This window comes from Rhyacophila brunnea, unplaced genomic scaffold (assembly GCF_057557595.1).
Source record: "Rhyacophila brunnea isolate RB1 unplaced genomic scaffold, BYU_Rbru_1.0 scaffold_28, whole genome shotgun sequence".
In the NCBI taxonomy this organism is placed as follows: domain Eukaryota; kingdom Metazoa; phylum Arthropoda; class Insecta; order Trichoptera; family Rhyacophilidae; genus Rhyacophila; species Rhyacophila brunnea.
The window spans coordinates 4,135,114-4,207,202 of NW_028232945.1; positions in this window are offsets into that span (position 1 = coordinate 4,135,114).

The following is a 72,089-nucleotide window of genomic DNA, read 5'->3' on the forward strand; positions in this document are numbered from 1 at the left end:
AATGATAACACATGAAAAATTTAGATTATATCTTTTTTTTTACTTTAAAAACTATCTTTAAAAAATTAGCAAGTAAAACAAGCGAATTAAATATAAAAAAGTTTCTTTTTTATTAAGATTTAACGAATATTTGAAAGCATTATATCCTGAAATCGAATAAAATAATAAGTTTAAAATACATATGCATAGTTATTTATTTAACTTAATATAAAAAAAGGTTAAGAAGATAAATTTTTGGCTTTAAACATACATATTACATAAACCATGTGTCGGTTTTTAGTTTATATATTATCGAAATCCGACATTAACAACATCAAACACAAACATTGCACAATATAATCTATAAAAATTACAAAGACACACGGAAATTTTGAAGTCTCATAGCAAGTCCTGTTCATTTATGTATAAATTCTCGTATCTAACATAATCTATATAGAAAGAATTGCATATCATATTTAATGATAACATCAAAAATCTAGACTAAAAGATCAAGAATCGATTCAAAAAAATAAAAAATATTGCTGAAAATATATTTCTAGATAGATATGTGTTTATGATTTTTCATTTGTATTTCCAAGTTTTAGAGTCAATAAACTACATAATTTTCATATAATTGATCGTGGAATTTATTTTTGACCTTAAAAATTCGAGAAATTATTTAAAAATGTATACTAAAAATTATTAATTAGATGGCTTTTTGCATGTATGCATAACAAGATTAATATTTTAACTGTAGTAAAGCAACGGTAAAATAAAATAGCTTGTTTTATATTTTTTTATTCTATACTATTGTCTGCTTTTAAATAAGTAGGATAAGAAGACAAGTTTTTCTTACTTTAAAATTATATAAATATACTCGAAAAATTGTTTCTGACATATAAAGGGTACCATGGTGTTAAATATTAACTAAATAAAACCATTTTACATAATCTTACTATCAATAAAACCATTCCACATAATGATAATTATAATCGCAATAAAAATTATTTACATAATGAAAATTATAATGCCAATAAAATTATTACAAAAAAAGCTGACCTAATTTTTTGAAATTCCAACTTATTATTTATCGCTATTGTTGGAAAGTTTTGTTTTATTTTTAATATTCGAGGTGCAATATAAAATATGGAAATAGATCAATATGTTTTAATTTTGGCTATAATAAAAAAATGGGAAACTTATATGCTGGGGAAAAATTCACATAATTCGCATATATTACTTATAGAAACATTTATTATTTTGTAGATTCATTTTAAATTTTTATTTCACATGTGAAATTTCATATTTATATATATGATTGACTAAACTAGACTAAAAAGAGATAAATTGCATTAAATAGCTATTATTTGTTATATAAGATATTTTTTGAAAAATCTTACATGTAAAAAAGAAACGGTTTCTAAGTTTTCTTTTATTGAAGGTGTATATGATGTATAGTTTTTAATGTTTAAATATAGTTCTAAGACACGTCAAAATTACAATAAATCAACTTAAACCAAGTAAAAATTTTAAATCTATTTAAATTGAATTCGATACAGATAAAATAAAACAAAAAAGATATAAACATGCAAATTACAAATTTTATAGTCTGAAAATTTATCGATTTGCAACCTTTTTAGTGAAAAAGACAACAATTCTTTTGTATCTTAAAAGAATTCAGGATAAAATATATGTTTAAAGGCATGAGGAATATATATCAACATTTATTTTCATCTTATATTTTATATGCAGAATAAATTAATTAGATCCAAAGTTGTTATTCTAAAAATGAGCCAGTATTTTTTGTGTTTTGGCAAAAAAATATATATTTAGTAGCATCATTTATATAATAGGCAAATGTTTTGATCAAATAGTTATCTAGGTATGTTTTTTTATTAGAATTCGTGATGCTTCATTATTATTATGTATTAAATCTATCAATAAATACGAAAATATTGAAAAAAATTGATTATTCAGTGCATTATATTTATGAAAATAAACGGAATCTATCAAAAGATGTAGGTATATAATAATCTATAACATAAAATCTATTGTTTTATTTCACTGTATTATCATACCAGGAAAACCATAAATTAAGCATTAAACACAAATGTATATATAGATTTAGTCTTCATGTATAATTTTAGAATAAATATTTTAATATTATATTTTACAGATAATTTTATAGGCATAATCATAGTTTCAAGCTTATTATAATACTTAAGGACACAACTTACATGCTAGCATAGATCCACTGCAGAAAAAAATTTCATATGATAATCGTAAAATTTACTAACATGTCATTTTAAGATATTTTAACACTCTTTTTATGGTATAAATCCACATTTCTTTGTATTTTAGAGATATAACATGCCATTTATTCAATCTTGTTCTATCTAATATTTAATAATCTCTAGATTTATAAGCCATGTCTCAAATATATCAGCAAAAAAAAATTCAGGTTTTTTTACGATATTTGCATTGATTTTTACAATGATTTATTTTGCATATGATTGAATAACATAATACATTCTTTTTTCATGTCTTAATATTTATATCAGCGTTAGACTGCATTTAAAGTGTTCGATTGCATCTGGTCGCTCTATAATAGATTTCCATAAATAAAGACACATAATTTATTCTAGTGAAATCAAATAGTATTACAGCCAAATGATTCGCGATCTTAAACAATTTATTTTGATTAAAAAAAAGAAATTTCAAGCTGTTTTTTATTATTATTGTATGTGGGATATTTATATTAGGTTTTTATAAATACTGCGCAAATGACATCTTATAGTCAGCAGTTTGTTTTAAAATAACGTTAAATAGAAAATCCGCAATAAATTGTTTTCTGTTCAGGACTCACATACAGCAAACGTATAATATATGCTTAATATATAGAGATTATATCAACGCGTTTTTATTATGAGTTAATAATGAGGAATCAAAATATTTACAGTATCTTGTTTCTTTTACATATAAATCGAGTTAGAATTTAGACGAATCCATTTTAAAACCTAACTTTTATAAGTCTAAAGAAGAAGAATAAACAACTGAAATAGGATGCACACATATATAATTTTAAGTCTGCCGAAAAGTTCTAATATATTATAAAATAATATAATAAATATATTTCCGCATTATATGATATTTTTGATACTATGACAGCAAATAAAATATACAGAATATTTGGATTAATCTAAAAAATTGAAAATTTTTATATTTTAACGCTGATAAGAAATCTTTATATTTTTTTCTAGAATTAGAATTTTAATTCATAGATATAAGTTACGTTGTCTCAATAGGATACTGAGTTGATAAATGTTTTAAATAGCTTCGTGAAATAGCTAGAATGTGTATAGTATAAAGTATGTATATAAATGTTAAATTTATACAAATACAGCAGTAAAAATTACAAACGGTCTTATACATTTAATAGTACCCAAAAATCGCTTTTATTTATAATCCCTTTTTACAACGATTGCAATCATAAATTATTTTGAAAACAAAACCAAACAGATAAAATGATAGAAACAGAAATGATAGCAGACATCACTGCAATGATCCTAAAGAAAACTTGGAAACTAGAGTATATTTTTCAGAAATTAGACAACAATCAACTATAAATTACTGTTATATCATGAATAAGAGTTCTTAGATCATACTTAGCTCGCAACTTTTGAAGTAGCGAGTATAAAAATTGGCTTAGGTTTAGCTTAATTTGTGTCAAAAAGAACTAAAGCTACACTAAAAATGCTATTTGGGGAGTATTAGTAAGTTTACGTATATACAGACAGATTAGAAGATCAGGAATGAAAGAATACAACATTTTAGAATTGGTCATAAATTAATATCCAGATTTTTTACATCATAACAGAAAGACGAGTCGCACAATAACAATCATAAATAAAGCTTATGAATACCCACTGCATGATATAAACGGCGAAATTAAAAGATCGGGTAATTCTGAGTATAATAAAAGTTGAAATTCATGTAGCTATCTTGAAATAATCACAATTGAAAAATTCTTCTAATATTAAAAAAAAACATATCGATATACGCGCCATATACATGTGTTTTTTTGTTGACCTTAAATTAATAAAATTTGATTTTAAATATGTGATCGAACGGTATGATTTCTGTTAATCCAATCTATTTTAGGATATATTCATTTAACGACTATTTTTAGATAATAATTACGACAGAATAAAAATTGTCAGTGTCCAGTGTCAAAACTATGTAAAAATCAATTTTTATCTCTAATTTCGTTTTAATAGAAATATTTGGATACGTATTAAATTATTAAACCTACGAAGTGAATATTAAAAAAATATAAATAAATTTTAGGTGACAAATTAGAATAGACAAGGGTTTATAATTTTGTCTATGATTGCACTAAAGAATTAAATAGTCTATCCTATTCCAGAAAAAAGTTTAGATCCGAAGATTTAATGCTTCCTTTTCCATATAAATGTACGTCAAAATACGATAAGAAATGTATTTATAAAAATTATACCTATAGCAATAACTTATGATTGAGAATATTGTTATTGAAATCATTTTGTTTATCTATTTAAAATTAACTTTGATCCATATAATAAAAGAATTTTATAAATAAATTATTGGATTAAATATTTTAATGGCATATTACTTGTAAAATTTTTCAACTTTCTATGAAAAAGGCAATAAATATTATTTAGAAAGTAAAAATTGCATATTCAAGATGCCATTATACGAAAACAAACCATTAAATTTCCCATTGAAAAGAAAATAAATTTATAATAGAACATAATAAAAATTAATAAAGTATTTTGTAATAAATATGCCGACTTGATATAGATACTGCCTCTTGTAAGTCATATTTTAAAAGAAATTTAATATTTTTAATATTTATTAATCCGCTTATATATAAGATAGATCTACCTTTTCATATGCGATGAAGTGAATTTGAAACTAAGATTTAAATATATAAGATGTCTATCAATTTATATCAAACTTTCCTCGATTTTCATTCGGCTCATATACGCATATGTGAATTTTTTAATGTAAAATTTATTCGATTGAATTAGTTTAGTTGAAGGCTGAAGAAAGATCAAGGCATGAAAAATATATTATAGGGTGTTAATACACTAATATACCATCTTCTTGATTTTAACTATAGAATCAACGTGATTTTTCACACCTTAGATAGAAAAAAGGTTTAGCTGCAATTTTTTCTACATATTAACTCTTATTAACCAAATCAAGAGATTAATATATAATATTGGTTATATTTTTAATACTCTTGAATCTGGTATTTTAAGGAAAGGATTTCAAAATCCATACATATTATTAATAACGAATTTTGTAAAACTTAAGTTTTAGATGACATTCTCTTATTTTTACTGTTCTTCATTTATAGATTGCAAAATATTTTTTCGACTTAAAATAGATGCTTGATCAAAGAAAATTCTATACTAGCCACTGAAATATGTTTTAAATTACCGGCAAATAAGTAAATGAATATATATGAGAAGTTCACTGTCAAGTTTATAAAACTAATATTAACGGAAAACTACTGTGAATATTAGATATTTTTAGGACAATGTTAGGTTTTTAGATCATATGTCATTTTCTATTGTAAAAATATTTAAAGACCACCTTTAATCTACACATCATATTCAATTTACAATTAATGCCCTATTCGTTAACCACATATATGATGACCAAAAAATATGGAAATGGAAAATTTACATTAATATGATTTAAAGTAACATAACTAAGCCATGAAAAAAGATATAAAGCAGTAGATAGAATAAATTATATATAACCAAAGTTTTATATAAACTGAAAGAAAAAGATATAAACTTAATAATAATATTGTTATTTTGCATTTATAATGTCTAACTAACTCTAGAATCGAGGTTTGATTTGTTTTTAGTGCACAGAAAGTGTGGTTCGTATATTTTTTCAACAAATAGAAACGCAAAAAATATATATAAAATTATTAATGTGAATAGAACTAAAATTGACACATGAGCAAATATTATACTATAAAATACATTTTATATGGCATAAGAAATATATTTATACCGGTATATAAGTATAAGATAGTGGTTTACCAATAGAATTTAAAATAAAGCATACCTGCACATCGATCGAAGAAAATTATTTTATAAAGTGATAGTACAGCAAATTACTTTATGGTGAACAAATTTTGAATATTCATGATCCGCCCTTATTATATTTTTTTATGATTATTTTACGATAACATACTAATAAAATTTAAAATTTATTGTATAATCATAAATATAATTGAATATTGGAATTAGTATGTAAAATATTGCAAGAATACACATGCAGGTTCTAAATAGCAATCTGTCTAATACTATGAACTAATTACTTTTTTTTATAAAAAAGAGAAAGATCAAGCATTTTAAAAAATATATAAAGAAATCTTACTGCAGACATATCCTCAATAACTATAATATCATGGAAATTTTTAAGTCATACGAAATTTTTTTTTAGAATTAGTCATAAGAATAGCACAATAGAGTTCACGTTGTATTCAACATATATATACACTGCGGAAACAAGCTAAATCTTTGAATTCCCGGTTTTTTTTTTATATTTATAAAGCTATATTTACACATATTTATATACTATATTTTTCCATTATTTTCATTTTCGTTTGATATGTGCCAATTATGCATATATAAAACAGCAAAAAAAATCCGAGACCAATTGAAGAAATAATATGATTTTTATAGGCCCATCAAATGGTTTAGATTCATTCATCCTATTTTTATTTACAATTTAAAATTTAAAAAATGGAAATTATTTTTGATATGTCGAATAAATGACTGTTTTTATTGAATAACAATACAAGTTATATAAAATCTTTTACCCCCAATAAAATCGACATAATTAAAAAATTCAGCTTTTTAAATGTATTTAACTGTAATGAATTATTGAGCAGATATTATTTTTCTATTAAGAATCAGAATTATGACAAAATATTATTTTCTCATATGAGAAAAAAGAAAATAAAATGAGATGTAGTGAAATAATGGAACTGAAAATATCTAATATTATGATGTATTTATGTTTCATATTACTGTAAGAAGGGGTTTTCTATGTAATTTATTTTGTGGTATATTGTTTAGATAGTTTTGTGGCTTTCATTTTAATCGTCAGAAAAATGAATCAAAATGTCTCCAACATATATAGTTAACGTGAAATTGAAGTTTTAATACAATCTACTACATTGCAAAAATCTTATAAAAACATCAGCATTTTTATTTACGTGATTATACATTTCTTGTGTAAAAATCTATAAATTAAAGATTATGATACTAATTTATTGTGCATATGTAATTGTAAATATAATATTGAAATAAATTTTTATGGTATATAAATTGTCAAAAATTACATTCCATATTATGTGCCAGGTTTTTAATTATATAGTCTCGATTTGTTGTATATTTCTTGATCTAAAGCATACGTAGTGAACTAAAATAAAAAAATTTTTTGTCAATATGAATATAGAATACTTTTTATACAAAATTGCGTATATTGATATGTATATACTTTATTAAAGCATGCTATAAAGCTAAAAAAAAACGAAACAAGAACTTATTTTGTGCTATATTTTTCATTTTTTAGAATAGTCAAGCAGTTTCCTACGAAATTCGCGTTGTAATTATTTATTAAAACAACTCAATTTGCGTGAATTTAAATCTAACTTGATTTTTTATTTATCCGTTATTTTTATAAAAATTAGTCTGTGTGTTCAAAATAGATATACCTTCATGTTAAAACCTATAAATTTATGCAGAAATCAATGTAATTATACAGATTTCTTTATAATTGTAGACTTCAGCTGTAAAGAAAAATTTAGTAATATTTCTATAATTTTTAATTGATATTTCGTTTTTAATACGTTTAACCTTATATATTTTATAGCTTAAATGGCAATAAATTTTGGTTTTAAAACTAGATTTTTATATTTGACCATGTAAATCATATAACAGACGTGAAAAACCTTTTAAATATACGAAAATATGTTTAATTCTTGTGCTCGGATTTGTGATAGATTTAAGTAAAATGTGCAATTCAGTTAGTAGTATTTTATAAGACCATAATCTTTTTGTGTTGAGGGCATTTTTGTATTTAGGTGTATGTCTCTTGGATTTGGTCGACATCAAAAACCAGACTATAATTTTGAATCTTTCATCTTTGTGTTCGTGAAAATTGAGATGATATTGCAGATTTATTTTTTATAAGCTATATATTTACCTTAAATCCATATTCCCTAGAGAATAATATGATTTTATTAATTTTGTAATATGAGATTTCTTTGTATAGATGTTCATAAATGAAAAAAAACAGACCATGCAACAATTTTTTGAATATTAGTGTTTTAAATTGTTGCAACGTCAGTTATCGAATTTTTTACCCGCATTAATTGTACTTTCTTCTTATTATTCTGAGTTCAAACCCAGCGATTGATTTTGTCTTTAGAGCTAATGAAAGATACTATAAGGCGTAGTTGATATTTATTAGAAATATTAGAACAATTTTATTACACAAGTCAGTAATAATATATTAATAAAAAAATTTCAAATATATTTATAAATTTGAGCTCAAAAAGGCTAAGATGATATTATTTTCTTACAATCAAGCAGTAAATAAAATATAAAGAAAATTTCGTAATTATATATAAGATTGAACCTTAATATAAATATAATCTTTTATAATAAAATGATATTACATAGAATAAAAAAATATATTTTAACTATACTTTATGTATTCTTAGATTCTAAACTTAAACAGCCAAAATTGATGATTTTCTTAATATATCACATAAAAAAATATAATTTTAGCAACCTAGCAATTTATGATCTTGATCGCTTTTATACAATTATTTATGTTTATATAAAAAAAACCTAAATTTATGCAGTTAAAAATAGATAATTTATGATTGTTTTAATGTAAAATATGATCGAAAACAAAAAAACCTCAAAATTATTTTTATTTGCCTATTTTGCCGTTTTTTTATGCAGTAAATAATCATACATACGCATGTACATTCTAAATTTAGTATTTAATAACGTTTAATATCTATGATGTTGCATCAGCCTTTTTACTTTATAAGAACGGTGGTATTTTGTGTGTTATATTTTAAATCTCGCTTTTTTACTTTTTTTGCTCTATTATGTTACAATTTAACCTTTATCTTTGTTATTTTATCTCTATCATACATTTTTTTGTAATTTTTTTCATTTGTCAAAACAGATCCAAGTGTTTAAATTTTAATTTATCTATTCAAATTTTATAAATTACATAATAGATTCGAATTTAACAAAATGCTTTGAAAAATAAGTAAAATGTGTAATATACATATATTTTCTAGATTTTTTTGCATCATTATCCTTTTATATGATTTAATATAAACTAAAATATATTTCTGGCTGCAAGGTAGTGCACTTCCATTGTGCTTACAAATTTTGATGCATATAAATAACTAGTTAAAATAGAAAATTTTTGTTCATATTTATTTTAATATGGAACTTTATGGGATATTTCAAAGACACATAAAAGATTGATTTTAGATATTTATATCATGTCTTACTATTATGCATATTTTACATCGACCCCAAATTTAGTCAATATGAGACAATAGTAAGCTAAGTTGGAAAGGTGATTACAACACAGCTAAAGATGCAATGCAATCCTTTGGGAAGAATCTTAAGCGGAAAAAATCATGACATTATATTGGATTAATGAATGATTTTTTGTAATTATCAATAGAAATCAGACTTTTTTTCTGATGTGAAGAATGTAATTAGCTGGCAGTATGGTATGGATAAAGCAACGTTTCTTTCCACATATTATATTACAATTTGGGATTTTTAGAATATAGAATGGTTTGTTGGCTATTCACATTTTCTTTGAGATAGGATGCAAGATAGACTGTGTGTATAACATTTAAGCTGCATAAGATGATTTGAATATGAATGTGTTGGGTATGACAAAAGATTTTCAAAAAAATTGTTTTATATAGGTGAAGCATGTAAATAAAAGATAATAGCTGAGAAAAATATATACAGCTAGTTTTTAAAATAATTTGCGTTGTATGCAAATTTTTTGTTTTAAAGATGTATAAAAAACACTTTTTGATATTCCTGATAATGATTGTGAAAGAATAAAGGCGGTAAAGTATTTCTGTCAACAATATAAATTGTGGGTATTGTCTTGTTTACAATATGAATGTGTAATAGTGTAAATTCGAAGTTAATACATGAAGAACTATAAATGATGATAGGTGACTGTGATACTACAAAAAGAGTATGTCAAGGTCTCGATGCAGTTTATATCATGTATCATGTGTAATTAGCGTTTCTTCAATGTTTTTATAATATTAGAATTCGAGTATGAAGTTTAAATCAAATGTTGTGATTGTTAGTCGAACTTATGTGTTCTACACTTGATAAATCATAAATAATAGTCTGTTAAGTAATAAGAATGAAGCATAGAGATTGATTTTCAATTTATTTGAGGGTGCTTCATAGGATGAAATAGAAAATAAAATAAATTTATATATATTGCTTTTTTCTTTAACCTGAACTTTTTCTATTTTAATTTATAAGCCAACACCAGAAGCGTTTCATAGTATTTCTTCTTGTCAATTTATCGATTATAAAAGGAGACACTGTATGTATTTTAATTTATTTATCAAATCGAAAAAACTGTTTTTTCCGTTATAACGTTAGCAATTGCATGTTTTTATGTAATTTTATACAATAACTATATACAAGATTTGCACATTTATATATATTTGCAATGATTTGATAAGTAATTTATTGTTTTGGATTAGATTTTCTATACTTTATTTGATATATACTTGTACTAACACAGTAAATTTTATTGAGATAAAATTTATAGTTTATATGCAAGATTTATATATTGAATTAAATTTAAGAAAGATTTGTATAGAACATACTTTATGGATTTTAGATTTCAAATTTAAAGAAGATGGACAAAAAGTTTAAAAAATACAGACATAATGAATAAAAGATCAAAATTTTGTAAAAACTATCTTTCTCGTATAATCTATTATTTTGTCTTTTGCATACCATTAGTAACAAGGTGCCACAATTTAGATGTTAAGGGCGACAAGTATCAAGAAATATTTGATTCATTTATAATTTATAAGATAAGTGAGTTGATTTCGTAAATTAAATCTATTTTTTTTACATAAAAATATAGTCAATACATTCAAAATTTACAAAATGCATTATTTATATTGTTACAACATGAAAATCAAATTATGTAAATGCAAAAAAGGATTACAAAATTCCCTATATTATGTCATACAAAACGCATAAAAATTTTCTAGCAATTCAAAAAAGACTTTTGGTCATGAATTTTGAATCTTATGTTTTTTTATTCCTTCATATTACCATAGAAAAATATTTCTTTTGTTTGAAAACTGTTAATGCAAATATTTAGATTCCATTCTGCTACCTATATTTTTATACAATATATCTTTTTTTTATTGTCATAGTTTCGTATTTCATATTTTTTTATGGTTTCTGAAATACAATAATCTCGATTTAAAATGAAATCCAGAATAAAAGGCAGAAATGAAGATGTATATTATTGATCTATCACTTATTAAAGTATTATGATCATTAAATATAAATGAAGTGCGAAATAAGGTACAATATTAAATTTAGAAGTAAAGATATAAATCTCGAATTGTTTCAAAATAACATCACATAAATCATTCAAGATGCCTTGTTTTAATTTTTAGAAGATAAAACAATTAGATTTTCATCAAGAATTATTGAATATATTCCCTTCTAAATAAAAAAATATAGATATTATATGTCATAAACGTATGTATTTTTTCACAAAATAATATAAACATAAGCATTCCAAAAAAATGCAGTGATCGAACAAACCAAGAGTAGTATTTTAAACATGATTTAATTTACTTTTAAGTTTAAACCGTGATTTTTAATTAAATTTATTATTTTATTAGCTTATCGTGAGCATTATCTATGCATGATAAAAAAAACTATAAATTCTTACTAAAACAGTTTAGTTTAATTATATAGAAATCAAACTAATACATAGATTTAACTGTTTAAATGTCCTTTCATGATTTTATTGTGTTTAACATGACCTAATTTAGAATGATATATCTAAGAAACGATCTTTTTTTATAGATATAATATCAGTTAATAATTAATAATGTTAACAATTTTAATTTTCAAAATTATATTCAGATTAGATTATTTGGCAAATTATAAATTATTTATATATGTGAATCAATATATATGATGATTTAAGCCATATGGCAATATTTGGGTTACTTATACTTGTGACATAATGCTTTTTTACAAATATTAAATATAAAACTTATACATATAAGAATATTTCTGCATCTAATGATATGCTGTTCATAAAACCTACATATAAAATTGAAATATGCAAGAATGTTTCCGTATTAAATAGATTCTTGTCTATAATACTTGGATATTAAATCGATATAGACAAGGAAGTTTCTGCATTAAATATTTTGTTGTTTATTTAACTTAATATAAAATCGATATATATCAGAATTTTGTCTCTAAGAATCAAATCATTTTCTTTTTTTAATATTAGATTTTTTAGTAATTATAATTATAATTTGTATTTATATACTTATATAAAGCGATAATTTAAATATATAGAATTTTATGTGATCTAATGACAATAAAATTTAAATTTTGGAAACTAGAAACGAAGCATATTTTGAAATGTATAAATTTTTTAAAACTAAGGTCAGATAGTTATTCAAGCCGGAATAAATTATTAGTTTGTCAAAAAAATAGAAATATAGGTAAAAAAAATGATTTGAATTTTATTGAGTCCATTAGATTAAAAAATATATTATATGACATAAAAATGTGGATTAATTAGAAGCTCTAAAATAAAAATATCTTTTATAAATAAATTTACAATAGAAAAATCGGACATAAATATTGCTGTAGATTCTATTCATGTATTGTTTTTTTTAGTTAAGGGATCATATTTTTTTGGGAATTAAATTCAACAAATTAGTTATCTTTTTAAAGATAGAAAATCCTTATAGCACCATTTCATTTGGGATGCGAAAAGTAATGCTTTAACTAATAATTGATTTATAGTGGCGTCACGTTAGTAGCAAATAAATTTTTAATTCCATCTTTGCATCGAAAATCATAGATTAGACGATTGGGTGATACAAAAATATAAAAAGTATAATTAAAAAAACCAATATTATTTTATAAGTGGAAATAATTTGTTATTGTCGATTTATTTGTTGTTTTATTTTGTAAAATTTTACAAAAACAAGTTTGTTTTAATTTTATGGAATATATTAAAAATTTAAAAAACAAAGTTGTTAAATCTATAAATATTCCGGTTAAATTGCAAAATTTCACAATTCGTGGTTTTGAAAGACATAAAGTGTTGTTTTTGTTGATTTCGTGATAATCGTAGATTTGTAAATACCTAAAATAATATAATATAATATAATATAATCTACTTTAATTCTAATTTTAGATTGTTAAATATTTTATTTTAAAATGTAAACCCACCGGAGCATAGTGAGCGTAAAAAATACCAACGAAATATATAAATATCGATCAGAAATACAATTAACGAAAAAATAGTTTTATTATGTAGACTTAGATTGAAGAAATAATTTCGACTAATAATATCTGATCTTAAAACTAATGGTCTGATTCCCAAAATTAACGCTTTATGTATATCAGTTAATAATTTTAAAGGATATATATTTGAAATATATGCTTATTAACATCAGTGTGGTATAATATCTTTCTTATTGTAGATAAAAAACGTTACAAGAATAAAGTTGTATATATGTATGAAATGAATTTTAAGCAATAATAACGCATGTGATATATATGTTAGTTGTGATAATAATGAGAATAAGACGAAAGCACGGGGATGCAACTTAGATATAAAATGTATTCAATAGCATAAAGTGAGAAATAAGTGTTGAATATTCTATAAAAGTATTGTAAACATGCAAAAAAAGTATAAAATACCAATATATATAGTCCACATTTATTTCTCTTATTGTGACTCAATTTTATATGAATAATCGAAATAATTTATTGGAGTACCTTTTGGCACGCTTCATATATCTAGTAATATGAAACAGATATGCTAAACCGAAAATCAAAATATAGATTATAAAGGTAAATGATATATATATGTTAGTATGGAAAAAATTGTCAGAGAAGATAATATTAGTATTCGTAAAAAAGAATGTTTCAACACAGGAAAGTAGATTAGTCTACGAACTCATCTTATAATAAAGAAATTCAAATATTGATGGGCTAATGTTTTTTGTAATAGAATCCAAATAAAGAGATAAATAAAATTACAGTGATAATGATAAGTTAAATGAATATAAAAAAAATTATATCTAAGTTTTAATAACAGAATCAAAAAACGGTAATATATTTTACTCAAACTATAAAAAACGATTGCAGATTCTCTATAGAAAGGATCTACAATTTGAAGGTTACAAGAAATGGAATTTAAACACCAGCTATGATCGTTATAATTTATAACTAGATGTTAATTATAATTGCGACTTCAAGAACGTATATTTAGATTGATTTTTATGTGTTTATCTTTATAAAAAAGAACTGATGATATACATATTACCAAAATAAAAATAAATTTGTAAATTTAATATCAACACAATTTAATTTTTTGTCAACGTTATGTTTAAATCTAAAAAAAATCATTGTGCTTAAATACTTATCAAAATAGATATTTGAGCGATTTTACTTGGGTATATCAAAAGAATTTGAATATTTAAAAAAATAGATAATGACTATTTGTTTCATTTATAATATAATTGTTTATTGTACCAAACTACATAAAATATTTGCCTTTAAAATCATTTTCTTTTACAAAAAATCAAATATATTCTACAGATTTTAAAAATTTTTTGCATATATGAATTTGAAAGGTATTTAAATTATACATAGGAGAGATTTAATATATTCATGTTATATCAAATGGTAATAAGCCAAAAGAAGTATTTCTGCGAAATAAAGTTATAAAATTTGTGTTATTTGCCAAAACACTAAAGTTTACTATTGCAACACATGAAACATGTTTTCTGTTGCATTTAAACAGCAATATTAATTGTTTAATAGATATGAAATTTTCTAAAATGATGCAATGTGTAGTTAATAAATGTAAACTTTGAATAATGCTATAAATTTAGAAAAGATGCCTTTTTTCTAAAACAAATATCTACCTATTAAGTAAAGATTTTTACATTATTCAAATAGCGAAATTTTTTCAAAATCTAGGATAATTATCCACAAAAAAATTGCTTCTAAGTAGAAAAGAAACGATATACCGCACAAATCCGCGTATAAATATATTTTTTTTTTGAACAAAAATATGCAATAAATTTAAAAAAAAATTAATCAAACACATATCATAATCATTAACATCAATATTTCTGCAAATAAGATATTGTATTTGGGGTTTGGGCATGAAACTTAAAAACTAAAAAGACTTTCTTGATTTTCGTGAAGTACTGATTTTACAGATGCATACTATAATATTTCTCAATTAAATGATTATTTCTTCATATGAACTTGATTGCTTATTAACTTTAATCCGTCTATAAATTATTTTATTCATGGATCATGTAAAAACCCATAGTATCATTCTAGAGATTTCTGATATAATTCATAAGCTAGCATGCTACAATAAGCTTAGAAAGCCATAGTGTAAAATTAAATAAATATACAAATTTTCGTTCTATATAGAAGAATGATTTCAATTTTTAAAATATAAACATAAATTTTTTTTTGAAAAAATAGTGTTTTCGAATGCTATTTCTTTTTTAAAAAGATATATAACTTCTACAAAAAAAAAGTTATATTTTGACCTCGAATCAAGCCTTTGCTGTTTAAAAATATAAAATACCAATTTTGTTAACAATTTTATGCAAGACTTTATGAATAAAATACATATGTGTGCTTTTAGGATACATATATGATTCAGTGACTTATACATGCCGAATTCTATTTTATATAGTTTCTGATTTTATATGTAGACATCGTGTAAAATAATTTTAAATTCAATTTATAGATTTAAATCCGCACTCAGATGGCCATGTATTCTACTTTGTATCCATATTTATATCGCATATTTGGGATTTAATTTTATTTTTGTATTACCCTTTGGCATAATTCTTTCGTTTATAATTATAAATAGAGTCTAATATTCTATTAGAATATAAATATAACCTAATTAATTCAAATTAAAGGTTTTTTGGTAGTATATAATATAAAAATGCTCATATGGCCAAAGTAAATTTATAATTAATTAAATCTATTGTTCATGTTTTTATACAATAAATACAATTATATGCGCTAGTATCAGAATATATAGATACATATGATAGATATTTAGATCGTTGGAATTTTATGCTTTAATGTATATCTGAACTCATACATACAAGAACTATCTAATATTTTGCATTTGGTTTTGTATTTAATTTTTTTGATGTTATATTATACCATTTAAAAGCATTGTATGTCGTATTAAAATACAATAAAAATTTCATGTTTATAATATTAACAAATAGCACATAGAATTATAAAGTTAATAGATAAATTTATGGGTTCCATAATCCTTTTTGTGTAAATATGATACTTTCATGGATATTTAAAGTATCATAGTTGTATAAATGTAGAAAATTGTTTATAACTAATAATATTTATTGAAAAGGATTATACAATTGTTGCATATAAATGCTACTATAGTATAAAAAAGACATTTCAATATGCAAGATTTACATTATTATAATAACTGATTGCTTTTAATATAAAAAGAAAATTTTCATGAAAATAACTATATTATAAATTGTACATTTACAAATTTTTTTGTAATACATGGAATGTAATTACATTATAGTTTATAGTTTTATCTAGGGGTATAAATTGTGTGATGGTTATTTATACCCTAACATACATCTTCTATTTTTCAAATATGTTAAAATAATTTAAATGTTTTTAAGTTCTCTTAGCACAAAATAATGGCAAAACGAAAGAAAAAAAAAATCTAGGATCTAATTCTACATATTTGAAATTTAAAAAGATATATACTAAAATTTTAATAGAAAAGTACAGTTTTTTAGATTTAAACTATACTATTTAGCAAAAAATTCTTGTATTATACATTGTTCTTAGTTTTTTTATTATCGAATATAATTATAAAAAAAAGCAAGGTTTTAGGTTTATTTATACACCAAATATGCGCATTAAGTTATGGGAATAATTCTTGTTTGAAATATTAACAAATTTAGACAAAATAAATATTCACTCATCCAAATTATACTTATGGTGAAACATTCTAATAAAGAAATTTATAATCAAAAAGCTTTTTTTTATGCACTAAAATTATTTTCAAATAACATCGAAATCTGTTTAAATCATCTTATTTACATTAATTGAAATTGAATCATCCTTTATACACTGAAAAGATTTGAATATAATAAAAAAAAAAGGTATTTACATCTAGATACGGATATGTCTAGTATACTTTGAGCTTTATTTAACTTAGTAAATTTACAAAATTTATTGCTGATGAAAAGTGTAAATAACCCAAGGAGGCTATATTAATTGTACATAAGGGAGCATATTATTATATTTGTGATCCTATATATGTTCTTTGCATATTTTGTATATAAAGTAATTTCTGCAAAAGATGCAGTCTTTTATTGGTCTTCATGTAGGATTCTATTAATCCAGTTGAATTGTCGCAACCTGTTGTTATATTAAGTAATTGAATTTTTTATGTGCTAGTTTAAAATAAAACAAATCAGAAATTAATGTTCGCATATATTATAATTTCTAGAAAATTTATATTTTGATCTTCACGTATCTTTCTACTTAAACACATAACAAATTAATTTTTACATTATCACATGGTTCTATACTACTATAATTATGCTGATGTATATGGTGATGTATCATAACAGAGGCATCATTGATCTTGGTAGCAGTGTTGTTTTGTAATGCCTTATAATCATACTAAATAAAATTATTGCATAAATAACATTTATGTGCATTCATAATGGACGGGCAAAGCACAGAATCTTTAATTTTTATGTATTTAATCTCGGGCTTTGATCGGCAAATTTTATATTTTTATATGAGTAATGACGATTGTGACGCCTATAAATATTACACTATGTTGTTAAGTATATGATACCGATAATTGCTTCAGAAATTCATGCTATTATAAAGCCACTGTAAAATTATATGCTATTTTCAAGTTTGAGCTAATCAAAACAATAAAATTTGCTTTTTTCCATTCTAAATAGTATAAGAATAGATCATATAGAAGGAAGGTTGAAAGCATTCGTAATCCAGTGTATTTTGTAATTTATAATAACAATGGTTTTGTACTTACCATAAAAATGAGAAATTACTCATTAATGTGTCTAGCTGTATAAGATTATCTTGGATTGGGCTTGCTACATTAATATATATGGCTTTTATTATCAAATATGGTAATGATTTTTTTCAATCAAATTATATCGTATAAAAAGAGTTATCCTTTTTGATATTAAATGCACATCACAGAAATGCTTTGCGATTTCGTAATTATTACTGGACAACGAGCGCTTTGATGCGACTTTATTTTCTTTCAGCACACTTTTCATCATATTGGTATATATATTTAATTCATCATTTGTTAAGAAAAACCAAAATCAATCTATTACCCCATACAGTTATTTATAAAACGTTTAAATCGATATATGTATACATATTGGCTCTTAATATCCCCTTTCTTAGTTCTTTTAACTGTTATATAATTTGTGGATAATGATAATAACAATTGTGTTATATGTATTATATTTTCTTACTACGTATTTTCCACCTTTTACTTTGCTTTTGTATCATATATTAGCAAGTATATGTCTTATTTAGATGTTTTGATCGTTTTATCAATAATAAATCTTATTAGCAAGTATAAAATACCATTGAAAATGCATTATATTTTTTTATAGACGTTTTTATCTGTTATCCTTACTATAGGTTGAAAAGTCAAAACCATGAACATATAAAATTTATTTGATTCGTAGTCGACTTTTCCATTTTTTTACATATAAGTTATGATTTTTTATTTTATGCGTTGATTTTCCATGTATTTTTCGCTAAGAAATCATTTACAATATATTTATAAAATTTCTAACCGATGTTTTTTTACCTGTATTTGGATTAATGAGAATCGGTAACTGAATTAATTGTGTCTAATTTCAAATAAAAATCTTTTTATTTACAAATCAATATATAAAAGTTGTGCTACATAAATCATGACTAAAATATTTTTTATTGTGCCAAAAATATATTTAATTTCAGTTCAGAACATAAACTATCTTTTTTAATGTAAAACGATATTGTTATTAATATTATGCTTTTTTTATCAATGATAAAGTGCAGATTTATATTTCAATGTATTTCAAAATAAAATACACCATTTTACGATAGCTTATAATTTGTATATTATCAAATGGTATCATATATTTAATGTATAAATGGATCCAGTTTTTTATCAGTATATTGAGCATAGATGTTTCTATGAATTTGATTTCGTTACAGCTTTTAATTAATCATAAATTTTATAGATTCTTTTTAATCCTTAGAAGTTTTTTTCAATACAAATGATTTGAATATCGTTTCGAGTAGTCATTCTCAGATATTAATAAATATTATAAATTGAATCCCTCAAAAAAAGAAAGCAACAATAATTTATGTTATAGAATATGGGCTGGGATTTTGGTATGAAAGCATATTTGACCAATTACAATTCGATAGAAACATCAAGAAGTATCTGTTTTCTAGAACTTTGCAAGAAAAAGAATGATAACAAGACATTAAAATCCGATTCATGTGCGTTGATATTTACAGAGCATAGAAAATCAAATTAAATTTCAAACAGACAATATATATAAGCTAGGCTATTGTAGGTTTTTAAGAAATTTTATGATGACTTTTAACTTTTCATGTAGAGTTATAATAAAATTGGATAGATGAAGGAAAGTGACACAAGCGATCGTGTACAGTGAAAACTTAAATTCTAAAATAATATTCTTTTAATGGATAAATTGGAACAGTAAGAAAAGCAATTTTGTCACAGATTGAGAAAATCTGAAGAGAAGAAAGAATAGTCGTATTAGTATGAAGTAATGCAGAATAGACAGTTTTATTTGGTCATTGATAAGATAATAGAGATAGAGTGTACATAACATGGATAATTTAATGTGTAGGATTTTTATAAGTTATTCTACTGTGAATATATAGTACAAACGTTTTCTACGGTGTATTTTTAATATCGTAATTTTTACTTATGTATGAAAGTATTCTGAATGTTGAGCAAGATTGTAATTTCTCGCCAGAAAAAAATATTATAAAACTATATTTTGTAAATCAAAATTATTCAATTAGGCCTAAATATTCTAAACAGAAGTCGAATAGAATTTTGCTTATTATAAGTTTGTTAATTTTGCATGAATTCTTCCTTTTTTTATTTAGATTTTTTGCTATAACTTAGCAAAGACTTTCCAAAATCAATGTTAAATTTTATTTAAGATTTTTCATTAATATCATTTTCATATAAATAGAATATTTTTGCCGCTTTTAAAATCCGTAAATTATAAATTAATTCATTTTAATTATTTTTAATAAAACGAACCTTAGTGTTATAATTAATTATCCATGTATATAATATAAAAAATTATTTTGTGATCTTTTAATAGAGATATAACAATTTTATAGTTATATTTGTAAGATTTTTCTAAAAAACCAGTTTCAGTATAAAATATTCCCCTATAAAGATTGTATAAGGTCACATAGATACTATGAAATTATCTAGAAAATTAATCTATATACTTGAATGTAAGATATTTATTCTCTATGACTAATTCCAACAAGTATTTATGATAATAAATTCAAAATCTGCAAGTCATGATAATTTTATCTAGAATTTTTTGATATTGCATGAAAAATGTGTAAAATATGTTTTGTTCGCAGAATTTGAAGATAATAACTTCGAGTTTAGATTATATTTGAGCACCATAATTATTTAATACTTAAAGCTATATTGTTTTTTTATTGGTTATAAAAAATTAAAACGTATATTTTTATGTATTTATCCTCACATATGTTAGTTCGTATACTTTTAATAGCTGTTTTCTTATAACTAAATATTTTAAAATTTATTTTGAATAGATCAGCATAATTATTTTTATTTGGTTGAATTGATCCATGATTTTATTGCATTAATGTATCTTTCAATGTTTATAAATTGAAGTAAAGTAGACAAGTTTCTTTAGACAATCCACAAGTGTATTTGTTGGTTGAAAAAGTAGAATTTCTCGTCAAACATATTAGTTACAGATATTCATGGTAATTATATAATGGATACAACAAGACATTATTATCACTCTAGATCAATAAAACTTTGAGAATAAATTCTAGTAAAATTTATTTTAAGATATGACAACTATTGATATAAAGTTGCCCAATTGAACAAGTGATTTTACCTAATAAATGTCTAAGTTAAAGCATAAAAAAATATTTAATCTACCTTATAAACGTGACTAAGAGCTTGTAGCGTGTATTTCAATGGATTTTGTAATTTTAGAAATATCTAGTTGATTATTTGTGTTGCTCAATATTTTTTTTTTCAAATCATATATTTTCGTAAATTTGTTGCTTGAATTTCTGAACTCTAATATATCATATTTTGTAATTTTATGATACATACTATATACTTTTACACCTACTATCATTTTTAGAAAGTAAGTTATAGTAATGACATTAAAATATTAGGACTATAAAAATTCGTTCTTTCTTATTCAGATTATATAAAAAAACTACAAAATTCAGCTGCATATATACTTGATTCTTGAATATATTGATAAAAGTATATATTCCACAAAATTCAGAATTAATAGAGCAAAAAACTAATACATGAAAATAGAATCTAATCATAAAAAGTGAATCATATCTCGAAATTATATAGACCTATATAAAAAGATTATATTAAAGATTATTTATTTCATTCTCAAGGTGTAACTAGATTATAATCGCTCTAACCAAACTAATTATCTTTTTTGTCATATGAAATATCTAAAAGAATTAAAATTTTCGACAAAATAAAGCGTTACCTGTTTAACTGTGTAAACCTTAAATCGAGAAGGGAAAATGAATTCAGGCTTAAATCAAAGTTCTATTCCATCTATTCTTATAAGCTATTGATATATTACTGCTCCCAATTCAAATCTTTATATTTGATCTAAATATGAAATCCAGATATAGATTATATTGATTTTGAATGTTTCTAATAGATAGACTTTTTCTATATACCACATGCTACTGTGTTATTTTTATGTGTTAAGTATAAAAAATGAAATGAAAATTTAACAGATTTATGAAAAGCCGATATTTGAAAAAAATGGGGTCCGAGGATGTTGATATATAGCAGATCTGGTTATAATAAAATATGCAATTTAGGTTAAAATCGGTTTTAAAGCTCTTTTACATATAAATCAATATAATCTATTATTAGAATGCCGAAATTTATTCAAAAGATATAGACCAAAATTATATTGGTATTGCTAGCGAAACAATGCCCTTTTACTCCTATTGAATATGTGTCTACTTGTAATGCAATGTAGGCATTGCACATAGACAGACTAATTGCTTAAATAGTTTTGCGGGATGTGTTTTTATTATAACATAATTAAAATTTTATTTTTAGAGATAGAATGCACTTTTAAACTGTATATCAATAAAATATCTTACTTAAAGCAGAAAAATTTTGTTTTAAGTAATTTAACTCCCCTATTTCATACAAAACTATGCTTTAAGAAAATTTTTTGTTATAGAAACCAAAGACTATTGGCGTAATATGTCATAAGCACAACTGCTAAGATAAACAATTTATAAGGAATCCAATTTGCAAACAATTCTGTTTCAAATAAATCAAATAAAAATAGCAGAACAGCCAAAGATAATGTTTTGCTAAGTCTATTGTAAAAATTCCCAACACAAAAATGCTAAGAAGTACAATGATATTGTACAATCTCTATAAGAATTATACAGATATTTATTCAAAGTTTATGAATCTTATGATTGGAAGCTACTATCTGCATATTTACTTGTTTTTTTATTATAATATTATGATGTTTTTTTATATTTGGTATTATAAATATGCCGTAAGCACATGATACAATAACTATTATACATTTCACAGGAGAAATATATTAAACGAAAATTTATTTGTTTTATGAAAAATATAAATTAGAAGTATCACACAAAATATAAAATTAATATACATTGTCGATGATGATGTACAAATATATAATAGCCCTAATTGGCTTGTAAAACCATTATTTATATACAGATAAGTATGATTTTTAGCATAATAAAAAAATTGCGACTAAATAAAAATATTTTTCCTATAAAATAAATTGTACACTGATAGTTTATGGCTTTTCAATAAATAATAAGATTTATTATCATCTTTTTGTATTATAATATCAAGTAGGTTATTTGCTTTAAAATAGATTTTGCTGCGTTATGCCACAACAAATATTACTTTATGGGTTACAATAATATAAACACTCTAGAAACCAAAGGAAAAAGACGATTAAGGGGGTTTTTATAATTTTAAATCAGGTGTAAATGTGGAACTAAACGAAAGCAACAGAACAGAATTTAAGAAAGTATAAAGAAATTTTACAATGTGTTCTTTTATGTTGATATAATAAAACAAAGAAAAAAGCAGGTATTGATGTTGGTTTAGAAAAATCTAAATATAACCTAAAACTTATGGCCAAATAATTAGAACAATATAAAGATAACTTTTGCTCATAAATTGACGGATTTTAAGTGTTGAACCATATTTAATATAAAGTATATCATATTTAAAAAAAAGAAAACCTTAATACTAAATATTTTAAAAGAAAAATTCAAAAAACATTTTTTAAGATTTTTGTCTATAGATAGATAATTTATTGGTGTTTAATTTATAAAAATACATATATAAGATTGTTTATAAAAAGAAAGACAAAATGACAACATCATCTTACCAATCCTCATCTAACCAAACACATAATTTTATGCGAGTATGGCATATTATATATTTGTAATGATATAATTGCATTATTTTCGCGTTTTTACACTATGGATTGAAATGTTTGGATTTTTGTAATACAAATTAACGAGATGTATGGCGTGATAATTCCTTACATTTTTTTCGTATTCATAATTATATTTTTCTTTTTTATATATTTATTCATAACTATTTTTCATATTTTTATATACTTAAAATCAATAATCAAAAATAAAAATTCTTCCTTTAATTCCAAATAAATTCATCTAAAATGTTGTAGATTTAAACAATATTATTACCAATATAATACATAAAGAATGTGTTTTTTTTTATTTATGATATATATATAAATAGAAGCTCGTACTAACTATTTCAAAAGCAAATTATGTGAAATTTATAACTATATGATCTATGAAACGATATAAGTGCTTATTTGTTTAAATTTTAATTCAAATTGTCAAAAATTACAAAATAACTATATACTGCGTATTTTTATTTTATTGTAGTCATGAGAAAATCACATTGTGTTAACAACACACTCTAAGTGAGATAAAAGTACAGCACTTATGGCTTAAAGCAATATTTTATAATTATTTATCTATTCGAGCACTACGACATAATTTTACCTTACATCAGGTTTTTTTTGTGTATTATGGTTTTTATTAATAATAATAAACCAACGGAATATAAATACGCACAATAAATACTTATAGAATCCATATTTTATGATGAATATCTTACATTTAAAATGTGATTGATAAACTGAGTTATTATATTCAACCTTGATACACAAATAATATAAGAAGAATATATTTTTCGTGTGGTATATCAGCTTTTGAGTTAAAATAATTCATTAGTATACAAAAATACAGAAATTACATTTCTAGCACTTTGTAACATTCCTATGCCTTAAATTTTATCTTTATACAAAAATTCATGGTTATAAATGTTTAAAAGAGTTTGGCTGCTTCTGGCTTTTAAACTAATTTGATTATACATCAAGAAATAAACTATTATTCAAGCTATGGTGAAAAAACCTCAATTTCAGACGTGTTCAATAAAACGTAAAAATGTATCAATAAATTGTTTTTTTTTGCAGAGAAAAACACACATTAAGAAATCAAGAAGTAACATTATTAACTATATCGCAAAGTATTTTTTATCTTAACGAAGTTTCCTAAGCTTACATGACAAAAAAGAAAAGGAACATGCTTCTTGCATTTAACTATTATATCGTAATTTAGACAACATAAAGAAATTGAAAAATCTAAAAGGTTGTTTTTTAACTGTACAATAACAACCATTATATATTCATCTTAATGCAAAAAGGGTAAAAAATCTAACTCATTTAAACTCGCTTATATGCAATATATATTATGTATGGATTTAAAGAAATAGAGCTTTAGTTCAATATATACGTGCAAAATAAAATTTTATATTGATGAATAAAGATAAATTACAATAAAAAGAATTCCTCTTGAATAATTACATAGTGTTCTCGATAAAATTAATAGTTTCTTTTTGATAATTTGGAAGTCTTTGATAATTTGATATAACTTGTACTTCCTGAGATATGATTTTACTGTGCAACATAATGAGATTGATGAAATCCATGAACAAAACTTACGAAAGTAGTTACAATTTTAGTTAAAATAATTTATAACTTAGCCGATATTGTACTGTAAAATAAAATCTTATTTTTACGGTTTAAGCATGTAACATTTTATAAAGATCAGAAATACAGTAAAAAAATTATAATTGTTTTGAAGATTTAACATGCGGTGTTAGTTCATCCGTTTTATGAACTTCGAAATTAATAAACAATGTGAACCTATAAAATTTTACCTAGATATTTAAAGCAATATGTTATGACATTTGCACCAAAAAGTAAAATACTGATAGAATACAGCAACACCAAATAATAATATTAAGATCATCATGTGCATAAGCCTGAATAAAAAAATAATATATGGTGAAATATTTTTTTTTCTTTTTCATCATAAAATTGTGTACCACATAGATTAAAAATAAAATTTTTTCATTAATTGTGATGTAAAAATATTATAAATATGTCTTTGAGATGATGTGCAGACATAAATACTTATAAGTATTTATAAAATTATATTTCTATACAATAAAGATGTTTTATTTAAAATTCAAATATTATGGATAATTAAACGACATTATTATCTGTATATTCAAAACTAGTTGGACTATTTCATTATATATACGATATGATCTCATATTTTAAAAAAATATCAACATTTTAATATGGTAGATTAATATTATACAAATATATAAATTTTTTTATAGAGTAAGGCATTACAAAATGAAGTAAACTATGACTTTTTCATTATTTGAAAACTGCGCTTCTGTTTTTGAATGAAATAAAAAAATTAAAAGATTATGCGACAAACGAGTATATTCTGAAAATAAATTACACCACGCATGGGAGATTTGAAAGTGGAGAAAAAAATAAAAATCCTCAAAAGATAGAAAATTACTAAACTTGGACATTTTATCTGAAATGTTATGAGGTTTATATTAAAGATATTCTAATTATAATAAAAAATAATTATTCATATGTAATACATTTAAAATATATGTATAAATATCGGTGATATATAAAAACAATTTATTCCAAATTTTATATTTAAATGATATTCATAATATTTTACAAGCATATTTTTTTCTATTGGATTTATAAAAACATCTTATGGATGTCCTAATATATTTTTAAATAGTAATAAGAAATATACTTATTATTTCAAATTTATCGATATTACTTTTAGCTGTTTCATGTCCTGGATTATTTTCCGCTTGGGATATGTGGTTAAAATAATTGTATTTACAGATCAATTTAAAATAAAAAATATATAGAAGTCAATATATAAAATAAAACACAGTAATTAAAAAAATTTTCACACATTTTAAGGTTAAATTTATGAAACTAAAAACCCTAAAGCAAAAAATGGATCTATAATTTAGAAAAAAGACATTATCTTTATTAAAAATTATGCCGTTGAAAATTATTCATCTCCGATTTTAAATAGATGATAAATATTGCATACATTTGTAATTTTAAGAAAATTCAAATTTCAAAATACAAAAGTAATTGGTTTTTTCTTTTCCGGTGTATTCTACTTATATAAATCGGATGGATATATATTATGTAATATGCCGTTTTAAAAAAAAATCAAATAACTTATTATAAAAATAAAATAAAATGTGCGAAAGTTGATTTTATGTTTCTATTCTAGCGCTTTATATTATATCATTAGACAATTTGATCCATAAATTTATGATACTAAAGCTTCCAATCGACGATTCTTTAAAGAAATCCTCAGATAAAAAAAATTAAATTAAATTTCGAGATCTGGGATTCCAATTTTTTGATAAAGTAAATCAAATAGTATATACTTTTCCAAAAAAATTACAATTTAACAAATTTTTGCATTGATTGATAAATTTCATATTCATATAGTTTAATGATTATAACTAACAAAATTTGATTTAAATTTTATATTTTTACATTTTAAAACATCATATGGAACGTTACATATTTCGAACGTCAATTTTTTACATCATGATAGCAATTACGAATAAGAAAACAGTTAAGGCATTTTGTTAAAATTCAAACCTCTCCATTTGCTCCAAAAGAGCACAAAATAAGAAAAACAGCATTACAGCCATATATGATTATCAGATTTTAAATTTATACAAAAAATATACACACATAGTTAAAATCAAAATTTATTATTATATCAAAATGACAACATAGTCACTAAAAGGAAGAAATTATATTCTATTATTTTGAAGCATTTTTTTTTATTTTGCAATGACATACATATTTAATCAAATTCTTGGATGCTGTTATATTAAGTTCTACCTATAAAATAGTTATAAACAGATTTTAATCGTAAAATCTAAGAGAAAAAAAACCAATTCATTTTTTTATTGTGTAGATTTGTATTTTATTAAACTTAAAATTCTATTTATAGTAAAGTCACATAATTAATTGTAATATGATCTATGACGTATAAATATCAAGGATGATCCATAATTGAAAGTTTAGAATTAAGATACAAAAATATATTAATATAAACTATATCCACAAAACCATAAAATATATAAATTCATGCTAAATGTGGTACTATATCGTTAATTAGCTATAAATTTAAGTCTTGTGTTTGATATCATACCTTTTAAAATTGAAATCTAAAACTGCATTGCAAACTATTATAATGTATTAATGAAAATTTTGTATCCTTTTCTGCCAATTATTGATAACAGAAAGGCCCACATTGCTTTTATAAAAAACTAAAAATTAAGATATCAAAGAGACATAATGAATGCAATATTTTGCTCTTTTTTGACACATTAAACGATCTGATAATGAAGGGGCTTATAGTTAATAAAATATGCCAAAATCTACATCTGTTAGATATATTCTATGTCTCTTATCTAATATAATTATTTTAAAGCGATTTTTGTTCCTGTAAATACATAACATTTTATATAAGAAAAAGATGTAAAATGAAACATTATTTCAATTCTTATATGTCAACTTTATTATTAAAATAGCCAGCACTATTGCATTTGCGAATATAAACGTAAATAATCACTAAAAGTTCCTATCTGAAAAAAAAGAAATTTCTAAATCTGGTAATATTATTCTTAGTTTTGTTTATAATCGTATGTTTCCGTATATTTTTCAAATTGCTAGTTTTTAGCTAAATAGTTTTAATACCATATTTAATACTATATATAAAAAGATAGTCTTTCAAATTTCTTTATTTTTTTTCAGGCATAAATAGTAGAATTTAAATAATATACATGTAAAATAGCTAGCTAAATGCCCCATATGCTGTAAATCAACGATATTTATACTTTATGCTATAGATCTAGAAAATATGAGCATTGATATCTATACCATAAATTTCAGATAGAAATCTTACATTATATCGTAAAATGGCCATTGAAGTAACAGAAAATCATTTAAGATATCTCAAAAAAACATGGAAAAGTAAACCGCAGTAAAGCTTATAAACGAATTACCGGGGTTTTAAGTGACGTTGAAACTCATAAGATATGCAAAGACAGTGTGATAAATATCAAAATATATAGCTGTGTTCGCGAGACGATAGTTAAATTATTCTAAAAGATAAAATATATAATTAAATTATAGATTTGAACGTCTAATGCACTTCTGATCCGATATTAGAGAAGATACTTATTAAAAAACGAGATTAAATTTATAATTATGGTAACCCTTGATAAAAAAGATGGAATATATTGCATAAATAAAACAAAGCCCGAACTTATGAATACGTATATAATAATAAAAAATACTACATTCGTTTTTAAAATGGTTGGTATATTAATTTCTATTGACTTTTAAGCAAAAAATTTGAAAAAATTCGTTTTTATATTCAAATATATATATTCGTATATTTAACCTGTTATACATCACCATAACAAAATCATCTTAATCTTTTTATTGTTATACTACCCATGTCATTGGAATGCTGTTATTCAATAATTATTGCCTTGTTTTGCAGTCAAAAATATTTAGTAATATAAAGATTAAGAATAATGACTTACTAGAATAAAGATCTAAGAAGTACTACGTATAAAAGTAGACTTAAATGATGTAAACGAAACATGCAGAAAAGTTCAATTTATATGTACAATTAAGTGCGAAATTCATTTGTTCAGTTGATACTGAATTCTGCCGAATATAGGCAAAACCATTTTTTTTTATAAAACGACCTTTTTAGAAATTATATTGCATCTTATATTTATATCAGTATTATGGAAGATATAAATAGACAATATTACAACAAATAATTTTTTATTCGGTCGGTAAAATCTAAATTTTTATATATGATATAAAATCCTTATGTTTACGTAAAAAACGAATACATGTGTATTTATAATTTTACAGCTAGCTTCAGAAATATGATAAATATGAAATTCTAATAATCTACTTTATTTTTCCATCTAAATGACGTCTTTATACCTAAAAAAGTGTACGGTTATAGATTATATGCTCTAATTTGAATTCCAATGGTAATAAAATATTGAAGATAGCATGTACGCTATTAAGAGCTATTATATGTGTCAAAAAACAAAGAGATTTACTTAGTAAAAAATAATCTGATAAAAAGCATAAAAAACAATTCATATTGATTTTCATGCTTAATTAGAGCTTTATTTAATGCACTTGTAGTAAGTGATGCATATTTATATATAAATGGATAAAATCTTTAGAAAAAGGTTTAAAATATAGCTAAAACACAAGGATAGACTTTCAATAGAATATTGATAATGTTTAGAATGCATTACTTGCAAGAAAATATCGCAGAACGTACAATGATAGAAAAACGTAAATTTATAATCCAGATGCATATATAAAAATCTTTAATACGCTCAACGAAAAAAAAATATATATGATGAAAAATCACAAACTAAATTAAAAAGGAAAAATGAAGGCCGTGTTTCTGTCATATATGACATGTATAGATTTTAACGGTATGAAATAAACGCACATATTCGTTGTTTTCTTAAAAAGACACACAGCATTTTACATTCGATGATTTAGAACGAGAGAAATGCTATTATGATAATTTATTTATTTATTTTCCACTGTATTTTTATATGTATGAGATGATGGTGAAAGTATAATTATTGAAAGATCATAGACTATTCTCGATGAATACGCAATTTAATATAATGATAATACCTTTTAATATTATATATATATTCTAATTGCGAAATAAAAAGGTATATTTGAGTAATTATCATATATAAAGAGTCAATAAAAATACGAATAAGATTTTATAATGCTACTATAGAAATTTATTGCGGGATAAAAACCAAAATTCATTACAAAATCTGAAAATAAACACGAAAATCGCAAAAAATATTAAGATAATCAATAAGAAACACGAATAAAATAACTATTTTTTTACTAAATAACATAAGACATAAACATATAGCATACACTACTTTTTATACAAACATCAGATATAAAACGGATTACTATACATTAAATATGTATGTTGTATATAATTTGAATTTATAGAAACTTTTCAAAAAGATTTTGCAATATATAACTGTTTTGGCAATTTTCTTCATTCCCAAAATATTATATAACAGTACGAGAAATATGAATCGATGGAAATATCAATTATGCAATAAATCACGATTTTCATTTCAAATATATCCAGATAGTTCTTATCGATGATTCTAGATAAAGCATGCATTGAACAAAAAAAACTGCCAGTTGTTCAAGTCTTTACGTGTTAAAAGAAGTCTTGTTCGTGAATTTTATATTGAGATGTACAACAAAAAAAAAGTGTTTTGTCATTATCACATGTAAAGAATTCATTTCATTGTAACTGTCGATATTTAGTGACATTTTTTGATGCTGTATATTTAATTCCGGTTTTACAAATTGCAATTATTTATCATATAAATCAAATCATTATTGATAAAAGAAATTGGATAAAAATTTTTATTTTATTTTATAACGCTATATCGATTACAAATAAATTTAGCCTGAGAAACAACAGAAAAAGAAAAAAACTTGAGTCAAGTAAGGAACCCATATAACAAATACAATTTTATAATACAAATATGTGTATATATGTATTTTCATTCAAGTAATTTAAATATAAAAATAAGGTAGAATTCTATTTATTACAAATTTAAAAATATATTTTATTCTAAACTTATTCCATGTAATTGTAAACGAAGTTTGAATATATATTTTCTATTAGGGTGCAATGATAATGTTAGATTTTTTGCTGTAAATATCTTTAATGATGCATATATTAAATATCTAAACTCGCATTAAGTATATCTTGTGATATAATACAGTATGAAACCCTTTAAAACGACAGATTTGTTATTCTATAATAAAAGAGCGATATTTTTATCCATAATCCTATCATGTTTATAGATAAGAGAATTAATTGCTTGTAGCAAAATTGCTTAAATAATTTCCGTGTTTATTTTAAGCTTAATAATATATATACAAACATTGTCTTATCATATAAATACTAATAAAAAAATAACTTATTTAGAAATTATACCGTAACATTGCCATACATTTTACACAGGAATTTACATATAACAAGTAAATAATGTATGTATTTCAGTTAAAAAAATTGTATATTTTATGTTGATATATATTCTGAATATAATTTAAATAATCTTGATAAGAACTGTTTTTTATAATTTTACATAGTGGGCAATAAAAAAATTTACAAATCTATTTATTAAAATTTAAATTGTATAAACAGCAAAGAAATTCGTACGATTTTCAGGATTTATATATATAATGTTTTTTGGGAATAAAGAAAAATTTCGGATATCAATTCGAATAAAATAATTTTGGGATTCGCTACAATTAAAAACGATAATATACGATATCAATGCCCCCTTTTTATATTATTTTATACAATTTAAAAGTATGAAAAAGCAAATCTAATATATTAAATAAATTTATATATCTTATTTTGTTTAAAAATAAAGTTTGGAACATTAAAAAATACCAATATATAGCATTTTAATGTAATTTTTGGATATCTAACATGCAGATTTGTGTATAAGGTATTATACATGTAATATAGAATTGAGCACGTTCTGACATGCTTTTATTTATTTTTCAAAATATAAACGGTTAAAAAAAACTTAAAAGTTTTCTTTCAATTGAACTTGCCACAATTCTATTATAGTCGATACTTGCCGACTCACACTTCATTTAAACCAGAATAAATTGTAAATTGAACTAAAATATACTCCAAATTTATATGTTAATATTTTCATATATATTTTAATCTATGAATGCAATCTTAAATCCATCAACAATTAGTTTATATAAATATTCGATAAGATAAACTGGCAATAATTTTTGTATATATTGATTTTAATTATACTTTTATATTTTTTTGGCATTATTAGTTAAAGTCTTTTTTGGAATTCTTTTTTACGTTTTAGATTCTATGTATATCGAATAAAAAATTTTTTTGATATATATAGTATATCATATTAAAAGTCTTCAAATCAGATTAAATCATTCATAATAGTAGATTTTGTCGATATTTTACAAAATAATACGTGAATACCATTAACCCCTATATTATTTAAACTATCATTTGATCATCTGATTGTATCTTTATAATATTTTTGATTAATTTTAATTTTATGATAAATTTTTATAAGAAAAGTATCCATAGCGGTATGTATAGCGGCAAAAATATTTTTAAAATGCGCACAGAACGTTCTAAAGGGGCAAACTATACAAATAAACTGTTTTTGAAATGGATTTGATTTTCGTTTGTAGATTCTAAAAGTTTAAGAAAAATTAATCTATGAATAAATACACGCACTTTGAATAATAATATAAATCTTAATGGTACAAAAATAAGGAAAGATTTATATTATTCTAAAATTACAGATTAACTTAACCACCGCATTTTTTTTCAGACATATTTTTTATATATCATAGTATTTATGTCTTACATAGAATATTAACCATTTAAGTAGTGCAAATAGATCAAAATATCACTTATTTATTGCTTTATTGGTATACTAAATTAATGATGTTTTTGTATTTAGATATAAATACCTTTATCTATAGAGTGCAATTCTATTTGTTAAATATTTATCATATTATAGATGACTTTATTTTGTATCAATATTTTTGTGTATTTTTGGTCTATGAGTTCAGACTATATCATTAATATAATAATTTTGACATATAAAATATCTTAGATATGATGATGAGGGCCTGTAATCATTTATGACAGATGAAAAAAAATCGCAGAACAATGATTTTATAATTTTTTACAAATCTTTTCTTTGAATTTTTTAATCACAGAGTCATAATTTTATGTTCTAATTTCAAATGTAGTCTGCTTATTTTTTTTTGCATATATATAGAGGATCGAAAAACCAATATAAATTGACCGAAATAATTATATAAAATAATTATACATTTAATTCATAAACTTGCCAAATTATTAGTGTAGATATTATATTATTTAAAAAAAACCAAAAATTTCCAAACAAATCTTTTATATCTTCATTAGAAATAGATTTAAAAATGAATTTTACCCAATGCAATTGATTGCACTAAATGGTTTTTTAAGAGAGCTAAATATGCCAACGAACTTAAAAAACATTAGTGGACTTCACAAACTTTATAAAAGAGACATTATAATATTTTTAAGAATGATATATCATGGCAGTTTATACATAAAAATTCTTTGAATTATAATTTTTTTAAGTTCTTTGAGCATAAAATAATTAGAGTTAAAAACATATTTAAGATACACATGGAATATAAAATTTACTTCATATCTTTCTGCACTGTCATCCAAGAAATGCTGTAATTTAAACATACATTTTAGTTGTTTCTCAAATATTTTTAAATCTTATTAATAACTTATAAAAAATGTATCTCGAAGTTTTTAACTAATAAATTTTGTGGAAATTATATATTCGTATCTGATAAAGGCGGACATGAACATCCAAAATCGCCATAACAACATCAGAATTTTGACCACGATTCATAGAAATTTTATGGTCATAAATTCAAGCATATTCTAACTATCTACAGCAGCAAATATTTTGCAAAAAAGCACGTGTGTTAGAATCTTTTTATTTTAAAATACGATTTCGGCTGCACATTATAAAAATTCCACTTGTATTGGAAAAATTATTATATTGTTGTTAAACAGCCCATTAATAATCAGTTGTGTTTTAAGTGCAAATTTTAATTATATCTTGAACGTAAATTCACCATACTTTCGATGCAATGTTATCAAATAACACTCTTTTTTAATATTATTTTCATGTTTTTATAAAATTAAGTTTCATTTGACAGTTTTATTAACGATTACTTTTAATCTAAATAGATGACAGTCTTTTTATATTTTAAACTATTTTAGGATGCTCATATAAGTTTATTTTGATTTCATCACAAAAAAAAAGTGAGGCTTTTTTTAGTAAAATTATCGATTCTTAGAATTAGTACAATTGTAAACAAATGCGTAATACAAAAATATATATTGATCATTAATATGGAATTGAATTTTATAATTTATTAATGTATCAATTTCTAAAATGAACATTTTAAATATGAGATCAATTGTGTATTTTTCATAAGAATATGAATAGCAAAGTATCTACACATAAATATAAACATAAAATAACATAAATTTTTTTAAAATAAAATTGAATATTTATTATGTTAAATATAGAGCTATAGATATAGCAAATTAATTTCTGATACATGCATCTTAAAACAACATGTTTAAAAACTATATTCGATGGCAGATTTTAAAAAGATTACGTATTAAATATATATTTTAGCATATATAAATTACCAATCACACTAAATTTCTTGTTACAATTGTCATATAAATGTTTCAAATAAACATAAAATGTCGTATTATTTTGCTGTTGATGAAAAAAATTGTTTTCTGATGTAATCAGAAATATGGTTCATGTACATATATTTTTAAATATCTGATCTTGGTATATTGATTTTTGAATGAAATCATCTTGATAGTATTCTAAAAAAAATTTCACACCTCTTATCAGTTTAAATACATATGACTTGAAAATGATACAATATAATCAAATTTCTAATATAATTATTGATTTTTAAAATTTTTACTGAATAAAATTTTCGTGGAATATTGAGGATTATCTTAGCAGTGAAGGATATATTTTTATATAATACATATCCATCCATATGATGTCTAATTTAATCTTGAAAGAGTTTTTTGTATGTTAAAAAGAATTTTTTATATTGAAACACGATTTTAACTGTTTTTCTGGAAGAATATATATCATAACATTTTAATTGAAAATTTACATCCCTGTTTGAAAAAATGTGCTTTGAATCGACAAAATATATATGTAACGAAATTGCGAAAATTTTTAGAATGGTAAAACCAATAATAAGAGGGTTTTATTTTCGAGCAAGGGGGTACGTAAGATGTGGAACATGTAAACAAACTCTATATGAAGAATTAAATGTGATTAAGATTACTTTTAAAACGATAATTGTTCTACTAATCATAGAACAATTATTTTTAATTGTGAAGAAACATTCAAGGGAAGAATTGTATGAACAGAACTATAATTTATATTCAAGTGATGGTCTTTTTCAAAACTTTAGGTATGCTTTGATAAAGAATCTTCAAGAATACATCTTCATTGATACAAGAAAATTTCACGAGCTACAGCACAGGATTGTGCATAAAACGGATTTTTCAGAATTTATTTACTGGCTTAATAGTATACGCATGAAATTAATAGAAAAATTTAATGGAAGAGGAAATAGTCTACAAGACAGGCAATATCGCATTGCGTTTAATAGAAAAGAACACGCTGTTCTTTTTTCCAAAGAATTTTTTGAAAATATATATGAGGAGCGGAGGAAAATGATATTTGAAGCTCAATTATTTTTGAACATTGAGATTATTGCAATAGATTGTAACTGTTATATATTTTACAGTGTTCATCAATACTATTTTTGTGGATATGATATGAATTTGACAAGTGTAGAAAAAGTGAATATAGATTGATGCGAAACTATAAAATAAATAAAACTGTATCATAATTAATCTTTACTTATATTATATTAAAAACGGATTAAAAAAATTTTTACCCATAAGTCGGGTATAAGAACCACACTTTATTTTCTAGTGGTTATTTTTATATTTTTCGAAACAAAAAATCCAAATATTATACAATAAAATAAAATTATAAAATAAAAATGTAATCATGATTATTTACTATTGTGAAGATGTAACTTACATGGCAAAGTATAAAATTAATAAGATTTTTTTTATTATAAATTCAAACATCTATAACAAAAAGAAATATCCGTTAAAAAAGAGTAAAAAATAATTTATGTATTTTGATAATGATAAACAAAGATTTGCATATTACTAAGTTTCTAATGGTATTCGATCTTAAAATATCCAACTCTACTTAAAATAGAGGTATTTTTTTTGTAAGATGATATAAATTTGTATTATGTTACCATAAAAATATATTTTTAATTGTTATAATCTAAAAAACTGAGATAGTAGTTAACAATCTAAACAATGTTTTATATACAAGTATAAGAGATTGAATATTTTCATAATTTAAATTCTGAAATTTTTAAGGAAAAAATTCCTGTAGCTTCTTATACTATAGTGCATTATAAAATATATCTGATCCATACATAAGTATATAATAAATGCAAATTATATATAAGGATGTCTATAATATTATGATAAAATATAAACTTATGATTGTATGTAAAGAAATATGGAAAATTTGCACAAAAAAGGTTTTACACATATCTAGGTTTTTTCAGTAAAAAGATGCAATATTATTATATAAACTGTGTTTGTAAAAATACGTGAGGAATTGTATGACACCACGCGAAATATATGCAGCTTTAAGATGCAGTATTGAAGCATAAGATAAAAAAATGCCTTTTTCCTAATTATAAACTACTTGTTTACATATAAAAGAACTTCAACCCAATTTAAAGTAGTTCATTTTACATTTATAACTACTTCTAGAGTTTTTTATATGTATAAAAATATGTTTAAATTGAGACTGACACGATATCATAAAGAATTTTCTAATATTTTACTAATAAAAACGAGTGATGTTGTTTTTTGTCAATAAAATTTTTACATATATAAATAAAGTAAATTTTGTGCAAATACATATATGTGTGTATTAATTTAGCCTTAATAAATATATTTTAAAGGGAAAACATATACAAATCAACACGTAAAAAGCGTTTAATTTCGCTTTATTAGTTTTAAAAATATCAGGTTCTTTTTTAAGCATATTTCGCAACTCATTATTTCTAAAGAACGCAAGATATTGATATTAGCACGAAACATTGTTTATTTGTTCTATAAGAGCATGATAAATGCTAGCCAAGCAGCAAAAAAACACACAAAAGTTTTATAAACTTTATTCACTATACGTTTCCATTTAATAAAGATTATTTTAATTTGCATTGTTGGTATAAATTAGGATCTAGCTTAGGCATTTATTCTTTGACTTTAAACTCTTTTGATGCAAAGTATGATAATAACATGAATTGTCAAAATTAATGAACAGAAATGAAAGTTATATTAACCAAACACACCTTTTTATAATCAAATATTGCATTTAAAAAGCGAATTATCCTTTTAAAAGGTCGTAATCGTACATAAACCTTATAATGAAGGATACTATGGATCAAAATATATTTTTTAGAAACATGCTCATGATAAACGGATACCCCGTTTCTCTATGCATAAGATATGAATGAAATAGTATTCTTTTTTATATGTGCATTTATAAATTTAACCCATATTAGTTTAATTAAGATAATATATATTGAATAAGATATTATAAACATATGAATTTGTATTTGATCTAGGACCTCAGATCTTGTAATTAACTTTCAATTATTTATATCGAAATTGAATTTCTAACAATATCAATTAGTAAATTACATTTAAAGATTATTCACATATTTTATATCAATAAATTTGGTTTTCAGCACAAACATTTACAAATTTGCATATTTAGTAGAAATCATGCTTGTTTATTGATGTTGTGGATATGATGTGATTAGAGGAAATCAATCACGTATGCTTAAAAGAAAATATAAAATTAAAGACAGAAATTAAATCAAATAAACATAGAATTACCATCATACAGATCGAATTCAAAAAAAAAATTTATTTTTTGTCCATAAGAATCCCTTTCTTTCGTTAAAAAAGGCGAACCATAATGTTTTTCTGTATTTTAAATGGAATGAAAGAGACAGAAAAAATAGAGGAGTAGATTTAAAATTTGTATCTTTAATTTTATGGGTACACCTAATTTAGTTTATTTTAAAATCCTAAGGCGCATTCACATATATATATATTTATTTTTTGTTTTTTATTTTAAAATTATATGATATATGAGTTTCGGCATATCCGCATCTTACAAATTCGGCATGGATTTTTTATTCACATTAAAATTTAAGATACTTATAGAATACTATATGTATTTTTAAATCAAATATATAATATATAATGTCAAACTAATCTCAAATAAAAGATCAATAATGAATTTACATATAAGAAACACAACACTTCTAATTGTAACTTTTATGCTTAAAATCTATGTTAAATTTTTTTTAAAAATTATACCCTGTCAAAGCTATAAATTCAGATCGATGGCATATTTGAAGATCCGTTATGACATATCCTGTTTATGGAAAAATATTGAACGTTTTTTTCGGTTTTTTTTGATTATTGTTTTTGTAATCCTGCTAATTTATATATTATGTTTTATTATATTTTTTATATTATCCTTCGAATTTGTCATTTATAATGAAATGAGGAAATTTAAATTTCATTCGAATTTTTAATTTAATAGACCATGGGTATTTCTATCCATAAAAGAATTTGAAAAAAATATCTGCTTTCTTTGGAACTTTACACACGTAAAGCCATATTTTCAGATAAATCAGATGCTATGATTCTGCTTCTAGTAGAGTTATCAAAATTTGTAAGGAAGGTGGCTGTAATTAATTAATTCTTTCTATTCAAATATTCAGTATATAGATAATATCAGACCGTATCACAAATTTGAAAGAGCTATTTTATTAAAAAGTATGCGAGTTATTATGCACGTCAATACTAGTATTTTTCGTGGTGTTAATCTTGGGGGAAGCCAAGCTTAATCTATTTAAGAATAAATAATTCTCAAAACTACGTAAAAATTGCTGTTGTTGATATGATAGAAAACCATTTTATTTTAATATAATTATTTTAAAGGTTTATGTTGTATATCGATAAAATCCCGAAAAGCACAGAAGAAACCGATCAGAAAATTTATTAATATCTAAGAAAGATCTTTCGGCACCGAGTAAAAAGTTTAGTATTCTCGCGTCTTTTTTTATGAAAATATGGTGAAATATTAGTTATATGTAATACGGATACAATCTATTTTAATACTGATTTCTATGCGAAAAACCTCGAATACTGGCATGCATTTAAATATACGGTCGCAAATAAAGAAACTTCAGAGCGTATTATGTATTACATTTATGACACCCTTTTCTGTCCCGAATTATTGAAGAACTTTCAAAAAGAATAAAATATATAATTAAAAACTATATATATGCAGCAAAGTAATTTAATGTGCATAAAAAAGCTTAAAATATAAATATTAAGCCATTATATATAAACATTAGACATGTGTATTTTTATTTGGGTGTATGATGAATTTATAAAAAAAAATTTCCTTATAAAACTCACAAATATACTATGTGAATAAGCAGTAATAAAATTGAATGATATTTAAATTTGTCGAATAGAATTTTAAGGTATCTGTCTATTTAGTGACAATTTGCATTATCATAAGACATAAATGACCACACTTTGCGGTATGTCTAAAATAAACATGAAGTTTTTGTATGATAGGGCCATAATAAAATTAAGCATCAGATGAAGGTCGCGATTTTATAACTGTGCAGATGAATAAGAAAGACGAGTAGATAATACGAGTAGATTGGCTGGTAAAAATAGTAAAATATATAATTTATAAAAGATTTAAAACATTTGAGTGTTTAAATATCGGGGTAAACATACCAATTTTCATTATCTATCAGGACGAAAATTTTGAATATTAATTTTTCAATATTTTATCTACCCATATCCTATGAATAATTTCCTTATATATCAATGACAAAGAAGATAAATCAATAACAATGTAGAAAAAAGGAAAATTTATTAGAAAATTATTTTAAATAACAACAAGGTAAAACAATAAAAATTTGAATTTGTGATTGAAAATCATGGTTAAAATATTTTAAAGAAAGCAATAAATATCTAATTAAGAATGTTGATATGGGTATAATAAAATATAAATATAATTTCTTTAAGCTCTCACACTCCGCAAGACACTTGAACTCATCTCATTTGAGAGAAGAAGAGCAGTTGATGAAGATAGATTAGAGGAAGGTGTCAAAAGATGCATCAAGGAGTTGTGAAATATTCCCAACACGCTGAACACGTCTAAATAGATAAAATCGATAAAAAGAAACTTAACCCATAAATAAATAATAATTTCTTTAAGTTAGTATACAATATGCGAATGATGAGAAGAATATAAATAACCAAGTTGCTATCTATAAAGGGTCGTTTTGACCTAATTTAAATAATGTAGATTAGTTTTTTATGAAAATATGGCCTAAAATATTCAGTAGCAAAAGGTTACATAGCATCTTATGATTCAAAACAAAAATTTGAATTTTAAAGGAAGATAATTCTTATTATGATAAAGAAAATTTCTTTGCAATTAGAAATGGATTTAAGATAGACATTATATATAAATATCACACTATAAAATGTGGATCTATTTTATGTGTAAACATAGGCGATGAAAATACAGGCAAAGTTCAAGTGCTTTTTTTTCAATACAGAACCGATGCTCATAAGTTTAAGACCATAAGAAATTACTATCGCTTATGGAAAAGGGTATTTAAACTAGCAAAAAGGAATGGTAATGCTGTCAATATATAAATTTGTATCATAAAATTGTTTGTGAACTATTGAAAAAAAATATAAACTCGATATCTTTTTTTTCTGATATAATGTTTAACGAATATGATCAAACAAAAACTATTTTCTAAATATATAAAATATTCCTGTAAAAAAACGCAAATACTTGTTCTATGTTTGCCTAAACTACTAAAAAATAAATCAATTCTCGATTTAATGATCTGATATGATCACGTGCAATATAAATTGTTAACTTATTTCAGTAATAATCAACCAAAAAATAAATTATTTGTGCTAGATTAAAACACTGATATGTTTATGGAATCGCAAAATAAAGGTATTCGACTCTTTGTCGCGCTTAGATTGCTGTAAATAGTAAGTATAATTTAATGTCTATTGTCTAACATATGACTCTATATATTAAGAGCTAGAAATATGACTCTGGATTTCTGGATTATACGTGTCCCTAATTATTTATTGCTAAAAATATAGCACATAATACTTCGAAATAATGTACGTATAAATAAAAAATACATAAATTTTGAAAATCCTTATTCATTACAACATACCGAATCAGTATCAATGTTCCAATTGTGCAATACAGAATCGAGGATTATGAATTTATAGAATTGCTGTGTTATAATAGCAGATTCTGTCTTGTTGTATCGGTGAATATAATAGAACAACGTATTACATTGTTGAAGATTAAACAATAAACGGTTACTCGTCCTATAAAGAACGGTACATAAAAACAAAATATCAAAGGATAAAATAAGAAGATGAAAAATATAAATTAATGCTTATAAAATTTTCTAGGTGCTATTAAATTGAAAATTTTGTTTCCGAAGATATATGAAATTAGGTAATTACTGCATTCTGTTCTGTGGAAGACACATAACTTATCTGGAAACTTTTATTTTGTGAGCAATCAAAATTTATATGTTTACAAAGCACTACAACGCATTTTAAATTATTAATCTAGCAACGCTAAATTAGATATAAGGCATAATGTAAACAAACATATGTTTATGCACATTTTTATCTATAGGCAAAATTTTTAATATTTATTTAAGTTTATTCGCAAGCACCTTTATTACATTTAATTTTTTATTAATATTTTATAATAAAAAAGCATCAAAATTATTACAATTTATCAGAAGCTTATTTTATATATATCGAGTTAGGTATTGCTTTGATAAAATTTAAGAAATTAAAAGATATATAAAAACATCATATAAAAATATAGGTATCCGCTGCAGTTTAACAGCCACAAATTATATATTTAAATTTGTTTTTTAAACAATGAACATAATTATATTTTACAGACATAACCAATATATTATAGAAACACGAATCAGTTTATAGAACTAGGAATTAATATGCAAAAAATTTCAAAAACATGATCACTTCATCTATCTTTAAAAAATTTTGGTCTGTAAACTACAAAGAATTTTTTTAGAACTAACATGTTTTTGTGATAATTAAAAAATCTAATAGATGATTAAGTATTTTTTTAATATTATAAACACCTTTGAAAAACCTATTATAACTAATAAATTTATCGTCTAAAACCAATTTATTTATGAAAACATATACCTATAAATAAGTTTATTGATTTTTTTGCATTAATATCTAGTGGAAAAAGCCCATTTTTTGAAAAAATTATAGAATTATTATCATTATTTCCAGGTTTTTATATAATGAAGCATACTTCTTCAAAAATGACACGTTTATTATTAAAAATGCACTGCAATAGACCCATATCGAAAGTAAATAAATAATAGGGGTTAAAACTTTAATTTATTACTTTTTAGATAAATTTCATTTATAATCTTAATTGATTGACTGACTATTATTATAAGTGATCTTCTTTCTTAAATCTATCAAAATTTTACATTTAAAAAATATAAAAAATATTTTAGCCTATATAATAGCTTTTAATAAAATTATCAAAATTCATTTTTTTTATTTATAAATCTTATTTCTCGCGTGATAGTCAACAAAGCATTAAAGTTTAATGTTTTTTGTATGTATAAACTTCAAATAAAACTCTCGAGTCTTTATTCCTCGATATAAAATATTTAAACAATTAATATGGGATCGTAATATTATTAAACTAAAAAAAGCAAAAATTTATGATTTCTATTGTTTTTAAATAATAAAAAACACTTTTAAAAAGAAACCATACAAGAGACAATAAATACTGCATTCAATTTTGCGCGAACTTAAAAAACATAAAATATTATAATTAGACATATAAACGTCGTTTATCTACATAAATAATTATAAATGTATTAAAATAATTTTAATTAATTATTTTTAGATAAAAGAAGTATAAATACTCAATATAAAAACTTCTTGTATATTTCAAATGTAATTTTTTTTTAAATATTTTATTATAAATTTAATACTAAATAGGTGTGTTTTTACCGCGTATACAATATGTGATGATAAAAGATTTGTAAATTTTAATATTCATTTTGTTAGTTATGATGTATAAATACCATTTATCATATGGTAAAATAATTTATAAATTATAATTTTTAATTTTATATTCAAATGCAAGACAAAAATTATCCCATATGTTATAATATGCGACGGTGTGGTGACACGATATCATAGAAGGTACCCGAATGAACTAGATGTCACGAACCAGGTCGAGGCATATATTCAAACCTTGGGATTGAGAAAAACCCTTGAATTAAACGGTCTCGAAAGAAGGAGGTGTGTTGAAGAGTTCTTCGGAGAGGAGAAGATAGCCGAATGTATAAATACGCTGTGTGTACAGAGAATCGAACAAGCTGTGTTGGGAACAAAAACTAGATTACGCTATAAATACAGCCCATAAATAAGATAAAAAAAATACAATTTTTAATTTTAATAATGTTAAAAACAGCACAATATATATGAGTTTATTCTTTTATATATTTTTGCATATAAATGTATATTTTATTTATAAAATAATTTCTGATGACTGAATCCAATACAACAAAGAAATCATAATTTTAAAATCAAGAAACATAATTGTTTATATGTCATCAATGTCTTACAAGAGGCGAAAGCTGGATGATGAGAATTGGATAAACACTTGAAAAAATTTACAATAAATTTGAAAAGGCTGGCGATGTCGCTCTTAACCAAGAAAAATAATATAAAGGAATAAAACGAATTACATTTAACAATAAATATTTATCATATATTTAAACTTTTAAAGCCATATCTTATATAAAATGACAATTACATTGCTTAATAAAATCCAAACTGTGGCAAAACCAATAATTTTTATAATAAGTATAATGTAGCCAATATATATATAAACGATTTGTAAAAATCCAGTTTATATTGCTACATATCTTTTCAAAAAACAATATTTTGATTGATATTCAAAACTTTATACAAGAAATTATCCAACAAATATATATTCAATTATAAGGATGTAATTTATATAATAAAACATATGATATTTATTTATGGGTGATTTTCTTTTTATATATTTAGACGTGGTCAGCGTGTTAAGAATATTGCACAACTCCTTGATATATCTTTTGACAACAAACCCTGATCTATATTCATCAACTGCTCTTCTACTCTCAAATGAGATAAGTAAAAGTGTCTTGCGGAGTGTGAGAGTTTGCATGTATGCTTCTACTTCATCCGGAATTTTTAACACCTTAATACATTAAATATGATATTTAGTAACCACCCTTCCCGAGTCATTAATAAAAACAAATAATTAGAGATTTATAGTCAGATTGAATTAAAAAATAAATTTACAAGAAAAATAGAATAATAATATAGTATAATTATTTTTAAGAGAAGAAAATCGGATGTTTAATTTTGGATTATTTTAAAAATACGAACAAATGGTCACATGTTCAGTCAACATTTTGGAATAGCTTTCGCCCTGTTTTCTACCAAATCGAAATTTACTTTATGATCCTAACCACCGCACCACCTATTATCGTCTACCACAGCTTCCCATCCTTTTATGAATTCTCTTGGCGAGAGGACCTTAATCTCTCGTAAATACCGACTTCAGAGCAGCAAAAATGTAAGTTTCGGGGATTTTCCCCTATCTTATAACCTCGACAGGGTTTATTATATTTTTTTTGACGAGAGTCTTTCACACTCTCGTCGATATATCATGTAAATATGAGATTCTATATGCATAAATAAATGATAAAAAGCTATAAATTTATTAAAAACAAATTAAAAACTCTAATTTATTAAAAATGAGGGTTTTAAAACACAATTACCAAAATTTTGAAACTAGATAAATTCAAAATTCTAATTCTATATAGCTTAAGAAAATATCTAAAAATTAAATTAAAAATGCTGGTGTTAAATTAAATATAAAGTATAATCAGCTAATCGTAATTATCATATAAATTATCAGCGGCAAAAATAAAAAAAATTTGCAAACCTTTATTATGCTAAAAATTATATTTTAGAAATGATTTAAACTAATCATCCGCACATATTTAGAGACTAAAGGAATCAGAAATCAGATTAAAATAAAATTAATTTTGAATTTGAAACATATATCCAATTTGTTATTCTGTTTCCTAAACCTTATATCTGAAAAATTAAAGTAATAAAGCCTTATATAATAAAATGTAGAATTATAGATATGTAAAATGGGAAAAAGCAATCTCATAATATAGATATTTGCCAAACTGTTTATTATTTATTTCAGCCTGAAAAAAGCTTTCATACATAATAAAAATATTATAACCAATAGTTAAAAAATTAAGCATAGTAGTATTATAAATATCTTAGTTATTCCCGTAAAAAAACCAAAAGAATATATAATGGGAATTATAAATTCATTTTTTTTGATATGTCAAACAAAAAACATAATATGTATATTCAAGTATTGAAATATGTCAAATATAATTTTATTGGTAACATGTATCTAACTTCCTATCAACATCAATTATTATTTGATTTTAAAATCATCTCTAAAATTATCGAAAAAACACTATATTGTATATATGAACCATTTTAGATATTTTTATATATCAATAATACAATTCAAAGCACATTTAAGCATGATATTAATCACTATACAAAACGTTTTTTTGCAAAAAATCATCAACGATGTATTTTACAACAGAAATTCATATAAAAGGCATATATACTGTAAAAAAGTTCACAATAATGTGTAAACAATTTATTAAAACAAAGATATTTCTTTTCCTGGTATTAGTATTATAAATTGTAATTTAGAATTACATTCATGCTATAAAGAATATAAAACAATTTTCCCAAAATTTTCAGAAATCCAAATTTATTCCATAATTTCTTTTATAGAAAAAATTTTCTTCAAATTTTTTGTTTTTTTCTTTGAAGAAACGCATACTTTCCAATTTTATAGAAATTTACTTTTGAAGATGTTTATTCATTTTTTTAATTAAGGCATAGTTATTAAAAAAAATATATAGTTGTTGTTATATGTTTTAATAAATATAAATATGTTATTTTACAGAAAAAAATAACTAAATCATTTCGACTCTATAACTCCGTTAAAAACCAAAATCAATTATTAATATTTAAATTGAAATATAAGAATACACATGAAAAATAATAAAAACAAACAGGGCTTAAATCACATTTACATAAACTTAAAAATTATGATTGCCTAAGCCCATTACATTTTATTCAAAAATTGTTTATATTCATTACGTCGATATATTCTTGTATATCTTTTATCTCAGATATCCTTAAACATCATGACTTTTTGCAACAATTTTATAGCTTTAGGAAATTTGATGGTCAAATATATTGGTTTTAAAAGTAAATCAATTTTCTTATTATCTCTTTTCGAGACAAAGATTTATGTTTTTCTAAAAAAAAATATAAACAATCATGAAACTATTATCAATTGATTACCGTTAAAACCTTGTTTTTATATTCACATTTTAAATATATCGTCGTTAACTAAATAGCAAATTTAACTGCTTAAATATATAAAAGATATTTACACCTAATTTTATTAAAATATTAAATAAAAATTATGCATTGGTTTATTATTTTCTAAAAAAAACATGAATATAAATAAATTTGTGTCGATGAAAATGATTTTTAATGCGCATTCATACAAACACATAATTTCGAAATAATGGTATAAGAATGATACAAAGTTTTAGCAAGATTAGGCAACTAAATCCAGCATCCTGAGTATAAAATCATAATATAAATATGAATATTTTCATAAATATTTATGGAAAACAACTTATATATATGACTACACAAAAAAATCTTAAAAATATAATTTAATTATAATATTCAGTTATTGAATGATAAAACTAAGGGTAAAAATATGCAAACAAATAAATATGCAAGTTTATCTGTTAAATAAATATGCTCGATGAATAAGAAGAAGAAAAAAATAAAGAAATAGAAGTGGAAAACAAAAAATTTGAAATGTAAATGTAGTTTTTATAAAAATATAAAACCTACTAAGTATAGAATGCAAATAAAAGCATTTCATATTGGACATAAAAATTAAAATATAACTTTTTCTGTTTTAGTTGGTGAATTTACGTGTACGCTTAACAAACCAACAAAAAAAAATATATTTTGATCAATTTTTGAATAGCAAAAACACCACATTTAAACAGTTCATGATTTTTGACATGTTTATTTGCGTTTTTTAGGCCTACAATATATAAAAATATGATATTTAATACAAACACAATAAATATATTAGTCTAATTACACAATTAATAAACAAATAGAATTTCATATACTCATAAGTTAAAATTTAAATATTAATTGAACAAAGTCTTAGTATTTTATAGTTAAAGATTTGCTAACGTACGTGAGAAGAAAATCTGAGCATAATTATCAAATCAATTACTAAAACTGCAGAAGAGCAAAATTTTTTAGAACAGGACAATTAATAATTCATCAAGCTTGCAATAATTCTTACTAATACTAGATGTTGTAATTTTTTTTATCGACATAACTATCTTTTATATGAACCTATAAGTTTCCTTCTATGATGAAATTCTAATAAGTGCTTTTAATCCCTAGTTATTAATAGATGTTAGCAATATTGTGTTCAAATTTTTTTTTTATAGATTCCGAGAAAATAATGTACGAATTTCGCAATTTTATTAAAATGTGCATCTTTACATGATTTAAATATCATTGTAAAAAATTAATTTTTTCGGATGGATTTATATAAATCGTATTTAAATATTCTTTTCAGCAAAAATCAAAATTTTTAGAATGTATAACAGGCATAATTGTGCTTTATTGGTTTCAAAACAATGTTGATGTCACAATTATATGATTAAACCAAAGATATTGGTATTATTATTTAATAAATTGTTTGATTTGATCATTTAATATAGAAAGATTACAAAAAGTATATATTATATTTAGCAATATGCGTAAAATGGTTTTAATTAGCTAAATCACTTGACGAACATCACGATTTTAAGTTTATATGATATTGAATATCTATTTTTTATTGCGAATTGGTTTATAATGTGTGCATTTCAATAATGAAATTTAAGATGATATTTCAAAAATTAATTTATTAAAAAAAATTGCTTAAAATATAAATAAACTCTTATAATTACTTAAAATTATCAGGTTGAAAAGTATAATTACACGAGAACATTTAATAAAGGTTTTTTTTGTAATATACAATTCCCTATAGTAAGATAAATTACTATTTTCTCGGTGAAATAAACTATTTAATCTGATAAATGCACGCAACAATACAACATTAAAATACTCATTCACATACATTAGATAACAGTCGTCATAAAAATATGCCGTATGGGTTATGCATAAGATAATAAACATAGTTATATTTTTCTAAAAACATAAAATTTTTATAAACCTAAATATAAATAAAGCATTTAATAGGTTAAGTATATTTTGATGAATTATTGCTTGCATTATAAATATAAGCTGTACATAAAAATTAAATTGTTTAAAAATCAAGGCTGTGCATGGTATAGCTTGCTACAAGTGATGTAAAATACTTTATGTATCATAAAAAATAGCTTAGTAAAATATAGGCAAATTCTATAAATAATTTGTTTTTAATGGTACATCATATTATACCTATGCAAATAAGTATTGTAAAATCTGCACTGTAAATATTTGTATGTGATTTTTAAAGTCGTTTATGTCGTTTTAAAGAGTGTTTAATACTGATATCGAGCTCTTTGGAATTATAAAGAAACTGATGGGTTAAAGCATGATTATATGAATATAATTTCAAAATTATATTTTAGACATTTTATTATTAAATATCGATAAAGAAAGAATTTAAATTTGCAGTTTAGATGAATAACATTACAAAACATAAAAAAATAAGTTTTTAAATCTACGAAAGCATAAAAGCCAAAGGTATTACCAAATAAAATTATATGAATACATGATACAATAGTATGGCTATAATATTACTAACACATGAATAGTTATTTAATGATGAAAGAAATATTAAAACGTGTTAAATAATTTCCAGGTTTGCTTTATATTCAGAATAGCACATAAAAATAGAATAATTAAATATAAAATTTGTAATTTCCCACCATATCGCTTCGTTTCGTCACATACAAATGATTAACATATAAAAAAGTCTAAATCAGATCAAGTAGATTAATCAAAGTACTTTATTTGCAGCTAGCTTATACACACCATAATTTCAATATTGTGTAATCCAAAATTAATATGTAAAATATATCCGAAGAAATATAGATATATGAATAATTATTATGTTTTAAAACAAAATAGGGAACTATTTTATTTTTTTCATCTTAATATTCTTTCCCGTATCAGACAATTAATCCAAATTTGCAGATAAATACTTTATGCAATAATTCGTTTAATCTGCTACCAATACCAATTAAAAATCATAAAAAAATACTTTTAGTTAACCATATTTCCTGTTGATAGTTTATTCGGATTTTAAATAATTTTAAATCATACTTATTTTCTGTTCAATTGCAGCTAAAAATATCCATGTAATTTACTAATTTAAGAATTAAAAAAACAAGAAAAAGTTTGCGAATATAAATTCAACTCAAAATTTTACAGATACTTAAATGATTTAAAATATTAGTTGCCAATTATTTTCTAAATTTTAAAGATATAAATTAATATGATTAATATTTTCTGGCGCAAAAAAATACAAAGAAAGCTTTTATACTCTAAAGGAAAACAATCAAAACAAGAAATAGCAAAATTATAATGCTCGGTGAAATAAAATTTAGTAATACATATTGAAATAATATTACTAGATTACAAAATACTTAGATCGTATTCTATATTATAGGAGGAAAACTATATTTACTATCGATAAATTAACATATTATTCATTTTTTTTAAAAATCAATCAACATTGATGAAGTATAAACAATAACATATATTTCTAAAGTAAAAAACTAAAAAGGATATAATTTCAATATTTTACGATGTTAAAATATTTTAAAAAAATCTATAACTAGTTGATTACTTTATATGCCATCGATATTTTTGCAACGTTTCTAATAAGTTTAAAATATCTAAAAAGTTTAAAATACAAAAATAAAGGTGTTTTGAAGCCACATTAAACATAAATTAGCAAAGAATTTATATTATTTTTTCATACGTATGTTAAACATCATACTTAGCTTTTTTTTATCTTGAAATTATTATAAAAATAGTAGTTTTCATGTGCGCCAAAAATCATAGTTTTTATTGAATTTATTAAAAAAATTTGACCAATAAAAAATCTATATAATTTTGCCCACCACTCGCAATTATGCCTCGATTTTATATAATCAATTACACTATTTTAGAAAATCTGCATTTATTAGATACATTTTTTATTCCTTTATCTCTAATGTTTGATAAAAACCTTTAAGTTGCTTAGACATTAGCAATTTCAATGATGTAATTAGTTTATATAGGCCATTTTTTCTATAGGAAGACAATAATTTCGATTATAAATAGACTTATAAGAAATAATCATTCACGCGAAACTTTTTGAATTATAATTTTTATGATCCAAGGAAAATAATAATAGAAACATATTTTGAACGTATCGTTGGAAATTTGCAACTTATCGTATAAAAATGGATAGAAAACGTTTTATAAATTACAATATAGATGTAAAAGGTTATATTTATACATATAATTATTTATTCCTTGAAAATAAAATAGTGTTGCAAAAATAATTCTTTTATAAATTCGTAATGATAAAATAATAATATGAAAATACATGATTCTATTTTATTTTACATAGACAATACGCGAAGTAAATTTAAAGGAAGGATTTTTGTTTATATTAAACAGTAATACAAAAAAAAACATATAAAAGCAATCAGTATTCGTTTAATAATTCCTATATTTAAAAAATATTGATAGCTTATCTCTATTATAGCGATATAAATCATTAATTCATGCTATATTTTATAAAACTTAAGCACTAAAATACCCAGATAAATCCAGTTGGAATTATATGCATATAAATTAGTTATATTGATTTAGTTTGGCTTTAATTCTCAAACTAAATTATAAAAGCGCGAACCAGAATCTGGGACTGTAATTCAGGTCTATTTCTATATAAAAACTCTAATATTTTATGACTTGTGCTGTTACAGAAAAACCGGGCTGCTTTGTTTAGATTAAAACTTTACATCAATTTTTAATTAGACTTAAATGTATTATTTTGCTATAATATACATTTTTTTTAGAAATACAAAATCAATTTTATGAACACGGTAAATTTGTTTTTATGTATACTGTTGTTTATGTAGGCATAAATGTACAAACAAAAATAGATGATTTATATGAAAAATTCAAAAGAAAAGATCCAGGAGAATAAAGAAAGATTTACCAGCTATGAAACACCAAAGTGAACAGAACACAAGCGATCAAGTAAGCAGTGATTTAAAAAATATTTCATGAAATCTCGAAACAAAGACTCAACATTACAAATGAGGAACAAAGGGTTAGATGGAGAAAACGTTGGGTTATTGTATTTTTTTGACAAAAATATAAAAAATACAGAGGAATATTTAAAAGTTTTGGTTAAAGCATAGCTTCTAAATCGAATAAGGTTAGAAGGAAAAAAAACAGAGAAAGCAATAGCAAACACATTAATAATTGTTAAAACTAAGGCTTTATAAAACAAAACTATGTAGCCGAATATTAGAAATGTGATCTCTTATTTTGAATATGATACGCTTATAAAATAATTTTTAGATTCATATGTTGATAATTTTATACAAAAATATATTAAATTATGAATAAGTAGATAATTCAGGGAAGTAAATAAAAAATACACAAGAAGCTCACGACCCAAAAACACTTGATGAACACAACAGCAAAAAAAGTATTTCAAAGCGTAAAAAATATCGAATGGTGGCTGAGAAACTGGAATGATGTTATATTTGCAAAAATATGTTTTTCTTTTGCTTTTGAAAATGAATATGGGAAATCCTATAGATCCCTACACATTAATAGCTCATATTATAAAATAGGGATTGCGTCAAACAGACCAGATTCAAAATAATCAGTAGATTTTTTTGTCGAATTCTATAAAAACGATACAAAAGAAAAGTTACGCTATAATGGTAAAATTTGAAGAATAGGTATTAATAAAACCAATTTATATAAAATAACTTGTATAAGTATATTTCTTTTAGTATTTTTCATGCTAAAAATTATATTTTCATGTTTATAGTAAGTTTTGCAGTATATTCAAACAAAATATAACACATTATAAATTTCAAAAAACAGAATCATTTATTTCGATGTCAAATCTTTTTTTAAGGTAAATAAAAAATGTTTTAAAAACATATTTGAGAAATTATTATAACTATTGTTATTTGCGTACTTTCACATAATATCTATTATCAGGCTTTTATTCTATGTAGTGACAAAAATTTGCTTATAAAATATTGAAGGTGAAAAAAAACAGGAAAAAACATTTATAGTTGTATATTACCGTTCAGTCTCATCCATATTTATGTTTTGATCCTTTAAAATATGATTATAAGTAAAAAAACATATTTTTTGTAAGATATTAGGTGTTTTTAGGTTTTTCTTAGAGAAATAAAGATATCACCAGCAATAACATAAAAAAATATTTAAGTGTATGCATTGGCGCTACATCACATCATTTTATTCTACCAATTCTATTATTTTTTATATATAATTTATTATGATATATACATATTCTTTACTAATACCTCAGAAACTGATCAACTGTATGATTGATATTACAAGGCGTTTAATCGGGAACAAACATACTTGCGTCTGGGCAGAGATAAATATTTTATCATGCCATTAGTTCAAGTACACTCTTTTTGGAATTTCACATATATAGGATATAGACAGTATAAGCAATAGACCTTACAAATCTATATTAAGAATATTTACAGGTGTCTGAAATGCCAAATAATGGATTACAAAACGGACAAAAAATAAGATTGAGGTAGATTCTTTTACCTTTACGTCTTAAGTAAAAAAACAAGCTAAAACTCATAAATGAAGCCATCACAAGTTCTACTTATATAACACAAATCAACCTTAAATTAAATATACCGATAAATATATATTATTTATATGAATTTTACTATTTTTATGTAAAAAAATACAAAAACATAATTTTTGTTTTTTTATATGGTATTAATTAACTTTATTCAATTCATATTGGCATTGGTTGCTTTAAAATATCTGAAATATGTAAAAATTTTCAGGTTTGCTGTACAGATAAAATATGTTTTCAGAAAATGCTAATGCAAGTGTACAATAGTATAAATTGATAGATACATTATATTTCTTATAATTTATCTAATTATTAAGTTTTTATTTAAACCAACACTTTGATTTAAGCCTATATACGCTTTTACTATAATATAAGCCTTTTGAATTGAGAAAATCATCCTATGAATGAAAATTGTACACAATGCGATATTTTTATATTATTAAAAAACAACTTTAAACATAAAATTATAGTTTAAATTAATTATAGATTATATCTTGAAAATATACACATTTTACGATGATGTTTTAAATTTATAAAATAATAAAAAAATATCATAATAATTGTGACTTTATTTTGTATAGTAGTAAGTTTCCATTATTTATTGAAATAAAATTTCCAATAAATATTACTAAATTTGTGGTATTGTGGATCATAAGAGACAAATGCTTTTTTATTGTCCGTCTTGATTAAAATTCATTTTTTTAGAAATTTCCAATCATCTTGGAAATTACATGCAATTTATAATATTTTTAAACCCCAAGAATATTCTAAATGTATGAACATATTATAGCAGCTTGTAAATAAGAAATATTTACTTTTAGATCATAGAAATGTATGAACAATTGGTTATTAGCATTAATTTGAAGAAAGAATAATACATTTACACCCTTAGAAGAATAAAATATATTGATCTGCTTTAAATTATGAATAGTATGGACTATGTTTGTATTTCCTTGCGTATTTTATGGAAAATAATTATTTTTATGCTGATGATATTATAAAGAGTAATTTTTATAAGATGAAGGATGCGAGAAGTAAATAGAGTTTTATGTGGGAAAGTATGATTAATGATACGCAGAATCGAGAAGAGTGAATCTGTTGGATGGTTTGAAAACTTGAAATGTTAGAGAAGATGGTACACATTTTATGTTTTTTGAATAAATATATGGATAAAATCGGCTCAGGAGATTCATTAAATGAAATAAAATTTAATGTTGACAAAAAATATTGGTATTTCATGTGGCATATTTTGTAGGTGTGGTGTTTATGCTATAAGTGATATAACTAATGATTTTAATATGTATAAGGTTGGTGTAATTTGGCTAGATTAATAAATTTAAATAGAAGATTATGTATGTGGGATGATTTGGTAAAATGAAGTTACAAAGGTTAGAGTAAATGTGAATTAATATCTGGATATAATAAAGTTCAGCAAACATATGATGAAATAACAAAAAAATTTTTTTTGAAGATAGTTGATGCAAGGCTTTGTAAAGAAAGTTCAATGCATTAAGGATAAATTCGGCAGATATGTGTAATTATTGTTATGATATATATATGTATTTCGTTTTAAACTTTTTGAAGGATAGAAGAAAATTAAAAACATTGATTTAATTTATTAGTTATATAGATGCTGATAGAATGGGTTGTAATGATATTCAAGAGCGAAATATATGCCTATATTTTGTGTATAGAAATTTGTATTTGTATTTACAATGTGTATAATTATGGTTCGTTAAATATATGATGATATTATACTGACTTTTTGATGTTATAAGAAGTGAATATCAATATTTGTGTGTAAATGTTAGTTTAATACATGTATTTTAGAAGCCACTGTTAAAAAGAGGAAGTGAAGGTAAATTTTATAAATATATCGTGGAAAGCGTGTAGGGTCTGTATGAATGTAGATGTAGAAAAGAATTGCTTAAGGAGTGTAAAGTTTTGATGATTGAATTGAATGTCAATGAGAGTTATGAATCTATAATGACGGTGCTAAAGAGTATATTAGACAGCGATGTGTTATAAAATATACCTTTATTGCAAATTTAAGGTGGCCTTTTTGAGTGGATATTATAAGAAGATCATTTTGTGGTTATATAGTTTATTATCTTTATGATTTGTTCTGTTGATCGTGTTAAAAAATGGAAATTGGTGTTAGTTATTTGACAGGATTAAGGTAGTGTCTATTTTTATTCAAGGAAAATTCGAAGTTTACAGTTTTATTGGTCGTTTTATGTTGAGTAAAAAAAGTTAAGTTATGTCTGTATAATTTATGTTTTTAAAGTATGTATTTTTGATACATGTATTATGATGAGAAGAATATAGTTGTTATCATGAAAATTTTGTGTTGATCTGAATTAATAAAAATATAATTATGTTATAAAGAAGGAACTCTTTATAGAAATCGTGTCCTAAAGAATTATAAATCAAGTGTAATTTTAATCTAAATGTCTGTAAAACTTAAATAGTTTAATAAATCAGAAGATTAGCCATGGGTAAAGGATCTGTAGATACTTGAAAATTGCATCGTTTGGTCATGAAATGTAATTCCAATAAAACTTAGATAAAGATGTGCTATTTTGATGAGGTCAATTATGAAGATATTATGTTTATATCTGACGCAAGTAATATACTAGAATAAGTATAAATAGGCCTCGACACAGTTAAAGTTATTGTGGATATGTGCTATTTTGTTTAAATGTGAATTTAAATTTTTTTTGGAGTTGAATACACATGAACGTATAATATTGCTTTTTTTGCTCGTGATCATTTTTTATTCAGTCTCAATCTTTATTATATTAATAATTATAAATAAATAGTGTACGATTATAAAATAAGCCAAAGATTATGTGAATCAAAAAATACCTTTTCAATTTTACCATGATAATCTAAAGATTAAGTTTTTGATGGAACAATTCATTTGCCTTGTATATAGTCTAAAACAAACCTCAAAGTATAATGGTTCAGAAACGAAAAATTATTATTATTGAAAGATAATGCTAGAGAGAAGAAGGTGAATTTGAGAATTGTGTTGGCAAAAGGATACAGAATGCACAAAAAGAAAATATTAAGAAATCAAGAAAAATAAAAGAAAATAATATTAAAAATGCAAAAAAGTTGAAGAAGAACGAACCACAAATAATAATTCAAAAAACCAAGAAAATGAAACGAATGAAGCTATTTTTACACTTATTTATAAGATAATAAAGAATAAAAAGCAGCAAGATAAAGTAATCGCTATATATGCCTATTTTATAGTAATTATGAATAAATTATAGCTTATCTTAGAAAGAACGTGTGCTATATAATCTCTTATTTGTGGTATAGCAAAGGTGTAACATAAAACATTGAAACATACTTAAAGTGAATGATTGTAAGAATTTATGCTATTCATGATCATTATTTCAAGTCTTTAGTATTTTTAATTTTGGTCGTATCTAATTGTACATATTCATATGAAAAAATTTATCTATAGATAATGAGCTTCTTTAAAATTTACTAACAGACTAGTATATATTATCTTAAGTAAAATACGAGATTCGGGCATAACTGTATCCCAGAAAACAGTAAAAAACATTTAAATTCCATTTGTTAATTGGATGCTTTAAAATAATATAAAAACCTTTGAAAATAACTGTATTTTTGTCGTAGCTCTGACTAAAATTAATTTAGATGCTTATATGATGAAATACGTAAAAACAGAATATATACATGCAGAAGTAAATATGAAGATTGATTCTCAATTCGAATTTTACCTTTTAAAATTTAACGTCATGATTTTATATATTCTCATAGTATAATCCCATTATTAAAATGCAAAAAGCTTTTCTATTTTTTAAGCTACGAGTCCTAAAATTTATATTTATTTTCAAAAAGTAATTTTTTTAATAAAAAAAAGATAACAAATTTTCGTTTGATGCATTGAAAATACATTGGAAGCTTATTTAAAAAAATATTACTATTTTTTTTCAATGAGGAATGTTAAAAAAAATTTATTTTTTATAATATTTACAAACATAAATCATTATATGGTTTCATCATACCATATAATTGTAAGCAAAAGTAATATAAAAATTATTATTGAACGTTTAATTTATGTATGAGATTTAAAAAAGATTACACTAATTTTATATTTTTTTAGTTTGAGTATAAATTCAAAGATATCAAACGCACAAAACATTAATTTTATTAATTTAATTTGTAAAAACTTTTGGGATTGTGATGATCGTGTGCAATAAATAAACGAAAAATTCAACCACATGTGTATATCAAAAAAATATAAATTAAGCCCTAATGCATGAGATATTCATAGATAATTGTATTTTATTTCGAAATCTGAGCTTTATAACCTCTATTCTATCAAAATTTAGGCGTAGCATTCATTCATTTTTTACAATCAAAACATATATCTAGGCTCCGATTATTTTCATACTACTCCTATACTCCCCATTGTGCATCTTTGTTCATTAAATTTTCCTTCCTAGCTCGAGAACTCTAACCTAGTGCTAATGTCACAAGCTAATATAAATTGTTTTTCATTATGGAGAGCTATTCTGTCATAGTAAAAATTTAATTCTTTGACAAAGATTTCATTTTATTGGCAAAAGTTCCTTAAAATTTGGTGATTTTCATTAAAGGGGCATGAAAGTCTAATTAATAACAAATAGTAATCTAAAAATATAAAATTATAAATAAATAAAAAAAGCACAATAAAAATCAAATGTTTTTTCATAGCAACGATTATTTTAGATTATATAAAATAATAATATTGTATTTTATCAATATTTCAGTCCACATTAGATATGAAATGAATCGGCATTTAAAACCAATGATTAAATATAAATCTTTTGAATGGCATTCTGATAAAATATGTCAAATTATAAATACATAGCAAAAAAAAATAAGGCAAGACACAATGAAAACAAATGAATTATATAATAAATATATTTACGAACGTTTTTCTAATAGTTAATAGTCAAAATAATATCAATTATATCATGCTTAAAAGATAGAAAATAGTGATGAATATGCATTCCAGATATACAAGGAATAGAAAATATATCATATGATACCATTTAATTTGAAACTTGGATTTATATGCGGGAGACTAAGCCATAACCTGTTAAGTTTTGTAAAAGTGTGCAAAATATGGAGACAAAAATTAAAAAAATGTTCTAATGAGATATTACTAGCGTATAATTGAGTTTGGAATATTCAAAATAACATTTGCAATAATTGGTCATTATATAGAAAATGCGATTCCATTACTTAGTAAACTATAACTATGCTTTAAAAATAAATAAAAAATTAATAGAATTTGATTTTAGTCCTTCAAACTTTTTTATATCATAAAATACGCTCTATTTGCTTTATAAATGTATCATCGTATTTGATAAACAATAAAGAAAACATTTATTCATTGATAATTATCTTTTAATACATGAATTTGCTATTCAGTAGCCGTCAAATTTATTTACTATAGTTCTTAAAGATCAAAATCTTTTATACTTTGTTCGATGTATATATTCTTGTTGTAATACATCTAAAATCCACATAAATAATAAAAAACATTCATTTATAAATAAAATAAGCATTTAATTATTTTAATATAAAAATATATTCTAATAAAATTTTATAATAACAGCGTTTTTTTTTGCATAAATATTACTTTTTTTAGTTGATATTGACCGCGTAGAAAAGATTTATATTAGAATATTATATACAAAACAAATTTTATACCCATAAAATACATGACACGAAGAGCAACAAATTCAACCGAGCTAACAATTAAATATTTATATGTGAATTAATTTTGGTGTTGCAGCAATGAGTTTTTTATAGGGACCAAGATTTTGACATGTTTTATCAAAAATCCTATATAAAACTACAGAAAAAAATACATAACATAAATGAAATAAATTTTATAATTGATCGAAACAAGATTGTTTTGGCACTAGTCATAATTAATATATGATGTAAATTTATGGGTTGAAATGAAATTTTCTGCCCAAAAACATATTAAAACTATACTTTAGCTAAAACTAATACAATCTGTCAGATTTTTTTATAGGTGGAAATAAATGACTATAATACTTTTTTATTATTCTTGTGCACAAATTGCTTAATTTCTCGTGCGTAAGGCTTTTTTATGGCTATATAATCTGTTTATATCGCGTCAATAGATCACCTTCTTTTGAGACGCATAAATTTGTGTTATTTTAAATGCTAGGAATTGATATATGTCTTGATCTGTTTTTTTGAACTTTGAATATTTTATGGTATCTTTTAATATACTGTAACTATATCCCTGCTAATTTATCAACTATAGATAATTTAATTCTTGCAATCGTATATTTTTATAAGTTCGAATTCTGGTAGATCAGCATTTATCAATTTTGCTCTAACTTATTATCAAATAATTTTCTTATATATGCAAAAAATTAATTTTTACAAAGAAAAACATAGTACTCATAATACCATTGAGTTTTATATTTTAGTTGAAGTTAAATAAATTATATTGTTCATGTTTTATTTTTACTCTACCAGGGATCATTTAATTGCTTATTTTAGTCATTATAAATAAAAAAATGAATTTCTAAATCATTATTGTTATTCAGTATTGTATTTACTAATTTTTGAGTATACATAAAAAGTGTAAAAAATGAAATTTATAAGTTTAAGAAGACAAAGCTTAATTTACTTCATTATAAAGAACACTAGCAAAATGCTCTTTTTTTAAAAAATCTAATGTGATCTTCAGAAATTTTTGTAAAATCTTGTTAAAAAAGAAATATAATTTATGCAAGGATGTTTAGGCGAAAAATATAATTGCAATTTTTTTTAAATACTGAAAATCTAGGTTTATGTATGGCATAGAGTAGAAAAATTATAATTCTACCATCAAGAGCATTAAATTTATTTATAAAATAACATCCGATGTATTTTTAGAGCAGAAAATAGGTCAGTTTAAATATATACTTGGTATATATTGAAAAAAATTATTTGAAGTTGTAGCTAGATGTTATTTGTTTTACATATAACATATTCATTATGTGCATATTTAATTTTGAAATTGCTTAAAACTAAGAAATATTGTACAAAAAATATCATTTTGTGCATGATATATAGTAATACAAAATTGTATTGAGAATAATAGTAAATTTATAATAAAAATAGTTGTGCAAATAAAAAACTACATGCTTACTAAATAAAAAAATTTCTCGCAAATATATCTTAAAAAACTAAATTATACAAAAAATAGAAATTAAATGTTTATAGACAAAAAAAATCATACAAAAATAGAAATATTTATATTTTAGAATGCAATAATATAATATCTTTAGAATAAAATTCGTATTTTTCCCGACTAATGGCTGCAAGAAATGTTGTATTTGCGATAGATTGTTACCGATCCTTGCACCATAATAAAGTAAAAAAAATATTACATGCCATTTACAAAGAAATCCTAACCTACGGAAATATTATACAAGCTTTTAATAACTACATGAACATAAACCCGATATATCGGAACTTTATGCAATTTTTTATAGGATTAAGATTGTTTTATAGTGATTTACATGTTTATGTTAATACTAGGATTCATATATATTTATATAATTGAATTTAGTCACAATAAAATACCCTTTCCGTTGGCTCGATTTAAATTATCTCATATATGTTAAAATTCATATCTTATGTCAATTTTTCATCATATCCTCGAATGATATTTCGTCTTTTGTTTCCTCTAGTATTGTTAGCTATTTCTTCGTCATTGTTTTTTTGTTCTTGTTTTTCTAAAATAACACCATTTTTATTCTAAATGGCTTCCTTTGAATTCAATTTTATGTGGCTCTATCCTGTAAATTATCATGTTCTACTTATCTACTGTGGATTGTTTCTATGTATTATTTACCGTAAGTTTCCGGCATTATATTATTATATAAATACTTCAGTTACCTTAAAAAAAATTGTAATATAAATTTAAGACAATATAACTATTAATAACACGTATTAGTCGCATAAGATTTTTTTGTATCTGATCAAATTCATCATAAAAATTACATACAAAAAGAGAATAATCAAATTAGTTAATAACGGTGTTTTTTGTGATTTGTGTATTTCTTTTCTTTTTGTTGCTATTTTACTATTTAGATCTGAAAATCAAATGTTGTTTTTGAATTTTCGTAGAAATTTAATTATACTTGCTTTTTTCATAGTATGGTTTCTATTGTTTCTTAATCTTAATCTATATTCAATCTATGAATATGATGCATTCATCTTCATCCTTCAAAATTTTACTTATTTCTTTGGTAAATGAGATTCTGATTCGTATTCTCTATAAAATATCTTAAAATCCCAATTCACCAAAACGCAACACATTTCTTTTGGTAAATTTATTTCCACAATACAAAATAAAGCCAATTTAGTTTGTACCATTGATTTCACATTTAATAATCTTCCGTCTTGGGAGATTTCCAAACTGTTTTTTTGCATTAGAAGGATATTAATATACTTTTTATAGTAACTGTAATTAAAAACCCTTATAACCCTTTTGCTTTTAGCCTAAATAAATAATAATTTTTTATATCCATTTTTTTATGCTTTTTGACAAAATATTCACAATACACACTGTTAGTCAGACAGTTTGTTCTCACAGTGGAAGAATAATTTAAATATAGATCACACATTAACGTTGTGTACGAGCAATAAATTATATGATTCTGCATACATAACAACATATTTGACGTTGATTTAACACCTAATTATATAGTTTATGGATTATATTATATAGTATGAACATTTTTTTAAGTCATTAAAAAATTGAATCTTGTAATCTGTATTTGATATTTTATTTTTTATTAAATAATGCAATCTTTTGTTGATCTATCATATTGAAGTTCACGATGTATTACCATTTACTATTTTACTAATGCCACTTTATCATGTTTGTCGAATTTCTATTTAATAATAATTATGTGGCAAATTTTATAGGCACTGCTCTAGATGAATTTTGACTGTGATTAGTATATAAGATTTTTTTTACAGATATCCTTTCCACGCAGTATGCCTTTAGAGGAATAAAATTTTATGTATCTTGTAGATTTATAATATTCTGATTTACTGAAAGCCCACCTGTTCTTTGTCAATATTTATAAAATTAGCAATTACTTGTTCCATATCAATGCATAAATCATGCAATTGCAGTCCATACTAAGCCGTGTTTTTTTTACAAGACACCTTGGATATAATTTGCTTATATATTATGCATCAAACGTTATGACCGACTGTATATTAATTAGAAAAGAAACAAATTTTCCGATATATTTTTAAGTATTGTGATACTAAATATAGAAGCTGTATTCTATAGTTTCGTTTCTAAATTGACAGTTAAATTTTTTTTATGACTTGCTAGTAGGATTTGGATTCTTTTTTGCGTCAGTAGATGCGCACATACTTAAGCTAGTCTTATATAATAGCATACAAATCTATTTTTTTCCTTATAGGTTCTACGCCGCTATCTACATTGTAGAAATGTAATGTTTTACAGTTTGGCTTAACATATAATTTGATTCTAGATATAAAATATTTTTGATAAAGTTTTTGCGTTTTATGATCCAACCCTTTTTTTAAATATTGGATTGTCAATTTCAAATAAATTTGCCATCTACATAGATAATTTAATAGAAATAAATTATTAATCTGATTCTCTTCAAAAATTTTTTATCTAAACGGCAGAGTTCATCTTCAATAGAAACTTTCTCAAATCCAACCAAAATATTTTTACTTTTTTTTTCAAAATATGAATTATTTGTTATTTTTAATTATATTCATTCTTTCTATTTTTTAAGATCTCTTTGATGAAACAATCAGATACACAGGAAGTATATTTTATCCAAGTAAAATGATGAATAAAATCACTATTCAATGTGAAACTGTTTTTTTAATTTCTAATAATGTAATTTTAAACTCTTAAGCTGTTTGTTTATGTATCAGATCATATATTACAACAATAAAATTGTCAAGTAAATCCAATGATCAATAGAAATGTTTCTTATATGCCTTTAGTATTTTTATTTGAAAAAAAATATTTATTAATTCACGTGTTAATTTTAAAACTTTCCATTATCATTATATAATTCTTTTTTTCACATTTAAGTTTCTCTTCAAATAAAATAACGGCTTTCGCAGTGTTTTATTTTAATTAAATAACATTAAATAATGATAACATATTTTGAATTTTCGAAATCTAAAATTAGCTCTTGAATTAAAAGGTTTTCGAAATTTAAACAATACTGTAAACAGTCAATGGTAAGAAATTGTTTGATAAAATCATAAAATTGTCTCGAAACCCTTGTAAATCCTATTCAACAATATTTCATGCATTTTTATAGTCAACAACTGCACCATCACAATAATCGACTTGAATAGAGTCAGCCCCTGTTTAAGCTACTTAATCAAATCGAAAAATCTTTTGTAAGCGTTTCAATGTTTTTCTGCACCTTTTATGTGTTTTTATAATATAAAGAGACTTCTAACAATATTATTTTGATTGCTTAAAACATGGTCAAACTAATGTTAAAACTATAATTTTTAGAAATAATCTGTCTGTATATTGTAAGAAAATATATGAACCCAGGAATAAATATTATTGAACTGTTCTAAAACGTTTCTGAATATTTAGCAGCTTTTGGTTTTTGAATATATAATAGTTATTACTAAATTATTATTGCCTTTTATGACTTCTTATTTATCTTTGTGATTTATTTACAAGTAAAAAAAAACGATTTTTTCAATTTTTTTAAATTAACATGGGCATTTCAAGCCGCTAAAACAGGGTATTATAAGCACACTTTCAATAATTTGCTCTCATTGTAATTCTTGCAGAAATATCAAAATATAATATGCAAGTATAATTGTAAAAAAAGATATTCTACAAATATCCTTCTTCATATATGATATCCGAATTATACAATACAATTTCCATCGTACGATTCGATACCTAAATACATTCTTTCTGAATGTGATAACAGTTCTACATTAAATGTAAAAATACAAAATTTTTTCATTGTCAATCTTCAATATATAGCTTTATAACATCCTATTTTTGATGTTATCAACCTTATTTCGCATTTTTTTATATTCAAGTATTCTCGGATATACATAAATTGCAAGCTGTTTATAGCGAATTCCGTTTGTTTTGCATTCAATAACTTTTTTCTAATATAAAAATGAAAGTGATTAAAAAATAAAACCATATTACTATTAAAAAGATAATAAATATATTAAATGAACCTATGTTACATAGTAAATATATCATTTTGAACTTCAAAGATAATATATTATGATGAGATTATATTTAAATATACCTTTTAAATTTTTAAATTATTTATTCATCACTTAGATGGTCCTTCTTGAAGCTTTTTGCAAAGTTATGCTTATTATTGCCAATATTACCTCTTTTATCTTAAAAATCTAGTTTTTTTTCGCTTATACTTATGTGATATATTTAACGGTTCACAAATATATATTTTCTTTTTTTGTTATCATTAATTACATATAATATAGTACTATATAATTTTATTGTATCATAAAACTGTCTAATCTCCATCAAATTGTCAATAAAACAAAATTTTATTTCTTGATTCTCATACAGAGTTTCCTTTCTCAATATTTTGATTTCTATTGGTGTCAAAAGCAAGTTTTATAATAGATAATTTATCTGTGCAAGAATATAGAATTTTTGACATTTAAGCGCTGAAACGTTCTAAGAGAGACAATATATACTATTTCTTATAATTCTCCAGCACAAGTCAACCGTATATATTATTCAAGCGGCTACTCCTTAAATATCGGGATATGTTTAGATTAAATGGTAAAAACTAGATCAATTAATAGATATGATTGTGATACATTCCGTCAAATATGAAGTACAAATGCAACTATAGGTACATCTTTTATTTAACTTTTTTACGCGAAATTCATTGATACATTGCATGCGTGTGTTATATTCATTCTTCTACAATTTTAATCAAAATAAAACATATTTGTATATAGGAATACGTGAAATAAAGATATTTTATATAGAAAATCATAAAGCAAATTTTTAAAGTCATTATTTTTTAGATGTACGCAGTTTATCGCAAATAATATGCAATGGGCACGTACTATGTAAAGGTGATGAGGGTAAAATAATTTTTCAATGGTTCTTTATAGAAATATTTGTATAAAGATTTTTTTAGAATAAATAATTATATTACATAAAAAAAATATTAAAATTACGAGAATAAAACAATGATATTATCTTATTCGTAAATTAAACACATAACATAATATTTTCATATAGAACGGCTACAGTCGATTATTTTTGTGCAAAAAACATTTGTGTTTAAATTAAAAAATCTAATATCAAATAAATATTTTTCTACGTATATATGTTGTAATAGATAGATTTTTAGATGAAATTTTAACGATTTTAAATTTCAACCTGTAAATGCATACTTATAAATATAGAAAGAAGCCTCTGTGATTCACTTTGTATAAATATATAATTGATAAATCACAAATAATTCTAAGTAGAGTAGTTATGCACGAATTTGTAATATAAACTGCCTTAAATTTTAAAAAGAATCATACTCCAAACAGAATATGTCTAAATTTTTTACATCATATTAATAAGAAAGCTTATTCATATTTTATATACGAAAAATTTTATGTTCAATTCTATTTTAATTGATATCAGACATTTTCTGTGGATTAATTTGTTCAATAACATTAAGCGATCTTATTTTATGTATAAATAAGGGAGTGAAAATAAGTTTTTTTTACTTTATACCATGATGGCAAAAATGTTACTAATTTATTTTTCCTCTTGTATTATTTAATAAGCAATTTTTTAAAACAAAAGTCTTATGAATAAATTGATATACAATCATTTGAATTCGATATATTATTCATTTATAAGTTATCGATGTATAACCTTTTCTTTTCCTTTTATATCCAACATAAATGAATTCATAAATAATACGTTTCATTTTTCTAGATAAAAAAAATACAATTGTTATTTTAGAAGAATTTTAATCGAAGTGCTTGCATATTTTACTAGGACCTAAATCATACTATATGCAATAAAAAATGCGTATAATTTTCATACCAAAATGATCTATTCAAACTGGTATGGTTATTAAACAAAAATTGCCATTGATTTAGCTAATGTTAATTGCTATATTTATTTCTTAAATATAAAACTGACATTTTTTGTATGTACAATCATTTAAAAGCTGTTTACAATGAATTTAAACGAAATGATTTTAAAGTCTAAAATATTTAATGAAAAAGACCAATAACTGCAACTTAAATAATATTACTAACGTATAAATATTGCATTTCAATTGGCTTTATTAGATACGAGAAAATTCTTTCACAGGTTAGATATAGTTAAAATTACAGAAATGCAAAGTATAATAACGTATTACATACTTTATAGAATTTAGAAAAATTTACAACTAAAGGGCTGTTTTTATATAAAATAACAGGGCCTACAAAAAATCAATGAAGTTATACTTCTGGTTTTTTTTTGATGCTAAGTTCACATAATATAATATTTTATCGTAATTTTCCTTTTATTTTTGAAGTTGCGAAAATATCATACTTCTCTGATAGATTATAAATTATGTCATATTTTTAAATCAACATTGAACATTTCATGAAAGAAATAAATTTTGGAAAAATTTCTTATTTAAGCATTTTATTATAATATAATATACGACTTTTTATTTTTATTCCATCAATCCAAAAATTCAACAAATCATACAATATAAAATATAAAAAAACAAAAGAATAAAGTAATTAACTACTTTTTAGTTATTTATAATAGTTATTTGCGTTTGTTTTATAAAAATGTTTCTTGGGTGCACTTAGTTTTTCTTAACGATATAAAATTATTTAATTACAAAAATCAAATAATCAGAGCTACTAAAAGGGTGTAAACGCATATTGTAAACAAAAAAAATGAAATCACAAATATGTAGCATCTTTTAAGAGTCTTATTTGGGCTATATTTATTGTTTTTAGATACAAAATGATATGTGTAATTTACTTTTTTTATATAGAATAAAAATAAAAATGCAGAAAATTAAGTTTTTTCGGATTTTCCTTATGAACACAACGATCATTTAAATGCAATATTGCACAGATTCTTATTATGATAAATTTTATGTTTTATTTTTGATACAAATAAAATCAAAGTTCACAAAAAAATCACTAAACTCGCACAGTGATATGTTATTCATTCATTAAGAAATCAATTGATTAATGCTTAATAGTATATTTTCTACGTAAAATGAAAACTGTTCATTTTAAAGAAACGAAATTAGAAACATCAAAGTTTACACAATTGTTTAACAAGTATAAATCAATGGAAAAAAATTACGTATACGTGAGTAATAGTCATAGAACTTCTTTTTTTGGTAATCAAACTAATTCCTAAGCACCTACTCAAAAACATAATAAAAAGACATAAAGCAAGTTATGGATCTATTTAAAACGTATAAATTTAATGATGTATATATTTGATATAAAAATAGCGCAGTAAAGTATATTAAAATACGAGGAGAAACTTCATGATCATAGGTTTCTAAAAGTGACGGGTTCAAACGCGCAAAAACGAGTAAAGCGCTTAAAAATGTAATTACAAATTTGCGACTTTTGGGTAATTCGTCATGCATATAAAAAGCTTTTATAAAGTCTTACATGGAATATATCGAGGAATAAACATATCTGACGGTAATTTTATCAAAAAAACGAAAAAAAAATGTGAATTTTAGTTTAGAAATAAAAGAAAACACAAGAAATCTACACACAAAGTTTTCACAGTAAGATACCAAAAACAATATGATAATGTGGCAGATAAACTTAAAGAGCTGACGCATCGTCGGAAGTTAAATTCATTTCTTCTAAATAAAATCATGTTTATTAATTTTTATTACTATTTTTAGAAATCCGAGAACAATAAAATTCGAAAGTTCCAACTGATATTTTTGATTAGACTTTTTGCATTAAACAACAAAAATTTTATAAATTTATTAGAATGAAGATTATTTTTGATGCATTTTGCATATTTAAGTAAAGAGTAAAAATTAAAAAAAAATTGGCACCAATATATAAAAAATATACAAGTTTCTTTATTTACCAGAAACAAAACTGCTGAATGAAAATATTGCTAGTAATATTATTTAGTGGAAATTTACTCACAAAATACAGGTTTTATATCGTAGTTTTTAGCCATTAATGTTGAAGATTTCATAAATTCCTATTATTATGCGTATATTTATTAAATTTTAAATTTCACTTTATCACAATAATTTATTTATTTAATAACAAAAAAAAGTATTTCAATTATGTTAAAATCGAGAAAGATATAATGGGCTCTATCAATTCTGTTAATATATAAACTATTAATTATATAAGAGATAAAAAGAAAGATTACTTTTCGTCAATTCAATAATGAAAAAAAACTTAGTTAGGTTAAGTATAGTAAAATCCACAAACAATCTATTATATAAGCTAGAAGAATAAAATTTAGTGTTTAAAATCTATAATTGAGTAATAAAAGTAATTTTGAAGAATGAAAAAATAAGATTGATTATCATTTTAATATTTATACAAATGCGATTTTAAAACTTTCAAAATTTAATCATGACCTTCGTCTTATCTATAATGCCGTAACTTTCTAGATATATACTTGAGTGTACTTTTAGATGTGCTCCATCTTGACATAGAAAAGTGCTGTTATTTTAAATTCTCCATAAACAAGAGGAATCTAATCTCACCTTTTTGCCATTTACGGCCTCTAGAATTACTTTTGTATGATTTTAATCTAATAATTAAGTGCAATTTATAAAATGCAGCTTTATCAATTCTTTAAATATAGATGGCTCTTAACCCATGTGTGTAAATTCATTTCAGGCGTGGTTATATATTTTTTTAACAAAAAAAAATATTTTAAGAATTAAAATGTGTAAGCATTTTTCATTATTTCCCGGTCTACTTTGATGGACGAACATGAAGCTTTTTTTATTGATAATTATTTAAATTTATCAAATTATTTACTAAGATATATTTTTTTTATATAAATAAAGACGTTTTAACTGTTATTTATTGATTCAAATATTAATATAGAATATTAATTACACAGTTTCCGTGTTTATACAATAATTTTATAATTTTTATATGTGGTGATATAAAAATGTTTTGTTTTAGTACATAAGATAATAAATGATCTTTATAATCCTTTTCCGATTTCTATCCAGTAACAAGTTAAACAACGCATTTTACAATTAATTATGTTTTTCACAAAGAATAAATATAGAGATTATATAATATAGGATTCAATTATTTTATAGTTTACTAGTACGTCACATCTATTGTAAAAATAAGCCAAAAAAATTATATATAATATTCTATGAAAATCTTTTTATCTACTTAATATATTTTTATATGTATTAAATATTAGATAAGATTATGAAATGATTTTCGATGATCCACTAATTTTCAGATTACAGGATAGAGGATTAAAGATAAAACCAATAATGTCATAATGGATTCTAAAATAACATAAATAATATGGAATAACATATTCTAGATGTAATAATCTATTCCAAGGATCAAAGAAAAGAATGAAAACAATCTTTTTAATTATATCATAATCAATTCAAATATGATATAATAAAATGTAATCAATCACAAAAGTCATCGTTTATTAGATAAAAGCTCATCATATGCATACGGAGGATCAATAAAAGAAACACAGCTTCCGAAGTATGCTAAATTCCAAACTAATCAAGCAAAAAAATAAATTAATTTCTTTTTGACTATAGTTGTAGTGTTTAATGAATAGTGTAATTTTCCTCAAAAGTATATATATGCATTCAATCATATATTTTTCCTACTTTTGAATTCTAACTTGAGCAACACTTCACAGATGATTTATGATTAGCAAGAGGTAATAGGCTTCACAAAAATAATATAATATAAAATAAAGTATATGCATTGATCCAAAGGCATTTTTATCTGTTTTCCTGCATATAAATCGACTAAAATTATCATATTTATTATAATAACAGAAGAAAAGATAAACTCTCTTAATGTATAAAAAGGTTTGGCACTTAAAAGGTCATAGCAATATACACCTTTTTAGTTATTTTGAGAATATATAAAACCAAAAATGATTAAAATTGTTTAGTTTAATAAAAAATTTAATTTTAATTCGAAATATTTATAAAAATGCTGATTTTTTATATGTAAAACCATTTATAATGTTCTGAGCTTAATGGATTTCATTAAATTGTCTACAGATCTTATCTCAGATAATGTTGAAATATTTATAGGCCATAAAAGATTTCATTTTTTTCTAAGGTACGATAAAAAACACACGAATTTTGCCAAAAGAATTTATATAAGTATTGTATATAAAATAAGTGTTAGTTTCGCATAAAAATATCCATGGAAAATTTTATTTAGTTTAAAACATGATTGTCATCATACGCTATATGTGATATATAGCACAATTTTTAGCCAAAAATATTATATTTCCATTAGATTGTGTATTTTAACCCTTATCCAATCCATTAATTTCATTTACAGTTTTATACCTTCATAAACATATTGTTTCTCATTCGTCTAGGGTTTGATGGTTTTTATATCTTTTTTTATATTCATAATATACTTTTAAATTTCTAGTTCTTACATTTCGATCTAATATTTTGTCTGCCGGTTCAACAATATCACTAAATAGACTTTCCAAATAGATATATATAAATCTT